The sequence below is a fragment of the Homarus americanus genome, unplaced genomic scaffold (assembly GCF_018991925.1).
Source record: "Homarus americanus isolate GMGI-L3 unplaced genomic scaffold, GMGI_Hamer_2.0 scaffold45698, whole genome shotgun sequence".
NCBI lineage: Eukaryota > Metazoa > Arthropoda > Malacostraca > Decapoda > Nephropidae > Homarus > Homarus americanus.
This window is the reverse complement of record NW_024735554.1, coordinates 9,618,251-9,690,339: the sequence shown is the minus strand read 5'-3', so window position 1 is coordinate 9,690,339 and position 72,089 is coordinate 9,618,251. Positions and strand designations below refer to the sequence as shown.

The 72,089-nt window shown below is 41.6% G+C and overlaps 1 protein-coding gene across 1 annotated transcript; it reads left to right on the top strand.

Moving 5' to 3' along the window:
- The first annotated feature begins 44,251 nt into the window (after positions 1 to 44,251).
- On the top strand, positions 44,252 to 65,138 carry LOC121871335 (extensin-like). The gene is made up of 3 exons (XM_042373554.1): positions 44,252 to 44,346; positions 54,598 to 56,119; positions 64,998 to 65,138. The coding sequence occupies exons 1-3, from the start codon at positions 44,252 to 44,254 to the stop codon at positions 65,136 to 65,138; spliced, it is 1,758 nt and encodes a 585-aa protein (XP_042229488.1).
- Positions 65,139 to 72,089: the final 6,951 nt, after the last annotated feature.

Below are 72,089 nucleotides of genomic sequence, written 5' to 3'. Positions count from 1 at the left end.
TGCCAAACTGTCCCTTATGAACACACACGAACCTGTTTGTACTAATGCCATGTACCAAAATTCTCCATTAAAAGCACTGTTCGTTGTAATGGACACACGCCTGTTTGTGTACAAGCGCCAGGTGCTAAACGGCTCCATTTAAAGAACTGTCCGCTATAATCAACATACCTGTTTATACAAGTGTCCGGTGATTAAAACACGGTGGGCGTCGCATCCAAATTTAATGTGGCCGAAAATACGTGGATTTTTATTTTCATTATGAGATTTAACGATGAAACGAACGAGAATCATCGCCAAATGTTCGCTTCCCTATTGGTCCATCACCTCTCATTGGCGGCTGTTGATGACCGATTATAACTGTTGCCACTACACGGCCACCAGTCTGACGTGTGTGTGTGTGTGTGCATCGCCCCCTTCTCCTCCCAACGCCCTACTTCACACTGTGCCCCTCTCTCCTCTTCTACACAACTACTACCCCCCCCCTCTCTCCTCCCACTTCACCCTCTTCCTCCCCCTCTCTATATCCACAAGAACATGACTCCCTCCCCCGTCCCCCAACACTTCACACTAGGCAACCCTCCCCTCATGTATATATTTACATACTCGTTCTCCCCCCTCCACCCCCAATGTTCTCCCCACCCTTGTTGACTGGTCATATTGGGGCCCAGTCTTTATGGGCCCCAACCTCACCTAACCTAGGCAACAGGAGTGGGGCCCAGTCCTAAATGGTTAGTTTGGGGCCTATTAAGACTCGTAAGCTCATCTAACCTACAATCCACCCACCCCTTCCCCCTTATACACTAACATACATGCCCCTACCCCCTTGTCCCCCTCCCTCTCTCCCCTTATACACTAACATACATCCCCCTTGTACCCCTTCCCTCTCGCTACCTCAGCATGACAACCCCTACACTCGCCATAGTTCCCCTCTGCAACTAATCCTCATTGGTATTCTATTAAGGGGAAATAAATAGATTTGCGCCCCCTGTACAGTCCCATCCTCTCCCACCTACAGACCCAGCCCCCTATCCTCCTCTGTAATCGACTCCTAGGGCGGGTTGGGTTACGTTATGTCAGGTCAGGTCAGGTTAGGTTTTGTGAGGTTAGGTTAGGGTGATGTTCCATTAAGTGAAATGAGTTTATGTTAGGCTTAGTTAGGCTTAGGGTGTTACTGGTCTGTCCTAGTCCAGATTACACACATTTGTCATTGAGCCATAATAAGTCAAAATCACGTCGGATTTTATGGAGTTTTAGACCTTTTGTGCGTGTGTGTGTGTGTGTGTACTGTAGATTACCAAACCACCTAAAAACAAAACCTAGTTGCCATCTTGTACCAACATAATAATATTAAAACAAAACAAAAAAGTCAACCAAACAAACATAATTTTGTTTCATCTACCTGTGTGTTTGTCAAGGTAAAGATATCTACCTGAAAATTCCCAAGCTTCCTATAATCATTACTTTTATGTTATAAAATATAGCAAACAATATGTCCCTTATAAAGTATATATATTAGCCTATAAGAGCACCCGTGTTAAGTAATCGGTCACGCTGTATCGTTCACCTGTTCCTATCGTTATATAGGAGGGTAGATCACCTGAATATTAGACACCCCAGTTTACTTCACTTGTGATTAAAATTTATCTCCTAAGGTTATCTGGGGGGTTAGGTTAGGTTAGGTTAGGTTAACACTAGGGTGTTTAATCATCAGGTAATATAAGCTGGGGTGTCTAATCTTCATGTTATCCAGGTCAGTAATTATCGAATTATCGTCATAGGCCAGTGATCCAATTGAGAGAGAGAGAGACTATTTAACCACTAATTTCTCTTCAATGTAAGTCTCGGTCACCATGCCTCCCCCACACCACTAGAAGGTGCCACTTACGCTCTCGTCTAACCCAATAACTCCCCTCTCACACTAACCAGAGCGTGCCACTTACCCTCCTCCTTCTCACCACTAACCCCATTCCCCTCTCACCACTGGAAGACACCACTTACCCCATTCCTTCAACTCTCCAAACTACACTTATCCCACACTTTCACCACTTACATCACACTCTTACCACTTTACCCCACACTCCCACCACTTACCCCACGCTCCACCCTTACATCCACACCTCTCACTACTTCCTGCCTCCCCTGCCCACCCCCACTCTCTCCCGCCCCACACTCTCTGCCCACCCCACACCCACCCTTTACCCCCACTCCCACCACTCTACCCCCACACCTCTCACTTACCCCACACTCCCACCACTTACCCCACACTCCCACCACCCCTTACCCCACACCCCTTTACCCCACACTCCCCACCACCCCCCACACACCCCCACCCCCCCACCCTTTACCCCACACTCCCCACCGCCCCCACCCCACCACTTACCCCACCTCCCTGCCTTGCCCACCACCCCACACTCCCACCACACCCACCCCACCTCCACCACCCCTCCACCCCACACCCCACTCCCACCACTTGCCCCACACCCTCACCACTTACCCCACCCCCCTTTGCCCACTTTCCCACCCTTTACCCCACCCCCACCACCCCACCCCCACACTCCCCCACCACCCTCCCACCACCCCCCTCCCTCTGCCCACCCCACCTCACACCACTTTACCCCCACACTTACCACCCACCTCTCTCACTACCCCACACTCTCACCACTTACCCCCACACTCTCACCACACCCCACTTACCCCCACACCCCCACCACTTACCCCTCACGCTCAACACACACACAGGACAACATAGAGAAGAATCAACGAAAACAACGAAATCAATGATGGTCTAGCACAGAAAAAAAGGAAAAATAGTACACACCAATTAAAACAGAAAAGAATGTAAACAGCAGACACAAACACCACACACACACACACACACACACACACACACACACACACACACACACACACACACACACACACACACAATCACTTTCGATAAACGTTAATTATTATTATTATTATTATTATTAGGAAGGTGGGTCACTTCCAGCCAGCTACTGTCTATTCTATTCTATTCTTTCATCATTTCTACTTTGTTTGCTTTTTTATTTCTCTTCTCACCTTCTTTCATCAGTGAGAGAGAGAGAGAGAGAGAGAGAGAGAGAGAGAGAGAGAGAGAGAGAGAGAGAGAGAATACGTGTGTGTGTGTGCGTGAGTCTGTAATGTGTATACGTGCGTGAGTCTCTGTGTCTGTTTTGTTTTCCTAATGTCACTGAACCTCCTTCTTGTTTCACTTGCACAGCTACCACCCCCGCCCCCCCCGCCCCATCTTACACTACTGCATAATGAGGTGCCCCCACCTACCACTCACCCCTACCCCCCTCCCTTCTACACCTCACCTCCCCCCACAGCCACCAAGATAAGAGATACACCAGCGTCCGGATGTTACTAAGTCCAGTTCATGATCCTGTCTCTCTCCTGTACCCCACCGTGTCCGCTTCATCTACACTATTTATCGCTGTTATCTAGGCCGCCTTTATCGGTTCTTTTTGTTGTGTCGCCTTTCGTTAGCTTCTATGGGCGTAATGGTATGTTGTGTCTTTTTATGTATGCATGTTTGTTTTTTTGGTGTGTGTATGTCTGCATGCCTTATCGTATCCTGTATGTATGTGTGTATGTTTGTCTATGCATTTGTCTACTGTGTGTATGTGTGTGTGTCTGTCTATGCCTTATCATGTCTGTATGTATGTGTGTATGTCTGTCTGTGCCTAATCATGTCTGCTGTATGTGTGTATGTCTGTCTATGCCTTATCATGTCTACTGTATGTATGTGTGTATGTCTGTCTATGCCTTATCATGTCTACTGTATGTATGTGTGTATGTCTGTCTATGCCTTATCATGTCTACTGTATGTATGTGTGTATGTCTGTCTATGCCTTATCATGTCCACTGTATGTATGTGTGTATGTCTGTCTATGCCTTATCATGTCCACTGTATGTATGTGTGTATGTCTGTCTATGCCTTATCATGTCCACTGTATGTATGTGTGTATGTTTGTCTATGCCTAATCATGTCCACTGTATGTATGTGTGTATGTCTGTCTATGCCTAATCATGTCCACTGTATGTATGTGTGTATGTCTGTCTATGCCTTATCATGTCTACTGTATGTATGTGTGTATGTTTGTCTATGCCTAATCATGTCTACTGTATGTATGTGTGTATGTCTGTCTATGCCTAATCATGTCTACTGTATGTATGTGTGTATGTCTGTCTATGCCTAATCATGTCTACTGTATGTATGTGTGTATGTCTGTCTATGCCTTATCATGTCTACTGTATGTATGTGTGTATGTCTGTCTATGCCTTATCATGTCTACTGTAAGTGTATGTGTGTATGTCTGTTCATGCCTTATCATGTCTACTGTATGTATGTGTGTATGTCTGTCTATGCCTTATCATGTCTACTGTATGTATGTGTGTATGTCTGTCTATGCCTAATCATGTCTACTGTATGTATGTGTGTATGTCTGTCTATGCCTAATCATGTCTACTGTATGTATGTGTGTATGTCTGTCTATGCCTAATCATGTCCACTGTATGTATGTGTGTATGTCTGTCTATGCCTTATCATGTCTACTGTATGTATGTGTGTATGTCTGTCTATGCCTTATCATGTCCACTGTATGTATGTGTGTATGTCTGTCTATGCCTAATCATGTCTACTGTATGTATGTGTGTATGTCTGTCTATGCCTAATCATGTCTACTGTATGTATGTGTGTATGTCTGTCTATGCCTTATCATGTCTACTGTATGTATGTGTGTATGTCTGTCTATGCCTAATCATGTCTACTGTATGTATGTGTGTATGTCTGTCTATGCCTTATCATGTCTACTGTATGTATGTGTGTATGTCTGTCTATGCCTTATCATGTCTACTGTATGTATGTGTGTATGTCTGTCTATGCCTTATCATGTCCACTGTATGTATGTGTGTATGTCTGTCTATGCCTAATCATGTCTACTGTATGTATGTGTGTATGTCTGTCTATGCCTAATCATGTCTACTGTATGTATGTGTGTATGTCTGTCTATGCCTAATCATGTCTACTGTATGTATGTGTGTATGTGTCTGTCTATGCCTAATCATGTCTACTGTATGTATGTGTATGTCTGTCATGCCTAATCATGTCCACTGTATGTATGTGTGTCTGTATGCTCTGTGTGTATGTCTGTTATGCCTTATCATGTCCACTGTGTATGTGTGTGATGTCTGTCTACAGTATGCCTAATCATGTCTACTGTATGTATGTGTGTATGTCTGTCCATGCCTAATCATGTCTACTGTATGTATGTGTGTGTATGTCTGTCTATGCCCAATCATGTCTACTGTATGTATGTGTGTATGTCTGTCTATGCCTAATCATGTCTACTGTATGTATGTGTGTATGTCTGTCTATGCCTAAATCATGTCTACTGTATGTATGTGTGTATGTTTGTCTATGCCTAATCATGTCCACTGTATGTATGTGTGTATATCTGTCTATGCCTAATCATGTCCACTGTATGTATGTGTGTATGTCTGTCTATACTAATCATGTCTACTGTATGTATGTGTGTATGTCTGTCTATGCCTAATCATGTCTACTGTATGTATGTGTGTATGTCTGTCTATGCCTAATCATGTCTACTGTATGTATGTGTGTATGTTTGTCTATGCCTAATCATGTCTACTGTATGTGTGTATGTCTGTCTATGCCTAATCATGTCTACTGTATGTATGTGTGTATGTCTGTCTATGCCTAATCATGTCTACTGTATGTATGTGTGTATGTCTGTGTGTATGTTTGTTTGCAGGTGTGTGTTTTGGTCATCTATGCATGTCTTTCGTCCATGCCAATTTGTCTTTATGTCTGTACGTGTATGTTTTTGTCACCTTTGTCTTCCCTATTTTTGTATGTACGTACGTATGTATGTATGTATGTATGTATGTATAAGCAACCTGTGGTGTAATGGTCAGCATGCTCGTCTCGCAAGCAAGTGAACCCGGGTTCGATCCCCGGACAGGGTGAAACTATAGGAAGTTTCTTTACGCCATTTGCCTCCGTCTACTCAGCAGTAATTGGAGACCTGGGTGTTAATCGATTTGTGAATCGTGTTCCGGGGTAGTGGTTAGCCAGTGCATTTGACGAGTTGTCCAGTTTTCTCGGACTATTCCTTGACACTGGGTCATGCAACTCGTTAACTCAGGGTGTGGTTGTTGTGTTGGCGACAGCTTCTACACCTTAAATTCACGCCTTGGTGGCCCCTAGTGCCGGTCATCTTCGATTTCGAGGGGCATCCATTATTATTTATTATGTATGTATGTATGTATGTATGTATGTATGTGTGGTAATGTATGTCTTTGGCTAAGTATATCTCTTTTTTTATTTGTCTTTTTGTCTATGTGTCTTTGTCTATGCTTTTGCTTGCCACAGTTTTTTCCCTTCAATCTCTTCCATTAGTTCCTTTTCCTCTTGTTTCTCTATTCCTTTACTCCTTTCTTTTTTTTCGTTTTCTTTTCCTGTCTTCTATTTTTTCCTTTCTCTTATTCCTTATCCTGGTTCCTTCGCTTCTCTCATTCTTCCTCCATTATTATTTTCCCTTCCTCTATTTCCGGGTGTACGCTCCTCGGTTCAATACATCCACACGTTCTACAATGAGGGAAAAGTTCCTCATGTGGAAAAATATCCGTAAGGTAGTCAGTGAGTAAAGGTGAGTACTGAGGTGACTAACGGAGGAAAACACGATCAGTTAGTCAGTGAGTAAAGGTTTTAGTCAGTAAGAAAAGGCAGATATTGAACAGTTAACATAGCCCCCCCCCCCCAAAAAAAAAATTAAAAAAAATATATATATATATTTAATGGGGGTCAAAGGTCATGATAGGTCAAAATAAAAGTTACAGCTACACTAAACTGACCTCATCTTGGAATTTTATGACCAGAACAAATTCAGTAGGTCAAGAAACACGACTCATTTCCCTGGGGTTGTCATTTCCGAACGGCGGCTGAACAAAGGCTTAGACCGGCTTGACCCCCACAAACGTCTCTTGACACCGTGCCATGTAGGGAGGTAATGTTTTCTGAGGTCAGAGGTCAAATAACGTCACAAAAATATATATATAGTGCCAGTCCTTCCTTGATGCTTTGGTAAATATAAGGAAATAATTAGCAACATGCATTTCTTAACACTATGAATTTCTTACCATTACACACACACACACACACACACACACACACACACACACACACACACACACACCCACACACACACACACACACGCACACACACACACACACATTCAATCCCTTGCGCCCCTATGAAAGACCGAAACGCCCCCTCCCTCCCCCACGCCGGTTAAGAAACATTGATTTAGAGGCTAGTAATAACACAACACTTTGACTAATGACTGTCTCTTTCCACATAGTTTTCGAGAGTAATTAAAGGATTGGAATAATACAGTGTTGGATATCAATCACTTTTCAGTACAGTTTCCAAGACTAATTAGGGGAAACAATAAGGGACTAATGTCTATGATTAGGACGGAAATAATGAAAAAAAAACCAAAAAATAATAATAATCCTCTCTGATGTCAATGCAAATCAGAGAACACAAATCATGAATACATTTTTTATGAATAGATGTAATAATAATAATAAAAAGATTTGAATATGAATCGTCGCCCTCGGTGTCTAGTTTTGTTTCCAATCATAAGAGTGACCGGAGAGAGGGGTGAGAGGGGGGAGGGGTGGAGGGGAGGTGGAGAGGGGTGAGGGGTAGGGAGAGTTGAGGGGAGGGTTGAGAGATGAGAGGGGGTGTGATCCAAATTAGAAAAGAATAATAAATGTTTTGATTCCAATCCTCTTATTGTGTGATCCTGGAATGGAGGGAGGAAGGGGGGAGATTATGGAGGGAGGATAGGGGAGGCACAAGGTCCCTAGGGGTGAAGAGAGGGGAGAGGAAGGGTTTGTCATGGGGTTAGGTAGGGGGCAGGAGGGGAAGGTGAGGAGGGGAAGGTGAGGAGGGAGGGGAAGTGAAGAGGAGGGGGGTGTTAGAGTAGGAAGGAAGGATATAAAGAGGAGGGATGAAAGGAGAAGAAAGAAGAGGAGGGAAAAGGGGGGAATAGGATGGTAGATCAGAGAGTAAGAATATTAGTGTGGGGAAGGAGGAGAAGGGTGAAGGAGAGAGCCAGGGAGGGTAGAGGGGTGAAGGAGAGAGCCGAGGAGGTAGAGGGGTGAAGGAGAGAGCCAGGAGGGTGAGGGGTGAAGGAGAGAGCCAGGGAGGTAGAGGGTGAAGGAGAGAGCCAGGGAGGGTAGAGGGGTGGAAGGAGAGAGCCGGGGAGGGTAGAGGGGTGAAGGAGAGAGCCAGGGAGGGTAGAGGGGTGTCAGGGGTAATCGGGATTCAGCTGAAGGAAGGCACAGGGGAGTATCAGAGAGAGCAATGGGAGAGGGGAGAGGAGGGGAGGGGAGGGAGAGGGAGGGAGGGGAGGAGGGGAGGGGGGAGGGGGGGAAGGGAGGGGAGAGGGAGGGGAGGGAAGGGAGGGAGGGGAAGGAAGGAGGGGAAGGAGGGAAGGGGAGAGGAGGGGGGTAGGGAAGGGGAGGGAAAAGGATGATAGGATAGGATAGGATAGGATAGGGTAGGGTAGGAGGGAGATAAAGGCCCCACGGCTGATAAGTCGCACAAGCCTATTATCTGACACAGTCCATATAACTCCTGACAACAACAAGCTGACATGAGGTAATCCACAACTACCACCACCATGTATACTCACCCCCATCCCCAACAACGCCACCATGTATACTCTCACCATCAACACTCAATATGACCATCACCACCACCATCATCACCACCATCATCACCACCATTACCAACACCATCATCACCACCACCACCATACAACAACTGACAAACATAAAAACAAACAATTACAACCCTTAAACACAACATATACACAGGTCGTTATAAGCGGATTATCACATCAGCAACTGTTATATAATTTTCCCAAGTTTTTTCTTATTAATTCAACCGATGTGATGATGATGGTACTGTACTTTATTAAACTATTATAACAGTTGAGTAATTATCCCGAAGGTACAGGTGTGTGAGGTGTGGTACAGGTGTGAGGCGTAGTACAGGTGTGTGAGGTGTGGTACAGGTGTGAGGCGTAGTACAGGTGAGGTGTGGTACAGGTGTGTGAGGTGTGGTACAGGTGTGGAGGCGTAGTACAGGTGAGGTGTGGTACAGGTGTGAGGTGTGGTACAGGTGTGAGGTGTGTACAGGTGTGGTGTGGTACAGGTGTGTGGGGTGTGGACAGGTGTAAGGTGTGGTACAGTTGAGGTGTGGTACAGGTGTGAGTTGTGGTACAGGTTTAAGGTGTGGTACAGATGTGAGTTATGGTACAGGTGTGGGGTGTGGTACAGGTGTGAGTTGTGGTACAGGTGTGAGTTGTGCTAGATGTGTGAGGCGTAGTATAGGTGTGTGATCTGGTACAGGTGTGAAAGATCTGATATAGTAGTGAGATGAGATACATAGAGGTGTGAAGTTAAATACAGTCATAGTTCTCGTGGTCTGTACCTACGTCAGTTGCTGGTTCACGTGTTTCATGGTTCAGAATGGTCCATAAGACAATATTTCTGAGTGACCATTAAGTCAGCCAAACCCGTATTCATCATTTCTGTCCTTTGTATATTTAGTAAACAATAAATTACCTTCACTTTCTCCTTCCATTAAATTCTGACGCCATTGTAAACTGGTAGAGAAGCTTACGCCATTTGAACTTTATTTATTAAGGCGCTTTAAAGTTTTTTTTTTTTTTTAGTGGGGGTATATATAATATTTCTTTTGTATTGTATTCTAATGTGAGTTTTAATTCCTGTGACGTAGAACCGGTTATAAATAAATGGAAGCAATATCTCCAGTTAAAGACAGTGATAGATACACAATAGACAAAGACAGACAGACAGACAGACAGACACAAAGAAGGAATGACGCACATTCACAAGCAGTGGAGTCAGATGGATAGACAGGACACGGACGGACAGGCATACTGACAGACGTAGAGACCACAGACGACCAGACAGACAGACACTATCAATATGCTCACACAGTACAGCCTCCACAGTCAATCATTCTCCTACCACGCATCTTCTGTCGGTCTGTTTGAAGGAGGGAGGGAGGGACCAGTAGGCTAGTTGTTTTGTTTGTTCTTTTCTTCCTCTAATTACACTTATGTTTATTAGATTTTTTTCTTTTTACTCTTTTTGATAATCCTGTTGGTTTCCTTATTAACATTCTATCTTATATAACGCCCTTGTTTAATTTGGTTGATTTCTTGTTTGTGTTTCCTTTTACCTGACTTGTTTCCTCCCTTGCTGTTTACTTCAAATATATTAAAAACAACTTAATTTACTTCCCGAACGAAAACTGACAAAAAAGTAAATTAAAATTATATTGGAATAAATAAACGTTTCTCTCACGGTGTAAAATAAATAAAATAAGTGAAATCCAACATGAATACAAAGGTTTATTTTGGTTTTCATACTTGACCAACGTGTGAAGTGTCTTCCTGTGTGTGTGTGGTGGAGCATAACTTTAACGGTTGTGCCGGCTAACACAACACGACCGTTAAAGTCAGTGTCCGCTATACATGGGTGATCGATACAGTAAGTCGGCTAACACAACACGACCGTTAAAGTCAGTGTCCGCTATACATGGGTGATCGATACAGTAAGTCGGCTAACACAATACGACCGTTAAAGTCAGTGTCCGCTATACATGGGTGATCGATACAGTAAGTCGGCTAACACAATACGACCGTTAAAGTCAGTGTCCGCTATACATGGGTGATCGATACAGTAAGTCGGCTAACACAACACGACCGTTAAAGTCAGTGTCCGCTATACATGGGTGATCGATACAGTAAGTCGGCTAACACAACACGACCGTTAAAGTCAGTGTCCGCTATACATGGGTGATCGATACAGTAAGTCGGCTAACACAACACGACCGTTAAAGTCAGTGTCCGCTATACATGGGTGATCGATACAGTAAGTCGGCTAACACAACACGACCGTTAAAGTCAGTGTCCGCTATACATGGGTGATCGATACAGTAAGTGTTCGTTATAAGCAGTAAGTGACTAGTATAAACAGGTCACTTTCACATAATAATCACCATTACGTGTGTCGGAAAATACGGTTAAAGATAAGGAGACAATGAATGGATCTTGTAATATGGATAAGCGCATTAAACAAGACTAAAGGAATTAAAATAAATATACACAATAAACAATAATAAGAGATAACGAATGAAGGGAGGCAGTGAGAACGAATAATTCTGTAAACACGCTGAATAATAAAATAACAATGGTAATAATATAATGAATAACATATTGAATAAAACATAGACTAGACAATGAATAAATACAGTTATACAGTACATGTAATACAATGAATAGTAGATAACGTAAATGTTCTTTAGTAAAAACCAAGATGCGGACAGATGTAATATAAATACAATACCAAATAAAATGTAAAAAAAAAGTATTACCATAAAACACACACACACACACACACACACACACACTAACACTCCCTCTCTCAACACACTTTATCTGTTGATCTCCTGTGCTTGACCTTGACCTTTGACAAATAAGATACCCTTAAGTTTTGACCTATTCTGAAACCTCGGCCATTGCTCCAATCTGACCCACATTCCGCCTCCTCTTAGCTGACCTTGACTATTTGACATTTTCCTTAATACATCTTCCCCATCCTCTCTGTTGACTCTTGACCTACTCAGAGCCATGGCGAGGACAACCTCAGCTCGGAACATCGGGAGGCAATAATTAAGACGTCAAGGGGGACCTGAGCAAGAGGAACACCTGTGTACTTTATATACTGTGTTGGAATTTAATGTGTGTGTGTGTGTGTGTGTGTGTGTGTGTGTCGCCATAAACCACGTTTATAACAGTACAGGAAGACATAGCAGGCGATAGTGTTCTTTAAAACTAACATTTTCTTACAATGAAATAAAATCGTTTAAACTTATTAGCATTCCAGTGACAATTTATCGCTTTATTGAGACGAAAATATTGTTTTTAATTTTATATTCCGGTGTGTGTGTGTGTGTGTGTGTGTGTGTGTGTGTAGTCCCTCAACCTCTTACCTGATGTATGTATTCATCTATTATTATACTTTTCCTCCTAACACCAAAGTATATTTATGGTGTAAATATTCCATATTATTTTTAAATCGGTGTGTAGTGTAGTAAGCTTACCACGTATATCTTTCACGATTAAAGTGGTATAATATTTGAGGCAGTTGTGCGCACGACTTTTTAATCATTTGGTATATAATCTCACATTTTTTTTCCCAGGAACGAAGAGGTGATATTTGAGGTCTAATTCTCCAACTATTTTTTTCCCCAGACACAGCAAAGGTAACAAAAAATTAAACAATATCAATAAGGTCAAAATAAGTATCAATAAGGTCCAAAAAAAAAAAAGGCGGAAATTGGGCAGCTGAAACACAACCAAACAAAAATTAAAGTCTACCATACAAATAGGTAATGTCCAGCCTATAATGACGTATATAATAATGTTAACAGTAAGACGTCGAGGTACTGTACCATTAAGTATTCCATGTTGGTTTTAACTCCTGATGACGTCACTTGTTGTTGTAGTGGGGCTGATAGTGAAGTTGCTATGAGACGATGATAATCCTAAACCAGTTATTGTGTTCTTTTAGTAAACATCCGAGACAAAAAGAAGAAAAAATTTATTAATGATCCAGTTGTTTACGTGGATTTTTCTATTTTGTTTTTATCTGTTTATTATTCTCTCAAATCACGTTTATATCTGTGACTGTCTGGCCATTCACACATCTGTCTCCCCAACTATACACGGTATTAGTCAGCCTGTCTATTTGTTATCAGATACTTGTTCTCCACGCACAATATTCCTGTCAGTTGCTGTGCGCCTCCTACCACGTCCCTGCACCCTCCCCCCTCCTCCCTCCCCCGCCCGCCCTTGTTCCTCCCCCACGCCCCCGGGTTCTATTTTTATAAACAAGACACTCCCTGATGTAAGACCTGATTGATGAGTTATATATGTCCTGTGTATATTAAGTTGTTCGGGAGTACACACACACACACACACACACACACACACACACACACTATACCGCCCTTCAGGATTTATTGAAGTCTCCAAAACTGGGCCACCAACAACCATACCAAGACCATGGTTATGCACATCAACCTCTCCTCCGACAGTGTCCCACCTCCTTCCATTACTCTAGGTCCGAACACACTCCAGGCTGTAGATTCCACGAAGCTCCTCGGCGTCACCATAGACAACAAACTAAATTGGAAACCACACGTCAGTGAAGTTGTCAAATCCTCCAGTTTCCGTCTCCGCCTCCTCCGCCGACTCAAGTCCCTCGGAGTTCCTGCACCCAAGCTCCTCAGTGTTTACACAACATTCATACTTCCCAAGCTCACCTATGCCTCCCCCACCTGGTCTTCCTCCCTAAATGCCACACACAACGTAAACACCTAGTAAAAGTGCAAAAGAGAGCATGCAAGATTATTCTCTCCCCTTCCTACTCCACATATCAAGAAGCGCTCAACACACTGACCCTTTCGACTCTCACTGACCATCACCACGACCACATCTGCAAATTTGCTAAGAAGCTTCTACACCATCCTCGACACCGGCTCCTACTACCACCTGAGATCCCTAGCCCGAGAATTGCTGTTTGACACCACAACCGCATCCAGCCCATAAGTGCACGAACTGATCGCTATAAGAACAGCCCAGTCCCAACCATTGTAAAAATTATCAATAACTTGTAATAAACCAGTGTATTCACTCCCAGTAAATACTACTTCTTGCACTGTCAATATGTTGAAATGCACTGTAGTTTGAGCTTTTCCCCATCTAGTTATTATATATCTTATTTGTATCACTTATGTTACTTGTATATTATTTGTAATTCGAAACCCATTCCCCAAATATGTAACTGTATATTTTCAGCCTTCTGGCTGCCAAGCTCTTTCAATAAACCGTTAATTATTATTATTATTATTATTATTTACACACACACACACACACACACACACACACACACACGGCTTAGCTGTACTGGTATACACAGATACGAGTTAATATCCAATGAGGTCGTATGATTAAAAGAAATTGCAAAAAATGAATTAAATTGGTAAACAAGAGAAAAGGAAGAGACTTAGCAATCACTGAAAAATTTATGGATAAAATAGGAACTGAAACTAAACGAATGAACGACATTCCAGTGCAGAAAATCACACTTTAATGCATATCTGTTTACTGCATACCCCGTTTATATGCATAGAATTACCCAATCTAAATTCCCAATTCACATAAATTAATGGTGGGCATTTCGCTTTACTGCATACTGGATGATGATAGTCTCCGGTTAACTGCATCACAACCAACTGATATTGTGATTGTGTTAAGAGACTTTTTGTCCTTTACTTACGATTAGTTTATTGTTAGTGAGGCGAGTTAGAGTGTAGTGGAGCGGAGTGTAGTGGTGTAGAGTGTAGTGGTGTAGAGTGTAGTGGTGTAGAGTGTAGTGGAGCGGAGTGTAGTGGTGTAGAGTGTAGTGGAGTGGAGTGTAGTGGTGTAGAGTGTAGTGGAGCGGAGTGTAGTGGTGTAGAGTGTAGTGGAGCGGAGTGTAGTGGTGTAGAGTGTAGTGGTGCGGAGTGTAGTGGTGTAGAGTGTAGTGGAGCGGAGTGTAGTGGAGCGGAGTGTAGTGGTGTAGAGTGTAGTGGAGCAGAGTGTAGTGGTGTAGAGTGTAGTGGAGCGGAGTGTAGTGGTGTAGAGTGTAGTGGAGCGGAGTGTAGTGGTGTAGAGTGTAGTGGAGCGGAGTGCATAATGGAATACATCACGATACAAAATACAGTAAAGGACGTGAGAACACCTTCAAGAGTACAGTAAGTTACACACAGTACATCAGAGGTGCTGTCTGGCGTTTACTGTGCTTTCAACATTAAGATACAATACGTCACACGCTTCCATACTACAAACAGCCATTAACTCTGTGAAAGACCACGTTCTAAGAGTTCCAAAAATTGTGTGTTGTAGAAACTGGCCGAGTTAACGATGCTTAACAACCCTCAAATCCCGTGTCTGTGGTGCTCAGTTTGCCAGAGACAGTCACACGAGGAACACTGTTCTCTGTTGAATAAAATGCGCTCAATCTTCCTCCTATGAACTGGCTACAACCCTCTTAACCAACACGTCACAGTATGGTATCTTTTTCCACACTGCTGATGGCCATAAAGGGAACACATATTTAAGGTAAGGCATGAACCCCAATGTTCAAGTAGCCTCAAGAGTGACAAGGAAGACTCCAAACTTGAGATGGAATTGCCAAAAAAAATTTACAAAGTCGACTCACTTACTGAACATGAATCAATCTCAGATATACTCGAGGATTAAATATATGAGACATACTTCAGGAAGGAGCTGTCCTACGGGAACATAATCCCACTAAAATGTGAGTTATAAATCCCAACCCAAGTTTGATACAAGAGATGCAACCTGTAGCAACACGGGAGGCAAGAACCACAAGCACTAAGATGATGACTGCGAGGAAGAGAAGAAAAAAATACGACAGGAGTTAAGTCAGGAGAGGCCAAGTCCTGGAGCTGTTAAAGAAAACGTCCCACACAGGCGGGAGTCGAGGGTAAAGTTCAGGTGTTCTCAGTCCCAGGTGACCCACGTCGCCAGGAGGCAGCTGAGATTACCAGTTCAAGGAGAAGATCATCCTTGACGTGGAGCTGCCACCGACGGAGAGTACCAGTCAACAGCGGGGGAATTATTCATGCTGGTACAAGTAAAGCCATTGGACAGATGGTTTATGAGGCACAAGCAAGGACTCCCGATGGGGTGGTTTATGCAAGCAAGCAAACATAAAGATTACTGCAAGGATGGTTTACACAAACAACAACTATTGGAAGCAATTTTTACAAAAGAAGCCAAAAGAAATTAGTGAGAATTAAGCAAGCACAAGCACAAACGGAAGACAACTAACAATAACACCACCAATAATAATAATAATAATAAAATTAATAATAATAATAATAATAATAATAATAAAACTCATAATTAAGTAAACAACAGTTCTTGAAGGATGATTTACACAAGCACAAGAACCCTAAGATGATAAAGCATAAACCTACCATGAATTATTAATCAGAGACTGTACAGAAGGATTGATTTATGCGAGCCCAAGGAGCGCAGCACGGAAAGAAAAATAACTGACAAGAATGGATTAACCGCAAGTCAGTAACCAAGGAATAATTAACGCTTGTATGAGACGTAAACAAATCTTAATATGAAGAAGAAAAAAGAAAAGATGAAGAGTGAAAACAAAGAAGATGAGAAATGAAGAGAGAAAGAAGAAGAAGAAGAAGAAGAAGAAGAAGAAGAAGAAGAAGAAGAGTAAAAACAAAGAAGAGAAATGAAGAAAGGAAAAAGAAGAAAAGAAAAAATAAAAAAGAACAAGAAATGAAGAAAAAGAAAATGAAGAAGAAGAAGAAGAAGAGAAGAAGAAGAAGAAGAAGAAGAAGAAGAAGAAGAAGAAGAAGAAGAAGAAGAAGAAAAAAGAAAAGATGAAGAGTGAAAACAAAGAAGATGAGAAATGAAGAGAGAAAGAAGAAGAAGAAGAAGAAGAAGAAGAAGAAGAAGAAGAAGAAGAGTAAAAACAAAGAAGAGAAATGAAGAAAGGAAAAAGAAGAAAAGAAAAAATAAAAAAGAACAAGAAATGAAGAAAAAGAAAATGAAGAAGAAGAAGGCAGGGAAGATGAGTGATGTCTGAAGACTAAAGCACACAGGTAGATCTGGAGTGAACAAAAAAGATATAGCGAAGGATCACAGTTAGTACAAGATGGATGATTTACGCAAGCAAAGGCAGGGAGGGCGGAGGATGAGGAGGAGGAAGAGAAGGAGGAGAAGGAGTAGGAGGAGAAGGAAGAAGTGCCCCTCCCCCTTCTCTATCTGCCTGTCTGTCTCTCTCCCACACGTCGTCATAACCTGAACACGACCGCAAAGAATTATGGCGCTCTCTCTAAACACGTCCGCCTGTGAGTGACTTTCATCAGGTGGTGAATATTTACTTACAATATATAAAAAATACTCAACAATGCGATGTAATACAACTTACTGCAGTAGATAACAGTAGAATACAATACCTTACAACATAAAACAATACTGTTATACAATTAAAACAATACATCCTAATACAATATAATACAATGCAAAATAATACAACTTAACACAAAATAATATAATAAAATACACTAAAATAAAACTATAAAATACAATGATAAAATACACACTCGGACGGATCATTTTACCATTGTATAATACACAATAATACACCGTTGTTATTTGTTATTTCAGTTGCTTTGTTCAATTTAGTATCAACTTTCTCTTATCTCTGGTATTATTTATGTATGACTAAAGAAAAAATTGATCACCAAGTCTAAGAATTTCCATTGAATTTAAGTTAAAAGGAAGAGTGGAGAAAAGGTCTATTTTTAGCTATCTATTATTTATCTATCATCTATTTTCTCAAGATAGACAGGGAGGAGGGAGAGGGAGGGAGGGAGGAGGAGGGAGGGAGGGAGGGAGGGAAATACACAAAAAGAAGAGACATGGATGAAAAATGCCAAAAAGAAACAGTGTATGATTAAAGAGAATTGAGAACACTTGTTTACACACACACACACACACACACAGACACACACACACACACAGTCTTGCTATCTTATTTCAACTGAAGAATAACAACTCTAACGATACCTGGGGGAGTTAGGTTAAGTTAAGTTAGATTAGGTTAAGTTAGGTTAATGCTGAGGTGAAATAGCTCTCTTGATTAGGTTAGGTTAGGTTTAGTGAGCTTTAGTTAGGTTAGGTTAGGTTTAGTGAGCTTTAGTTAGGTTAGGTTAGGTTTAGTGAAGGGGAATCGGCAGTGCACGACCCTTCAGGTATTATCTAATTACCTGCTGCCTATATGGTGTTAATAGGTGGGTGTGTTAGTTAGTGGGTGGGTGTGTTAGTTAGTGTGGGGTGTTAGTGGTGGGTGGGTGTGTTTATTGGGTGGGTGGGTGGGTGTGTTAGGGTGTTAGTGGGTGGGTGTGTGGTTGTTAGTGTGGGTGGGTGTGTTAGTGGTTGGGTGTGTTAGTTAGGGTGGGGAGTTAGTGGGTGGGTGTGTTAGGGTGGGTGGGTGTAGTGTGTGGGTGGGTGTGTTGGGTGGGGTGTGTTAGTGGGTGGGTGGGTGTGTTGGTGGGTGGGTGTGGGGTGAGTGTGTTTGTTAGTGGGTGGTGTGTTAGTTAGTGGGTGGGTGTGTTAGTTGGTGGGTGGGTGTGTGTGTTAGTGGGTGGTGTGTTAGGGTGTGTTAGTGGGTGTGGTGGGTGTGTTAGTTAGTGGGCGTGTTAGTGGGTGGTGTTAGTGGGTGGTGTGTTGTTAGTGGGTAAGTTAGCTAGTGAGTGGGTGTTAGTTAGTGGGTGTGTTAGCTAGTGAGTGTAGTGAGAGAGAACGATCCTATACCTAAACATTTTATCATTGGGTGTTAGACAGTAGACAAACCACTACCTAAAAATATTGAGAGAGAGAGAGAGAGAGAGAGAGAGAGAGAGAGAGAGAGAGAGAGAGAGAGAGAGAGAGAGAGAGAGAGAGAGAGAGAGAGAGAGAGAGAGAGAGAGAGAGAGAGAGAGAGAGAGAGAGAGAGAGAGAGAGAGGTGACTGTAACCCTCAACATGGGACCCTAAGTGCCTCGTGACTCAATGATGTATGATTTTCAAGTCAGAGGAAATGAGAACTGAAAAGGATTATATGTGTGTGTGTGTGTGTGTGTGTGTGTGTGTGTGTGTGTGTGTGTGTGTGTGTGTGTGTGTGTGTGTGTGTGTGTGTGTGTGTGTGTGTGTGTGTGTGTGTGTGTGTGTGTGTGTGTGGTTCCTGGTGGTGGTAGTGCCTTGTGGTGGAGGTTTAAGGTGGTGGTGGTGTGTGTGTGGTGGAGGTTTGGTGGTGGTGGTGACGTGTAGTGCCTGGTGGTAGTGGAGATGGTGGTGGAGATGGTGGTAATGGTGGCTGTGGTAGTGGTGCCTGGTGATGGTGGTGGTGTCAGTGAGAGTGGTGCCTGGTGGTGAAGGCTCGACAAAGAACTTGGTGGAGGAGGGTGATGGCCTGTCATCTTGGCCATGATTACTGGCCCTTCTCTCTCACGATCGTCCTGTCATGCTATGCCATCCTACCACTCATCCATCACCAACCTCTCTCTCTGTATTCATCCATCCTTCAACCATCTTTTTCTATTATATGTCATCTTTTATCATTCATATTATATTCTCTCTTTCTCGTGTCCTTCCATCCTTCTCTCCTTTATTTTATTTCCCTCCTTGCCATCCTCCATTCTCCTATCACCCCCCAAATCATATTGTTACATCACTGCTTCCTCCATCCTTCCTCCTTCCCACCCAAACCAAACTGTCATGTCATACCCCTTCCATCCTTCCCTTCCCTTCAACCTCCCGTCCCTCCATTCTTCCTCTCTAACCTCTTCCTGCCCCCCATCCTTCCTCTTCCTCCTCCTCCTCCTCCCATCATCTTCCCTACCCCTCCATCTTTTCCTCCTCATCCCTCCATCATCCTCCCACCAAGGCTACAATAACATATGTTTAGGAACTAAATTTAGCCATTCAACTCTGGCCAAAAATCATCACACACAACTACAGTAATTTACAGCCAGGAAGATGATTCACAAAATCCAAACACACCCAGATATTAAAAATTTTTTTTTACCAGTAACATCAATTTAAGCGATAAAACGCAATCCTGGGGAAAAAAATAGGTGTTCGAGTGCTGTTTCTATATCCAGTATTATCGATGCAAGGGAATAAAAACGTCTTCTCAGTATTAACGATATAGACATAACAATACTAGAAATAAAAATGATAATGCTGAAATATCTTTTTTCTAGTCTTAATGATGTAAGGGAATACAATAATCCTGGGAACAAAAGGGAAGCTGTAGGATTTTTTTTTATTCTAGTATTAACGAAATAAAATAATAAACTAATCCTAGAAATATAAAAAAAACTAAGGCGATGAAGTATTTTTTACTCCAGTATTAACGATTAGAGTAAAAGCAACGAAAAATATAAAATACTGAAGAAAAATAAAGCTGTTGTAATAATAACATACACTGGGGAATAAAACCATCCTGGAAAAAAACCCTCACGTCACTACTTGTAATTCCAGTATTGACGGTAGAAATGAATAAAACAATCCTGGAAAAAAAAACCATGTGCTGGACTACATTTCTATTCCAGTATTACCGACATAAGCAATGAAACAATCCTGGAAGAAAAAACAAAGCTGCTGGACTATTGTTGTTATTCTAGTATTAACGACGAATACGAATATAACTTCCTGGGGGAAAAAAAGAGAAGAGAAACGATGAGCGCATTGGACTAAATTTGGATTATTTTCAGGGTTTTTACGTGTGTTTTCATAATGTTTCACTCAGTTGTTGCCAAACGCGTGCAGTGTGAGGCTTGTGGTGCGGTGGTGAGACAATTATCCACCTGTATTCTACTGTCAGTTCATTGGGCCTTTTTTTTTCCCACTGTGATGGACTTGTCTGTTGATGGGAATTAATGTCGTGTTGTTTTTTTTGCCACTGATTTTTTCCCCTCTGACTGTTACTATTGTTGTTGATGCTATTGTTGATGAGGTTGTTATTGTTGTTGATGATGAGGTTGTTATTGTTGATGAGGTTATTGTTGTTGATGAGACTGTTATTGTTGTTGTTGATGAGGCTGTTATTGTTGTTGTTGATGAGGCTGTTATTGTTGTTGATGAGGTTGTTATTATTGTTGATGTTGCAGCTGTTGTTGATGAGGTTGTTATTGTTGTTGTTGATGAGGCTGTTATTGTTGTTGTTGATGAGGCTGTTATTGTTGTTGATGAGGTTGTTATTATTGTTGATGTTGCAGCTGTTGTTGATGAGGTTGTAGCTGTTGTTGATGAGGTTGTTATTGTTGTTGATGAGGTTGTTATTGTTGTTGATGAGGTTGTTATTGTTGTTGATGATGTTGTCCGTGCTCCCCTGCCTGCAACTATCTGTCTGTCCCTAACACAACTCGAGAACAGATGTACAGATTTGCACCAAACTCGGTAAATTGGATCATTATATAACAAGGTCCACATGGTAAACTTTGGGTGAAAATCGCGTCAAAACTGATCCAGTGTGGCCATGGAAACGGTTCGCGCTATGATAACATATAAGGTTAAAGAAAACGGTAATATAAGACAGTAAACAGCGGTGACTACATTAAATTACAGTAATACATTGCCATGGTAACAGTTCGCAGGTAAGGTTTGCATCAGCTGGGGGTGATGTCACTGTCCTTGTTATTGTCGTCTTTGATGTCATTGCTATTGTTGTTGTCATTGTAGTCCTTGTCATTGTTATTGCTGCTCTTGTTGTTGTCGTTAACATTATTACAGTAGTAACCCCCCCGAGTAATTACTGTTATTATTATTATTAATGTCATCATTAATATTAGAGAGAGATACAGATGGAGGTGAAGAGAGGATGGGATGAGAGTGGATGAGGAGGAGGAGAGGAGGATAGGTGTGGGTGAGTGGATGAGGAGGAGGAGAGGTGGGGTGAGTGGGGGTGGGAGTGGATGAGGGGGTGTGGTTAGTTCCTGGATTCTGTATACTCATCACCTCACTTAACACAGTCGCACGGTCATTCATGGTACACGGGGAGAGAGAAAGCGTAAACATACCCTTGGTGTGTGTGTGCGTGTGTGTGTGTGTAAGATGGTGTACACATGAGAAATCTGAAGAAAAAAACATGTTTTTAATTCTATGAAGACGAAGATTTAACCTTTTGAGGACTAGAATTTAACCCTTCTCCTCAGTCTCTAAAACGTCCCTTTCACTCATAATCTGTCCCTCTCTCTCTCCTCCACACACTCTAAAACGTCCCCTTCACTCTTAATCTGTCTCTGTCTCTCCTCCACAGACTCTAAAACGTCCCTCTCACTCATAATCTGTCCCTCTCTCTCCTCCTCAGACTCTAAAACATCCCTCTCACTCATAATCTGTCTCTCTCTCTCCTCCACACTCTAAAACGTCCCTCTCTCTCCTCCTCACTCTAAAACGTCCCTCTCTGTCATAATCTGTCCCTCTCTCTCTCCTCCACACTCTAAAACGTCCCTCTCTCTCATAATCTGTCCCTCTCTCTCTCCTCCACACTCTAAAACATCCCTCTCTCTCATAATCTGTCCCTCTCTCCTCCACTCTTAAATTTTCCTCCCTCTCATTCACCATTTCTCTCTCCCTCCATTTCTCTTACTTTAATGAGACATAATTCATCTCTCAGACTACATGCTTCCTTCCTTCCTTCTTGTCTTGGCTTAATTCTGTTTTACTTTTTACAATGTTATTTTTTTTCTCTCTTCCTCCTGTTTTTCTTATTTCTCTTTATGTAGTTATTCCTTCTCCTGCCTTTATCATCTTTTGTACAATTATTCCTCCTTCTTTGTGTATTTAATTGTTGTTACTTATTTCTTCAATCTGGTTATTGCTTCTTCTTCTTGTTTGTCGCATTGCATCATTATTCTTGTTTTTCCTATCATTCTCTAATTATTCCATCTTCTGATTGTCTCTTCCGCTGTTCTTATCTATCATTATCCTTCTTTTTAGTCTCTTCCATCGTCCTTATCTCTTCTCTGATTATTCCTTTTTCTGTTCGTCTCTCCCGTCTTTATCTCTTATCTCATTATTACATCTTTAGTTGTTCTTATCTCTGTTGTACGATAATTGTTCTCACCTGTCTCCTCCTCTTCTTCCGGTTTATCTGTTTTATTTTTGTGGTTCTTTCCTATCTGTTTTTTACCTTCATTTAATAGTTCTTTCTGTTCCTCTCTTTTTCATTTCCTTGGTTATTCATTCTCTCTTTTTTCCAGTTATTTCTTCTCCTATTTCTCTCTCCTCTCAATTATATGGTTTGTCTTTCTCTCTCCCTCTGTTTATTCTTTCCTCTTCGTCTCTTGTTTATTTTCTGTCATGTGATTCCTTTCTTTCTCTCTTCCACTCCCTCTTCTATGATCATTATTTTTCTTCTTCCTCTTCTTCTCTACTTTCATTTTTGTGACCAATCTCTCTCTTTCTCTCTCTCCTCTTATCATTACCTCTACTGTCCCTCTTTCCTTTTCCTTTATTGTGACCAGTCTTTTATTCCCCCCCATCTCTCTCTCTCTCTCTCTTCCACCTCCTCTTTCCTCTTATCATTTCCTCTCCTAGTTGCCTCTTACGCCTGCAGTAACTACCTCTCACCTTCTCGTTATTCCATTTTTAGCTCGTTTGTACCACGTTCAGGAGAGCTCATAGCCTACTCTGGTGGCGTTGTTGTCGTGGTTCTTGGTGTCTTTGTCGTGGTTGTTGTAGTTGGTGGTGTGTTTGTCGTGGTTGTTGTTGTTGTGGTTGTTGGTGCCCTTGTAATGGTTGTTGTTGTTGTATAATGCTGCCGTTTGTTGTTGTTGTTGTCGTTACTGCTGTTACCGTCGTTCAGCTGCCGTATGTGTTTTATTTTCCTCTCTTGTCTTTTCTTTTCTTCCTTCCGTTCTTTTTATCTCTTTCTTCCGTTCCTTCCACCTTTCTTCTTATTTCTTCCGTTCTCTCCTTCAACCTTTTCGTTTTTTTTATCAACATCTACCTCTCTCTCTCTCTCCTTCTGATTCCTGTTTCTCTTTTTCATCACTCATCTTCTTCCCTTTCCACTATCGTATCTCTCCTCCTATTATTCTTTTCTTTAAACCCCTTCTTTCTTTTCTCATATTACACCTTTATCACCTTTATTATCTTTCCCCACACATACACTCTTTATCTTCATTTTGTCTTATCTATTAACTTTAATCTCTCTCTCTTCCTCCTCTTTCTCTCTCTCTTGAGGTTCACTTCTTTATTCAATTTATTTTTCATGATTTCTATTTTCTTGTATTTATCTCATTTTCTATTTCCTCTTGTGGTCATTCTTGTTTTTCGCTATGCCTAGATTGCAGACACAAGAAGGAGAGACTGTGGTGTAATGTACTGTCCGTGTGTGTGTGTGTGTGTGTGTGTGTGTGTCCACGTCTGTGGTTCCGTCGAGTAGTGGTAGGGCCCTCTCTGATACCTTATGACCACAACACGGAGCTACAACACAACACGGAGCTACACCACAACACGGAGCTATATCACAACACGGAGTTACATCACAACACGGAGCTATATCACAACACGGAGTTACACTACAACACGGAACTATATCACAACACGGAGTTACTGTACATCACAACAAGGAGCTACATCACAACACGGAGCTACTGTACTACAACACGCTCCCACAAGACGTGAATAACCAACATTATCTGTCATCTGTGTTCTGAGTTAATGACCGCCTTGGTGTGTGTGTGTGTGTGTGTGTGTGTGTGTATGTGTGTGTGTATGTGTGTGTATGTGTGTGTGTGTGTGTGTGTGTGTGTGTGTGTGTGTATGTGAAATGAAAGGAAGAGGGGATAAGTGAGGGGGAGGGGAAAGATGAAGGGGAAAGGAGTAGGGAGGTTGTGTTGAAGATGAAAGTGTGTGGAGGTGTGGGTGTCGGTGGAGGAGGAAGGTGTGGGTGGAGGGTGTGTAGGTGTCGGTATAAAAGGGGGATGTGGGTGTAAGAGGGAGGGGGGATATCTTTACTGACCAATATACTTTGGTTCTCTCGGACATATAAGACCTTCAACTATCATATATTTAGTGTCTTGAGGTCTGTTCGTGACCATCACCCACCCCACTATCTGATGCACTCACACACTCACTCAAGCACTTACACACTCACCCACCCACTCACTGATGCACTTACACACTCACTCAAGCACTTACACACTCACCCACCCACTCACTGATGCACCTACACACTCAACTCAAGCACTTACACACTCACCCACCCACTCACTGATGCACTCACACACTCACTCAAGCACTTACACACTCACCCACCCACTCACATACAGTACTCACCCACTCACTGATGCACTCAAACTCACTTACACACTCATACGCAACTCACACTCGCCCACTCACTGACGGAGACAAATTAATATCTACTCTGGCCTAAGGTACAACTCGCATTAGTTAAATCATCATCACCATCTCCTTTTACACTTCTAGTTAACAATTACTTCATTATTACAACTTTATCACGTGCTTTCATTTCTTCATTCTCCCTTTATCCTTCCCTTTTCTTATCGTATAATTATTCTCATTTATTCTTATTTCTTTTTCCTTATTGTATTTCTCCCTTCCGTCGCATTAAGATAATTATCATCTTACCTGCCTTTCTCCTCTCGTCTCTCCTCCCTTTTTTTCTCATGTCCCTCTTTCTTTATTCTTTTTGTCTCTTCCTCTTTATTCTTCTTCTCTCTCCTTCTTTATTCTCTTTCTGTCTCCTTCTTTCGCCGTAAAATGTCTCCTATGTACTTTTTAATTTTTATTCTCCCTCTCTCCCCTTCACCCTATTCGATCTCTCCTTCCTCACCATGCCCGCTTTCCTTCCTTCCCTTATCCTATCTCTCTCCTTCGCCCTGCGCCTTCTTTCTTCCTCCCTCGCCCTGACAGAACCAGACAATGTGATGTAGTCGTGGCCAGAATTAGGCTAGGATACAGACACATCTGGCAAGTTAGTAACGCTGTACCCATACCGGAACACTCAGCATGTAAACTTTGAACACTATATTATTGAATGTGACACTATCAAAGACTTCAGGCCATCTGGCTTATTGTATCATGAACTTAGTAATTATTGTATTGAATCATGGGTGCTTGAGGACATTCTTGCTGTTTATTCAAATTTGCTAGTCCACACTGATTAGTCTTCAATTAGAATATGACTCCTAATGTACATGAACCTCTGTCCTGCATGGCAGTGAGAAGTGATACCACCCTCAGTGTCAAGACCTGACTGAATTACTCAGAATAGGCAAACTGTACTACAAGCTTGTCAATAAACTTGTTAAACTAAACTAACCCCGCAGTCCCCCCCCCTCTCTCCATCACCCTGCCGTCCCCCCTCTCTCCATCACCCTACCGTCCCCCCCTCTCCATCACCCTGCCGTCCCTCTCTCCATCACCCTACCGTCTCCTTTCTCTCCATCACCCTACCGTCCCCCTCTCTCCATCACCTGCCGTCCCCCTCTTCCATCACCCTGCCGTCCTCCCCCTCTCTCCATCACCCTGCCGTCCCCTCTCTCCATCACCCTACTGTCCTCTCTCCATCACCCTACCGTCCCCTCTCTCCATCACCCTGACGCCCCCCTCTCCATCACCCTGCCGCCCCCTCTCTCCATCACCCTGCTGCCCCCCCTCTCTCCATCACCCGCCGTCCTCCCTCCTCTCCATCACCCTGACGCCCCCTTTCTCCATCACCCTGACACCCCCCTCTCTCCTCACCCTGCGTCCTCCTCCCCTTGTGAGTGTAGGGTTCAGTGACTTGATGTTAGATAAGATCGACGTCGCCTGAGGTCTGACTCCACTCTGACGGTCAGTGACGCGCCAACACCGCAAAGGTCCTCTACAACACTCCACCATACACTACAACACTCCGTCACACACTACAACACTCCGTCACACACTACAACACTCCGTCACACACTACAACCTCCACCATACACTACAACACCTGTCACACACTACAACACTCCGTCATACGCTACAACACTTCGTCACACACTACAACACCCACCATACACTACAACACCGTCACACACTACAACACCTGTCACACACTACAACACTCCACCATACACTACAACACTTCGTCACACACTACAACACCCACCACACACTACAACACCTGTCACACACCACAACACCACCATACACACAACACTCCACCACACACTACAACACTCCGTCACACACTCACAACACTCCACCACACACTACAACACTCCGTCACACACTACAACACTCCACCACACACCACAACACCTGTCCACACACCACAACACTCCACCACACTACAACACCTGTCACACACTACAACACTCCACCACACACTACAACACTCACACACTACAACACTCCACCATACACTACAACACCCGTCACACTACAACACTCCACCACACACTCACAACACCTGCACACTACAACACTCCACCATACACTACAACACTCCGTCACACACTACAACACTCCACCATACTACAACACTCGTCACACACTACAACACTCCACTATACACTACAACACCTGTCACACACTACAACACCTGTCACACACTACAACACTCCACCACACACTACAACACTCCTCACACACTACAACACTCCGTCACACACTCACAACACCTGTCACACACTACAACACCTCCGTAACACACAACAACACCTCACACACTACAACACTTCGTCACACTACAACACTCCACCACACTACAACACTCCGTTACACACTACAACACTCCACCATACACACAACACTCTGTCACACACACAACACTCCACCACACACTACAACACCCGTCACACACTACAACACTCCACCACACACTACAACACCTGTTACACACTACAACACCCACCATACACTACAACACCCGTCACACACACTACAACACTCCACCACACACTACAACACCTGTCACACACTACAACACCCGTCACACACACAACACCTGTACACACACAACAACACTCCGTCACACACTACAACACTCTGTCACACACTACAACACTCCACCACACACTACAACACCTGTTACACACTACAACACTCCACCATACACTACAACACCTGTCACACACTACAACACTCCACCACACTACAACACCTGTCACACACTACAACACCTGTCACACACTACAACACCTGTAACACACAACAACACTCTGTCACACACTACAACACTTCGTCACACACTACAACACCCACCACACACTACAACACCTGTTACACACTACAACACCCGATCATACACTACAACACCTGTCACACACTACAACACTCCACCAACACTACAACACCTGTCACACACTACAACACTCCGTCACACACTACAACACTTCTGTCACACACTACAACACTCCACCACACACTACAACATCTGTTACACCTACAACACCCCACCATACACTACAACACCTGTTACACACTACAACACTCCACCAACACTACAACACCTGTCACACACTACAACATCCACCACACACTAACAACATTTGTCACACACTAAAACTCTGTCACACACTATAACATTTGTCACACTATAACATTTCACCACACACTACAACACTCTGTCACACACTACAACATCTGTCACACACTACAACACTTGTAATTTACACAAATTCACACTGTACATAGTATAGCGTTAGGTTGCTAGGTTAGGTTAGGTTGGTTGGGTCATGTTAGGTTAGGCTGGTTTGCTATGTTAGGTTGAGTTGGTTTTGCTTGCTAGGTTAGTTGGTTGCTATGTTATTAGCTGGCTTGCTATGTTAGTTAGGTTGGTTGGTTATGCCAGGTTGGTTTGGTTGTTAGGGTTGGTTTTAGTTAGTTAGGTTAGGTTGGTTTGCTATGTTATGTTAGGTTGGTTGGTTATGTTGTGTTGGGTTGGTTTGCCCATCTGTTCCACCACCACCCCCCCCCACCCCATCCTCCCCACTGCCCACCCCACCCACCACACCCACCCACACCCAGGTCAGGTTGGTTTGGTTATGTTACAATAGGTTGGTATTCTGATTAACACCTAATCCCTTTCATTAATATTACTGTCATATTTGCTGCTATTATTATATTATTATTACATTATTATTATTATTATTATTATTATTATTATTACCACCACTACTATTATTATTATCATCTATTTCTCCTGTCTGTCTTTCTTATTGCAGTGTTCCCTCTTGTCTTAATTCCTCGCTTGGTCTTCATCCTTCACTCTCTCGCCCCTCCTATCATTCCCTTCCCACCTCTTCCTCATTAACCATTTCTTTCTATATCCCCTCTCCCTTCTCCCTTATTATCAAAAGTCCTGCCCTCTCCATTTTCTTCCCTTCCTATCCGTCCCTTCCACCCTTCTATTTTCCATCTCATTTCTCCTTCCCTTGTCTGTTTCATCTCATCTTACTCTATCATTCGTCTTTTGTTCTTTTATTGTTATATATTTACTCTTTATTGGACTTTAATTGAATTTTATTGACTCATTATTGGTTTATTGATTTTTTCTGCCTTTAATTAGATTTTGGATTTGTATTGAATGTTTATCGGATTTTAATTGGATATTGGTTTTTATTGAATTTTTATCCGATTTTAATTAGATTTTGATTTTATTGAATGTTTATCGGACTTTAATTAGATTTAGGATTTTTTATTGAATGTTTATCGGACTTTAATTAGATTTAGGATTTTTATTGAATGTTTATCGGACTTCAATTAGATTTGATTAGATTTTCCTGAATTTTAATTAATTTTGCTGTTTTCAATTGCACTTATCGAATTTTCTTTAATTATATTGTAATTTTATTAGATTTTTACTGGGGGGGGGGTTCATTCATTAATTTTCCTTGCATTTAATAGATTTTTATAGTGTTTTTTATAGATGCAAATTAATTTTCATCTACTGATTTTTCTCGTTTAATATTGACCATTATTTAATTTTCTTATATAATCTAAATCTTTTTCTCCCTAATATTTTTCACCTCCTACTCCCTTCTTTATTAATGTCGCTTTTTTTTCATTTGTCTCTACCTTATCTCTCTCCCCTTCCTTCTTATCATCCATTTTTCTTCCACACTTCCCCAATCTCTCAACCTCTTCCCCTCTTTCTTTCTCTGCTTCTCTCTTGCTCCTTCACTTTCGTTCATCTCTCCCTCTGTCATCACTTCTCATCCCCTCTTTCGACTCTCCTTCCTTGTCCGTCTTCTTATCTTCTTTTATTTCTCTCCCTCCCTTCCTTTATCCCCATCTCCTTTCTCTCTCCCTAACTACTATCGCTTTCATCATCCTTCGATAATTTCTCCTTTTCTCTACCTCTCTTTCACGTCTCCCTTTTAATTTATCCCTCCCTCCTCCCCTTTACTCTTCTTCCTCTCCCTTCTCTTTATTTATTCTCTTTCTCTTCCCCTCCTATAATTTCTCTCCCTTTTCTACTTCTTCCCTCTCCTTCTATAACATCCTTTTCCTCGTCCTTTCTTTCTCCCCTTACGTCGTTCCTTCTCCCCCCCGCCCCTCTCTCCTCCAGACAGTTCCTCGAGGATAAAGGAAGAGGGAGAGAGGAAGGAATGAAGGAGGGAAGAAAGAAAGAAATGGAAGAAGAGGGAGGAGGAGGAAGAAGAAGAGAGCAAGAGAAAGGAAGGAGGAGAAGAAGAGGAAGGATGGAGGGGAAAGAGAAGAAGGATGGAGGTGGAAGGGAAAGGGAGGGGAAGAGGATGGGGAGGGAGGAGTTACGATTGAGGGAGTCAGGTTCCTGAGGGCTACAAACAACCCTCCCTCCCCTCCCCTCCCTTCCGTCTCCCTCCCATGGTTTCATCGTTCCAGACTCTCCCCCTCTCTCTAACTATCTCTCCCCAATCTTACTCTATCTCCTTCCTCGGTCTATCTCTTCACACTTTCTTCCTCACTCTATCTCCCTTTATCAGCTCCTCTCTCTCTCTCTCCGGCCTGTCGTCAACGTGATACTGTGCGATTTTTGATGACATTTCTATTCTGTGGCAACTTTGTTCACTCTTATTTATCTTTAGGAATGGGTGGAGGGGGGAGGGTGAGGGTGAGGGAGGGAGGGTGAGGGAGAGAAGTGTGAGGAGGGGGTGTTGAGGAGGATTGAGGAATGGGAAAGGTGTAGATGAGGGAATGAGAGAGAAAGGAAAGAAGCAAGAATGAATAAGACGGAAGAAAGAAAAGAGGCAAAAAAGAAAAAGAAGGAAGGAAGGAAGGAAGGAAGGAAGGAAGGAAGGAAGAACGTGTGGATGGAAGAAAGTGATTAATGCAACAACACTGAACATTCACAACATATCACGATAATTAATGAGTCTTCCTCACACACACACACAATTGTAAACATGAGGAAAGAGCTCGGGCTGTCCTCCCTATCTGAGAGGATAGCTCTACTTAATACCATGTTTTGTGTCAAAGTTTTGAAGATCAATGGTCCCCAAACTACAGCTCAAACTGAGTTGATGTTCTATCTAAGTAATCCCGACCATCTCGCTAATCTTCCACAAAAGACTCTCTTTGGGGCGTCGCTTCATAAAAGTATTACAGATCTCCTTTGAAACTGAATGTGCCAATCACCCCAGACGAACCCATTAATGCCATCCTCCTTAGCTGGATATATCAGTTCCTATTAATTACACTCCTGTTGGTAGTAAGCAAATGTAAAACACTGTGTGATGAGATGTGTCACGCTAGAAACATACAACAGACACATAGAGAGCATTAAATCAAGTGAATGTTATGCCTTACTGACGGTTCTGTCAGACAAACACAGGTAGAACAGGCTGTGCAATTGTAATATATAAAGAAAAAGAGATGATTGTGTCAAACAAGAAAGGCTGAACAACTGGGCCAGCACAACACAAACTTGAACTAACTTGAATCTACTTAGCTACAGACTACCTGAAGAAATGAATGGGGAGATATTCCAGACTTCAAAGTGCTTTGAAATCAATGAACAGCCCGTCAGGCTCAATGTCTAAAGTTGTATGTGATAAAAAGAAAGTGATAACTGCCAATGAGAACTCGTAACGAATTTGTGTGATTCCGTCCCATGTTGAATTAGGTATCATGACCGTGCTGGATAGACTGGCCAATGAGGCATGTAAGAAAGAAAATGTTGACTGTGACCTTGGCCCGTCCAATGCTAATTAAAAACATTTAAGTCAGAATCATGAACTCTGATCTAGAAGAACTGAGAGAGAAATGCGAGACCTGGCAGTTGCAGCAGAAAATATGACAAATTTTGGACAAGAGGTACCGGTATGGCCAGCATAAGTGACAGAACAGACAATGTGATGTTGTCGGCCAGAATTAGGCTAGATACAGACACATCTGGCAAGTTAGTAACGCTAGTACCATACCGGAACACTCAGCATGTAATCTTTGTGATAAACCTTAAAGCATACACTTGAACACTATATTATTGAATGACACTGTCAAAGACTTCAGGCCACCTGGCTTATTGTATCATGAACTTTGTAATTACTACATTGAATCGGGGGTGCTTGAGGACATTCTTGCTGTTGAACCTCTGTCCTGCATGGCAGCAAACAGTGACATCACCCACATGACTCTGACCTATATATACTGTTATTTGAATATGTTGTATTTCTTTGTGTATGAACCTCTGTCCTGCGTGGCAGTGAGAAGTGATACCACCCTCAGTGTCAAGACTTGACTGAATTACTCAGAATAGGCAAACTGTACTCCAAGCTTTGTCAATAAATTTGTTAAATTCAACACACACACACACATCATACTTGGTATACTTAAATACTGGTATATGCCATTTTCTGTGTTGTGCTTCCTTGTATGGCCAACAGTAGGGGGTCTTATGCTGCTTCATTCTGTAGGGTGTCGGTACTAAACATCTAAGGAACGAAATGACGTGAATACGTCACTCCTGTAAGGCGTCATTCACCACTCAAACTTTCTCTCGTTTCCCTGTTCGCTTTCTATCACAAAACTATTATGGGTATATATATTTTTCAAAAACCTTAGCGGTAACAGCGAACGACGACCTGAACAGGTACCACCACCAGTGCTGTCTCCTCACCTCAACAGCCGCACTATGCCCCCCAGGGTCGAGTCAATTTGTTTCAGATTCGAGTACGTGTGTTTCCTTCACACACACACCAATGACGTAACGCCCACCCCAGAGAGTGGGGAAGTTCCACGGTGACCTCCTAATCAGATAGTAGGGAGGCCAAGTAACTAACTCTACCTCAGAGGTGAGGCCACAGTAACCTTTATCACAGAGAGTGGGAGACCAGAGTAACTCTCTCTCCAATCTAGACCAACTGATCCTGAGTAGTTAACTTGTTGTTCTTTCATTCTGCCTTCCTGTCTGTCTCTCTCATCACCTTCGCACGTTCATCCAATATCGTAAAAGACTAAAGGTTGTGTTTGTTATTAGTCAAACTTTCAGGCGTATCCTCCCCCACTCTCTCTCCTCTAGTTCATATTAATATTGTAAAGGCCTGAACGTAAGGAACACACATCAGCCAAAAAGCCTTCAGTAAGTGCTTTAAGGTGGAGGACACAAGCGTGTACAGATTGATATATGATTAAACTTTATCAGAAATCTGTTCTTTTTCGACATAAAAGGTTGATAGAAACACACACACATGTTGTAAACAGATAACCGAGTCCAAAAATTCAGGGATTTTTGTAATATGTCTCTCCGTTATAGAGCATGAAGTGGGATACAGATTTTATGTATTTTCGTTTTGAAATGTCATAGTACTTGGAGCGTATCTTTGTTTATATTTTTGTCACTATACTAAAGTGGTGGAAATACCTAGAAGATATGAATATAGTTATGTATTTATTTGTATTCAAGTTCTCAAATGCCGAAGTACATGGAAAATAAACTTTGATGTATACTTTAGTGAGTATACTGAAAAATGATGAATACCTAAAAATTATGAAATATAGTGTTTGTGTATTTTTCATCTTCGCGTTTGAAATGTAAGGTACATGGACTTTATACTTCAAAGTATACGTTTCTGTCGCAACACTTACACTATATATTCCTAAACACATACAATATACACAATCTAAAAACACTTACAATACACCTTAAACACATACCAATATACACTTTTAAACACTTACAATACACACTTTTAATTATTTTTATAGTAGCCACCTATCAGTTTATATTATCAGCACACTCACCATTCATAATTTCCTATAGTCTCCCCTCACTATACTATAATACATTAGACCTATTACCTCTTACATAACAACACCCATCGACTATATAATGAGGCAGATCACAACCATAACTCTTATCCGGAACGAAGAATCCTTATTTTGTAAACCGAGGAATAGGAATGAACCTGGAATTCACGTTCGAAAAAAACTCTTAGTCTAGTTTCCTCTAGTTTTACCCTAGGGAAAAATAAGGACACAAAAAAATTGGGGAAAATTCAATAAGTTAACAATCCTTTTGAACTGCAGGAAATAGACGTACGTGTGTGTGTGTGTGTGTGTGTGTGTGTGTGTGTGTGTGTGTGTGTGTGTGTGTGTGTGTGTGTGTGTGTGTGTGTGTTTGTCGGCTTCAATGAGACATTTCCCCAGTGTGCTATTTATTTTTTCTGTTTTTAATATTTCAGACTCTAGTATTTCTCTATGTATCGTACAGTTTTCCCTCTATGTATCGTACAGTTTCCTTTTAGCATTGTACAGCTCTCTATGTATCGCACAGTTCCTCTATATCCAACCATCTCTACTTTGGGCCATATTACAGGGCCATAGCAAGAGAGAGAGAGAGAGAGAGAGAGAGAGAGAGAGAGAGAGAGAGAGAGAGAGAGAGAGAGAAATATCAAAAGCTGGTCATTCCTTCTCCATGACTCTGAACAGTATCATTCTATGGTACTAAGCCTCCGGGTGATTGAAGCTTATCATTACAGATTACGTCAGGATGATGGAAAAAAAAGACAAAATCCCACGCCAAAGAAAAGTCTACCTTCCGTAATTCAATGTTTAAAAGCCCCAACACTAACCTAACCTAACCAGATAGTAAGTCCAGTGTCTAGAGACTTTTACATTCTACAAATAATACAAAGAAAAAAATCCCATGAATACCATAAATATATAAATAATAATAAAAATAATAATAATTAAATAATAGTAAAAGCAAAATGATAAGATATTAAATTCCTTGAAAAATAAATAAAGAATGAATATATAAAAAAATAAAACAACAAATAAGTAAAATATAGTAAAAAAATAATACAATATATTAAATTCCTCTTGAAAAAAAAATTAAAAATGAAAAAGTAAAAAAAAAAACTGTAAAAGAAAAATAAATAAATTACTGTTGAAGCTGCGGGTAAGAAAAATAAATAAAAAATAAAATAAATACGATGGCTGGATTCTATCAATATACTGTATATACTTTTTTTCCTATGACGCCTCCTACGTAATACACTGAAATGTTGTATTACTATCCACGTCCTGTACTTAAGATATATATCCCATAACCAAAATACACAAAAATACAGGTTACAAAATAAATTCTTTTTTAACTAATTTGAAAGAAATATATACCAGACTTCCATCACTACAGTATAAATATATATACTAGTACGTATATAGCGTGTCCCAGAAAAATCCCCTGCCTCCTCCAAACTCACAGTATCTCAGGGAGAGGAACGAGGGAGGCAGCAGGAGGAAGGTAGGGCAGGGAGACAGGGAGGAAGGTGGGAGGCAGCAGGAGGAAGGTAGGGAGGCAGCAGGGAGGAAGGTAGGAGGGGAGGACAGGGAGGAAAGAGGGAGCAGTAGGAGGAAGGAAGCAGGGAAGAGGTGAAGAGCAGGAGACAGGGAGGCAGCAGGGAGCAAGGTGGGAGGAAGGCAGCAGGGAGGATAGGAGCAAGGAGCAGGAGTCAGATAGGGAGCAAGGGGAGGCAGGAGGCAACAGGAGGACGGAGGCAGGAAGGAACATTTTTCCGGGACACCCAATATATATGTATTTCCTCCCTATGATGACTGCTGCTTAATATTTCAGAGTGGTGTATTTTTCAACGGGCAGAGGCGGAACAGGTTGACTTAGCTGGTAGAATAAAAAAAAATAAGAAATATTTTTTTCTTTCTGACTACCAGTAGAAGAAGTGATAAGGCCGATTAATATTACTGACATTTATTATTAGTAGTAGTGGCAGCCCCCTCTCTCTCTCTCTCTCTCTCTCCAACACACATGCCCACCTCTCCATCGTCCAGTATTTAAAATTCAGATCAGCTGCCACAAAACATAGTTCACTGGTACAGAGTGTAGCCGGCATCAACGAGTATGATCGTCCTGGGAATAAAAAAAAAACCCCACCATATATAGAGTAGCTCCCAGGGCTGATGTAAAGGTGACTATAGTGGGGATTAAAGGAAGGGTGTGAGGGGTGGTAAAGGGAGAAAGGAATAGGAATGAATGGAATGGGGAGAAGAGGATGAGGTAAGGACAAGGGAAAAAGAAGGAGCAGGAGAAGGGTGGAGGTTAGATAGGAAGAAGACAAACAGAGAGAAGTTACCTTGATCTGACCCTCCCTCCCCCACACACAATAGTCACTATATATCCTACAGTAGCCTAAGTAAAACTAATCTGTGTAACGCTTTTACTACACAGTAATAATGATCCACAATGCGTACATGAGGAGCGACTAACGAACATACATTTATACAACTCCCCACCACATACAACGAGTTACAGCAATACATTATATCCTTCACCAAATAAAACACGTTATAAAATACAATTAGTAGAGAACAATTGAACGTCAACGACTCCTCCACCCTGTACCCACTGACCCAAAACCATTGTGAACCGCAGAGAATCTTAAGAGGTTCCTACATTGACCTTTTCCTCGTAGATGATTGTGATGATGATGATGATGATGACGGTGATGGTGATGCAGAACACACTCCAATGGTTAACTTAAGTGAAAGTATAAATAAAAATAAAAAATAAATTATATCCACAATGGTATCCAAACTACACTGAGACTGTACCATACATAAGTTAATTAAACATCAATAAGAGGACAAGGTTAACCTAACTTAACCTTCTGACTTACGAATGAAAGTAAGAAATACAAATCCAACATGGTCAACAAATTTGCCAGGAGACTATAATTCCACTACAGACATTCATTTAGCACCAAGAGAATTTTACCTTCAGAACTTTACTCCCGAATACGTAACCTGAAAAACACCTGATGTAATTTAGGTAATAAGTTACCTGTAATAACTCACACAATCACTACAGAGGAAAGACTCAACGCCCCATTTAATCATAGACAAATTTAGGCCACTCAGGTGAAAGGCGTCGAAAGTGTTGGACATTTACAAGGTATTTAGAGCTGTAAGAGTGTCTAGTCACGGTGGTAAAGTGTGGTAGGTTAGGTTAGGTTTGGTTAGGTTGGGTTGGGTTAGGTTTGGTTAGGTTTGGTTTGGTTTGAAGGTTAGGTTAGGTGTAGGTTAGGTTAGGTAGGGTTTGGTTAGGTTAGGTTAGATTTGGTGGTGTGGTTAGGTTAGGGTTTGGTTAGGTTAGTAAGGTTATATTAGGTTAACTAGGAGGGTTTAAGGAGTTAGGTTAAGTTAAAGCTGTGATTGTGTTGTTTAAGTTTTATTTGTTATAGTATAGTTATTATTTGTTAGGTTAGGTAAGTAGGTTAGATTAAAAGAGATTAGGTTAGATTAGAAGTTCTCGGTTGAATTAGGATGACTTTGGCAGGTTTGGTTAAGACGACATCAAGCTAAATATGGTTAAGTCAAGAAGGTTAGAGGGGACACACACACACACACACACACACACACACACACACACACACACACGTACCTCTGCTCTTGACACTATTTCCTCAAGTGGATATCAAACTCCTTAAAAAAAAAGCAAACTCACATTAACTCGACACATCCTGCTCTGAGTACCTTCCTGCCCCAGTACACACAGCTGAGAGGGTGTCAGTCAACAAGGGAAAGTAATTACCCAGCAAATGCCCCCCTCCCCCACAAGGCTTATTTCACCTGATGATAAATACCTTGGGGTTAGGTGAAAAAAGTGGTGAGGGAGAGAATCTTCAGGTTAGGTTAGGTTAGGTTGGTCGTTTAGGTGAAATAAGGTGTGAGGAGAGAATCTTCAGGTTAGGTTAGGTTAAGTTGGTCAAGCTTTAGGTGAAATAAGGTGGTGAGGGAGAGAATCTTCAGGTTAGGTTAGGTTAGGTTGGTCACCTTTGGGTGACAAAAGGTGGTGAGGGAGAGAATCTTCTCAGGTTAGGTTAGGTTAGGGGTGGCAATCTTTAGGTGACAAAAGGTGGTGAGGGAAGAATCTTGTGTTAGTAGGTTAGGTTGGTCAATCTTTAGGTGACAAAAGGTGGGGAGGAGAGAATCTTCAGGTTAGGTTAGGTTAGGTTGGTCAATCTTTAGGTGAAATAAGGTGGTGAGGGGGGAGAGAATCTTCAGGTGATCCCATAATTACAAGGAAGGACGGGAGGGCAGGTAAAGCTGAAAGTATAAGTATATAACATCTCTCCTGAACCTGTTGGGAGGAGATGCGAGACGCCCCAGCGCTCCACCTCCGGGGGTCACTCACGCCCAAGGCTGGTGTGAGTGACCCTACCTGTCCTGACCTATCCCCTACCTGCCTGACTGTTCCTACCCTGCCCCCGGGTACGGGAAGGTGTTGAGCTGTCCTGACACACAGAATGTCAATGAAGAATAACGTGTTGGTAATAAGGTCAATATAACCCTGAGCCACCACCACTGACACCACCATCACCACCAGGACCCAATAATCATCACCTACACCACACACACCCTCACCCCACCCTTTATAAATCACATCACACCACCTCTACACCACAACACACAACTTCACCATCACCACAATTTCTACCATCACATTACACACCACACCTATCACACCAATATCACCACACACAAACACCATCACCACAGGACTATGATTCCCCAGGGTTGCCACACACACACACACACACACACACACACACACACACACACACACACCACAGACTATAACTCCCAGGGGTTGCCCACACACACACACACACACACACAGGACTATGACTCCCAGAGTTGCACACACACACACACACACACACACACACACACACACACCACAGGACTATAACTCCCCAGGGTTGCCCACACACACACCACAGGACTATCCCCAGGCCCACACACACACACACCACAGACAAACTCCCAGGGGCCACACACACACACACACACACCACAGGACTATAACTCCCTCAGGGGTTGCCACACACACACACACACACCACAGGACTATAACTCCCCAGGGGTTGCTCACACAGCAGGTCAAACAAACTTACACCGAGCAACATTTTACTGTGTTTTTACTAACCTTTAATTCCGAGTCAGGATGTGTTGCCTTAATGTTCGTAAAGTTGTTTTATTTCACGTTTTATTTTGTGTTTAACTACAGTAAAATTCGCCTCCATGTTTTTCGTCTGGGCCTTAATGTTTATATTAATGTTTATGTGTGTGTGTGTGTGTGTGTGTGTGTGTGTGTATGGAGTCTGTCTCCATGTGTGTGTGTGTATGGTGTCTGTCTCCATGTGTGTGTATGTATGTTCATGATTATGTAGATACTTGGTGTATGTGTGTCTAAAGGATTTTGCTTCACGTGTGTGCGCGCATGATGTGTGTGGTTGTGTTCATGATTATGAAGAGATTGCGTGTGTTTATATGATACTGGCCCACAAGTAAGTGGTTGGCATTAAGAGATATATATAAACCTACCGAGAAACACCGAGTCACTGCTCCTTACACTTGGTGGTGAGGAGGCCAGTCCACCCTCACCACCTCCTCTGATAGTCTTCCCAAACCACGAAAGTTAGAAGGAAAATTGTTTACAACTTCGTAAATCATTGTTGTTGTCTTGTTTTTATACACATAAACACACAGGAGAGAGTGAGGAAAGGATGTCTGTCTGAAGATTATGATTACCGTATATCCCTCTCAGTGGGTGGGTGTGTGTGTGTGTGTGTGTGTGTGTGTGTGTGTGTGTGTGTGTGTATCTCAGACACATTAATGTTTACTACTGACACCGACAACTGGTAGTACAAGAAGGGCAGATTGGACAATGACCATCACCACCACCAGACAGAGACAAACAATATATTAGCCACATCACACCTGCTGTCATCAGTAACAAGTAACGTCGAGGCATAAACAAGATTGTTCTAAATCAAAATCAAAGGTTCAGAGAGATTAATGCCTCGGAGTCCGCAACCTACCAATATTGTCAGTCTTACTAAACAACAACAAATAATAAATAATAATACTAATAATAATAATAATAATAATAATAATAAAATAATAATACATAAAACGAAATTAAATATCACAAATAAAAATAAAGTCTGGGTGAAAATTAATTCAATACAATCATAATGTAGGTGACGGAGAACTGTCACGGAGTTAAACTACTTGAAAAAAAAAAAACCCACCTGACAGAAAAAACATCCATCAGAAAGGTCAAGAAGGCGAGAATGGGGTTCACTAAATGGAGACAGAGATATATCCTACTGGTATATACAAACAAACAGACAGACAGACAGACAGACAGACAGACAGACAGACAGACAGACAGACAGGCAGACAGATAGATAGACAAGAGAGCAGGTAAGGGCAGGAAGTAAAAAAACATACACAGACAAAGACACAAAACAGGAAATAAGAAGTAAAAAAGAGGCAACTAGACATAACAATAATCAGACATAAATAACCAGACATAACAATGAGACATAACAATCAGAACATAACAATCAGACATAACAATCAGACATAACAATGAGACATAAACAATCGACATAACAATCAGACATAAATCAGACATAACAATCACATAACAATCAGACATAACAATCAGAATACAACAATCAGACACAACAATCAGCCATAAATAACTGTAATAGAAATAACAATCAGACAAAACAATCAGATGAATTAACTAGACATAACAATCAGACATAACAAATTAGACATAACAATGAGACATAACAATCAGACATAACAATCAGACATAACAATCAGACATAACAATCAGACATAACAATCAGACATAACAATGAGACATAACAATGAGACACAACAATCAGACATAACAATGAGACAAACAATGAGACATAAATAACTAGACATAACAATGAGACATAACAATCAGACAACAATCAGACAAAACACCCGACATAACAATCAGACATAACATCAGACATAACAATCAGACATAACAATCAGACATAACAATCAGACATAACAATGAGATATAACAATGAGACATAACAATCAGACTATAACAATCAGACATAACAATCAGACATAACAATCAGACATAAAAAACAATAAATCAGACATAACAATCAGACATAACAATCAGACAATAACAATGAGACATAACAATGAGACATAACAATATAACAATCAGAACATAACAATCAGACATAACAATCAGAGACATAACAATCAGACATAACAATCAGACAAACAATCAAGCTACAACAATCAGACACAACAATCAGACATAACAATCAGCCATAACAATCAGACAGGCAGACAACGCAACACTACACTACATAATCATATGAGTTATTAAAAATTTAAATCATGCAATTAATAACTCAACATATCAAATTAATTATGTACCTCTAATATCAACATAAATTAACTTCTTAAAACATCATACGCACATATTAACTTAAACATCATACGCAAATTAACTTTAAACCCTTTGAGGACGATTTTAAACCCTTTGAGGACGATGATTTAACCCTTTGAGGACGATGGTTAACCTTTGAGGACGATGATTTAAACCCTTTAGGACGATGATTTAACCTTGAGGACGATAGATTAACCTTTTGAGGACGAAGGGTTAACCCTTTGAGAACGATGATTTAACCCTTTGAGGACAATGATTTAACCCTTTGAGGACGACGCCTTAACCCTTCAGAACTCAAAGGTTAAAAACATCATACAATATCTTTATGTATCCTTAAACATTATACATATTAATTGTGTATTTCAAAAACATTAATTACATAAAGAGAACATCATATACCTCATTACCTTTGACAATACAAAAAAGGAAAATGTATCCTTGACATTACAAAAATAATTATGATCACTGGTGTATTAAAATAATTTCATCTCCACAACACACCTAATAACTAATTACCTTTGACATTATATAAAAGTTTTATATCTGTAACAATATAGAAAATAATCATGCTGAGGAGAAGAGATTACACACACACACACACACACACACACCATGACTTATCTGCAAATTTGGTGAAAGCTTCTGCACTATCTCGACACCGCTTCTACTACCCCTGAGATCCTCGCCAGGAGAATTGCTGTTCGACTCCACAACTGCATCCAGCCCATAAGTGCACGAACTGATCGCTATAAGAACAGCCCAGTCCCAACCACTGAAAAATTATCAATAACTTGTAAATCAACCAGTGTATTCATCCCAGTCAATCTTACTTTTTGCACTGTCACTATGTTGAAAATGCCCTGTAGTTTGAGCTTCTCCCACCTAGTTATTTATATATCATATTTGTATCACTTATGTTTGTATATTATTTGTAAATCAAGAAACCCATCTCAATTATGTAACTGTATATTCTTTCAGGCTCTCAGCCACCAATGCTCTTTCAATAAACCGTTAATTATTATCATTACACACACACAGGTACTGCCTCGTGTAATCTTAGGGTTCATCCTATAATAATATATAAGAACAATTGTATCTACCGGGTAATATATTTCTTTCTCCTACCTCCCCATACTGGTCTCCTACCTCCCCATACTGGTCTCTATCCCCATACTGGTCTCCTACCTCCCCATACTGGTCTCCTACCTCCCCATACTGGTCTCCTACCTCCCCATACTGGTCTTCTACCTCCCCATACTGGTCTCCTACCTCCCCCATACTAGTGCTCCTACCTCCCCACACTGGTCTCCCTTCCCACCTGGTCTCCTACCTCCCGATGCCGGCTACTACCTCCCCATACTGGTCTCCTACCTCACATACTGGTCTCCTACCTCCCCCATACTGGTCTCCTACCTCCCCATTGGTCTTCTACTCCCCACTGGTCTCCTACCTCCCCATACTGGTCTCCTACCTCCCACTGGTCTCCTCTATACTGGTCTCCCTACCTCCCATACTGGTCTCCTACCCATACTGGTCTTCTACCTCCCCATACTGGTCTCCCACCTCCCTGGTCTCTACCTCCCATACTGGTCCTACCTCCCCATACTGGTCTCCCTACCCCACCTAGTTTCTTATCATCACATTAGTTCATGACCTTATACTGGTCCTCCTACTAGTGTCCTCCTAACTATAGTGGTCTCCTCTAACAGTACAATAAATTAACGATTACATGAATCAACAGGTTTCTTCCATGTGTGTGTGTGTGTGTGTGTGTGTGTGTGTGTGTGTGTGTGTGTGTGTGTGTGTGTGTGTGTGCTGTGTGAACTTTTATACATGACGGAAATGACTCGAGGTAACTGTCACTCATTAGTGATATACAGGTGTGGTGTGATGATACGAATGTGAGAGGTCATATACTGTGAGTGTGAGTGTGATACAGGTGTGAGGTCTGTGATACAGGTGTGAGGTGTCATGATGCAAGATGTGAGGTCATGATACAGGTGTGGTGTCATGACTGAAGTGTGAGGTCATGATACAGGTGTGAGGTCATCTGGTGTGAGGTGTCATGATACAGGTGTGAGGGTCATGATAGGTGTGGTGTGATGATACAGGTGTGAGTGTCATGATATACAGGTGTGAGGTGTGATATTGATGCAGGTGTGGTGTCATAAGGTGTGAGGTCATGATACAGGTGTGAGGTCATGATACAGGTGTGAGTGTCATGATAGGTGTGAGGTCATGACAGGTGTGGTGTGATGATACAGGTGAGGTGTCATGAAAAGGTGTGGCCCAATCAGGGTGGTGTGATACAGGTGTGAGGTGTGATGATACAGGTGTGGGTGTCATGATACAGGTGTGAGGTCCATAGTGATACAGGTGTGGTCATGATACAAGTGTGGTCATGATACAGGTGTGAGGTGTGATGATACAGGTGTGGTGTCATGATACAGGTGTGAGGTCATGATGACAGTGGTGTCATGATACAGGTGTGAGGGTCATGATACAGGTGTGAGGGTCATGATACAGGTGAGGTGTCATGATACAGGTGTTGGTGTCATGACCAGGTGTGGTCATGATAAGGTGTGAGGGTCATGATACAGGTGTGAGGGTCATGATACAGGTGTGTCAAACAATCAGAGGCTATGAATGATCGTCTCAGCCAATCAGAGGATAGGAATAATCGAGCCAACCAATCATAGGGAAGAAATAAAGTCAACCGACCAGAAGCCAGGGATGATCATGTCAACCTATAAAGAGACCAGGGATGATCATGTCAACCAATAAGAGACTAGGAATGATCATGTCAACCAATAAGAGACCAGGAATGATCATGTCAACCAATAAGATACCAGGAGAGTCGTAAAAATTATACGACCATTGAGAAGGTATGTTAATCAGATCTAAGGAACCATTAAATGAATCCACTGTTTCAATATGAAAAGCCACGGTCGAAGATAATGATCTGAAACCAAAGGCGATGACGGACGGACGGACGGAGAACTAGAGGAAGCCAACCACTCTATATAAAGTAACTAACCATAGAAATAACTCCTTTATACGCCACCTCCGTCTTTTATAATTCCCCCACAAACAAATCAACTCGTGGTTAGCTATAAAAAAATAAAATAAAATAAATAAAACTTATTCCCTCTGTTAAGGGATAAACCCTATTAAACGTTTATGTGTTATCAACCTATCGTGAGCCCAGAGGGTATACAGGGGGTTCTGTACTCTGAAGCAAAATCACGTAAATCTTTTTTTTCGGAGAAATATTAACACTTTTAAACCTTTTATTTCCAATTTCAATTTGATTTCAATTAACTTCTATTTTATGAATGGTTAGTGATGGGGTTAGAAACCGCGTTGTATCACAGTGAGCGTGGTGAGGGTAGTGATGGTGGTGGTGATGGTGAGGTGGTGATGGTGAAGGTAGTGATGGTGGTGATGGTGAGGTAGTGGTAGCGATTGGTGAGGTTGTAGTGGTGGTAAAGTAGCAGTGGTGGTGATGATGGTGATGGTGGTGGTAAGGGTGGTAGTGGTGGTGAAGGGTAGTGGTGGTGATGATGGTGATGGTGGTAGGGATGGTAGTGGTGGTAAAGTGGCAATAGGTGGTGATGGTGTGATGGTATGGTAGGGCTGGTAGTGGTGGTAAAGGGTACGATGGTGGTGGTGATGATGGTGATGGTGGTGAGATGGTGGTGAGGCGCACGAACACACTATCGTCTTCGTTCGTAATCACAAAATGAAAAAGTATTAACACTGACAAGGAACGAGAGAAATACTGAAATTACATAGAATAAAAGACAAGACAAACCAAGACAGACATATATATATATATATAGACAGATAGATAGATAGATAGAGACAGATAGATGAATAGGTAGACAGACGCAGTATGATGATTTAACCAGAATAGCCTCCTTCCCACCACCCATTATAAGCTTCCTCCATTGGCGCTTTGTTGAATTAGGGTGGGGGGGTGCATGAAATGAGAGAAGAATTCACGAATAACAAAGACAAAACAAAAATAGACTAACAAGCACCACACAGCATTGAGACTAATTGTAACTGGTGTATAATAAAAATGGACTCACACTTCAGTAATGCAAAATATATAAAAAAAAAAATACCATTCTCTTCTCTTACTGTTGTTCATTAGCTTTGTGTTGTATTCTTTTTTTTTGGGAAATGTTGTTTATTTAATTACTGACCACATACTGGATACTACGAGGTTAATTATATTATTGCAGTGCCTTATATTTATATAGATGAAAGTGATGGTACGATTAATTTAACTGAACGTATTAGAACCAAACGTGACCTGACCTCTCTTCTCTATACCCATTTGACCTTTAAAAACTGTCTCTTAGTGTGTCCGGTCCCCTGGTGTGACTTGCCCCCTAGTGTGTCCTGTCTCCTAATGTGTCCCCACCCCTAGTGTGTCTTGCCCCCTGGTGTGTCTTGCCCCTAGTGTGTCTTGCCTAGTGTGTCCTACCCCCTAGTGTGTCTTTGGTGTCCTGCCCCCTGGTGTGTCTTACCCCCCCTGTGTGTCTTGCCCTGGTGTGTCTTGCCCCCCTGGTGTGTCTTACCCCCCTAGTGTGTCTTGCCCCCTGGTGTGTCTTGCCCCTGGTGTGTCTTGCCCCTAGTGTGTCTTGCCCCCCTAGTGTGTCCTACTAGTGTGTCTTGCCCCTGGTGTGTCCTGCCCCTGGTGTGTCTTCCCCCCTAGTGTGTCTTGCCCCTGGTGTGTCTTGCCCTAATTGTGTCTACCCCTAGTGTGTCCTGTCCCTCTCATTCTAGACGATGACTTAACCTCTGTATCTTTGTCGATGTTTGAATCAGAAAAAAAGGGGTGGTAATTTGGCCATACTAAGGGATAAGGGGATAATGGTAGAGATATTAATGGGGAAAGCTAAAGATGGGGTCATTACAGGACGAGATGAGTGAAGCAAAAGTTGTGGTCCCGGAAGACAACGTCGGGGAGGTTATTGGAGGACAACCCCGAAAATGTTGTTGTTGTTGTGATGGTGTTGTGGTGGTGGTAGTGGTGTTGTTGTTGTGGTTGTGGTGGTGGTGGTGGTGGTGGTGTTGTTGTTGTTGTTTGTTGTTGGTGGTGATATTGTTGTTGTTGTTGTTGTCGTGGTGTTGTTGTTGTTGTTGTCGTGGTGGTGATGTTGTTGTTGTTGTGATGGTGTGGTGGTGGTGGTGGTGGTGGTGGTGTTGTTGTTGTTGTTGTTGTTTCGTTAATTGGTGGTGTTGTTGTTGTTGGTGATGGTGTTGTGGTGGTGGTGGTGGTGGTGGTGTTGTTGTTGTTGTTGTTGTCTGGTGGTGATGTTGTTGTTGTTGTTGTTGTTGTCGTGGTTTTGCTGTTGTTGTTGTCGTGGTGGTGATGTTGTTGTTGTTGTTGTGATGGTGTGTGGTGGTGGTGGTGGTGGTGGTGGTGGTGTTGTTGTTGTTGTTGTTGTTGTCGTGGTGGTGATGTTGTTGTTGTTGTGATGGTGTTGTGGTGGTGGTAGTGGTGTTGTTGTGGTGGTGGTGGTGTTGTTGTTGTTGTTGTTGTTGTTGTTGTTGTTGTTGTTGTTGTGGTGGGGTGTTGTTGTTGTTGTGGTGGTGGTATTGTGTTGGTGGTGCTGTTGTTGTTGTTGTTGTGATGGTGTTGTTGTGTTGGTGGTGCTGTTGTTGTTGTTGTTGTTCTGGTGGTGGTGTTTTTGTGGTGGGCCGTGGTCAACAACCCTCAGGCACATGGATGGTTCCTTAATTAAATGTCTGTCTGTATCACCAATAATCGAATTCCATACAGGTATTTTTTTTATCTCTTATTCTCCCTCTCTCCATTTTTTCCTATCCCTCTTCTCCCATACCAATCACCCTCTTCTTAATTCCTTTTCTTTCTAATCTTCCCTTCCATCTCTTTTAGTTCGCCTCTCCTTCCATCCTCTTCTCTCTCACAATCATCACCGTTATCATTACCTTTTCTTCGTTTCTTCTGTTCTTTTTTTCCCTTCTATGTCTTCATTAACGTCTTTCATTTTCTCCTGTTCCGTTTTTTCCCCAATTCTTACATATCCTTCTTTATCAACTTCTTCTCCTTCCCCCACGATTTATCAGCATCTCCCTCACTTATCAATTCCTTCATCTTCACCTTCAGTAATTCCTCTCTTCATCAGATTTCTACTCTCCTTATTCATCAATTTATTTTCCACAAGCTTTCATTTCCTCACTTATCAACGTTTTCTTTAGTTCCACCTTTATCAATTCTAATTTCCACCTTCCTGCCCCTCCAACTTGCTCCCTGCCCTACCCCCTCCAACCCCCCCTCCTCACCCTCCAATAACCCCTCCCGCTAGGCCTCGACTTGGATTGTTGTTGACGTCTGTAATGTCTTCAGCCTCAAGGGAGCATCCCCAAGTTCTACCTCTCTCTCTCTCTCCTTCCCCAGTGTGTCCTGCCTCCCTAGTATCCTGCCTCCTGGTGTGTCCTGCCTCCTAGTGTCCCCTGTTCCTGTTGCGCCTTTGTGTCCTGCCCTCTAGTGTGTCCTGTTCTTATATGTCCTGCCTCCTAGTGTGTCCTGCCACCAGTGTATCGTGCTCTTGTCTCCTACCCACGATGGTCTCCTACCCCTCTGGTCACCCACTCTTCCAATGGTCTCTACCCCCCTCCCTCCTCTGGTCACCCACCTTTATGGTCTCTACCCCCTCTCTGGCCTCGCCCCTTTCCAATAGTCTCCCAGTCACAAGTTTTTTTATTAATTGTTAAACTTTTGAAGCCGGCGGGAAAGCCTTCATGTTATGGTTAAGTTTTCTATTGGAACTTTCATTCATACAAAAAAAAAATCACTCGTACCTAAAAACAAAAACAAACACGTACCTAAAAAAAATTAGAATTATCCCTAAATCTCTTTTCCTCTACTTCCTTGAATCTACTTTTATTATACTTCCTCTTTTCTTTTTCTATCTCTATTATACTTTATTCGTTATATATTTACTTTGCTTCATCTCTCCTTTTTTACTCAATATTTATGCATTCTCTCTCGCGCTCTCTCTCAACTATTCAATATGTATCCCAAAGTTCACTCTCTCTCTCTCTCTCTCTCTCTCTCTCTCTCTCTCTCTCTCTCTCTCTCTCCTGTATCGCCCTTAATACATCACCAGCTCTCTGTAATCTTCAGATCAGGCCTTAGAAAAATCTTATTACAAAATATCAGCTATCTAAAACCTTCCATTATAACACCAGCTATCTAAAACCATCCATCTCCTATCATAATATAACATGTACAATCTAGCTTCCCTCTCTCCACAGCTAAATGAAACGCTGCCAGAGAGACACACAATCAAATGACATTTAAAACAGCCACTATTTTCCCTCGCTCTTTTTTCTCTCTCTAAACCAATTCCGCATCTGTGAAATGGAACCGAAGCTTCTGTTGTAGTAGCTGTAAAAATAGTAAATGGGCTTGATGAAAAATGCAAGACAGCCGCCGGTCCTCCCACGAGAGAGAGAGAGAGAGAGAGAGAGAGAGTAGATTGATAGATAGATAGATTGATAGATAGATAGATAGATACAATAGATAGTGTGAGAGAGATAGATAGATAGACAGATTCAATAGATAGACAGTGTGAGAGAAGAGAGACAGACAGACAGACTTTTATCAACATACACTAACACACACACACACAAAAAGAGTTAAAAGGCTCAGCCCAAACGTTAAAACTTTGGAGACTTTGTTCAATGTGGCTGTTGTTGGTAAAAGCTTAAGAGTGTGAGTCAGAAGAGCTAAACTTAAGCTTTTTTTATATATGTACAGGAAAAGAATCACGTAGCAATTGTTGATGAATGTGAATAGAGAGATACGAGAATAAATAAATAAATATATATAAGAAAAGAAATAAAGAAAAAAGAATGAAAGAAAATATGAGATAGAACAGAAAATATAACAAATAGTAATTGTTGATGAAAGTGAATAGAGACACGGGAAAATAAAGGTAAAAATAAATAAATAAAAAATACGAAATATACAGCAATTGTTATTAAAAGTGAATAGAAACACAGGAAGAAATAAAGAATATAATAAAAAATGTGTCAGAGGCACTAAACTGAGCAATTTATTTTATATATATATATTTTTACACTATTCCTTTGTTTACAGGAGAGAGAATTACCACAGGGCGAAAAGTGTGAACTAAATGTTAATAAAACTAAATAGAAACATAAGGAATAAACAAAAGAATAAGAGGAATATAAATAAATCAAATGTCGGAGAAAAACTCATCCATAAGAAAAAACAATAATAAAACACCAAAAATAATAAAAAAAACACAAATAAAACTAAAAATAAAAAACACGAATAAAAAAGAAATACTAATATTATAAAACAAAATGGAACGTAACTAAATACAAATGAATAAATAAAAAAAATAAAAATTGGTTAAATAAAGTTGTATGGATAACAGTTATGACAAATTTAATTACTGATGTGCATGGTAAACACACACACACACACACAGCAATATATAACATGATACCAGTAACAATTATATAAAAAACATGTTTATGCAAATTTACAAATAATAAAAAATTATTATATTACGACCGCAAGGAGAGTAAAAGAGAATGAATGAAGGAGGAAAGAGGGAGAGTTGAGAAGGAAGGAAGGAAGGAAAGAGATAGTGCAAAATTGTCTTCAATCTTTAAAAAACAGCTGATTATCAAGATGGCCGCCATTAGGAATTAAGAGTAATCCCTAAAACGAAACAAAATAACTGTGTAATAAATATTTATACAACGAATGAAATTCAATACAAGAAATAGACACCTGATTAAGGCTTTGTAACCTCTGTTCGATGATAAGAACAGATATAATAATAATAATAATAATAATAATAATAATAATAATAATAATAATAATAATAATAATAATAATAATAATAATAATAATAATAAAAACAATAATAATAATAATAATAATAATAATAATAATAATAATATAATAATAAGTGTGTGTGGTAAAGTGGCTGTGTGTGTGTGTGTGTGTGTGGTGTGTGTGTGTGTGTGTGTGTGTGGTGTGCAGTGTGGTGGTGAGTGGTGTGTGTGGTGTTGTGTGTGTGTGTGTGGTGTGGTGTGTGTGGTGTGTGTGTGATGATGTGCAGTGATGATGGTGTGGTGTGTGGTGTGTGTGTGTGTGGTTGTGGTGTGTGTGTGTGTGTGTGTGTGCAGATGTGTGGTTGTAGTGTGATGAGTGGTAAGTGTGGTGATTGGTGTGGTGTAGTGTGTGTGATTATGTGTGTGTGTGTGTGTGTAGTTATGATGTAATAATAACAATAATAATAATAATTATAATGTAATAATAATAACAATAATAATGATGATACCAATAATAATAATAATAATAATAATAACAAGTACTAATACTAATATAAAACAAAAGTAAAAAAATTAAACAAAACACAAGATTAAACTTGTAAACATAAAAACAAAATTAAATAAAGAGTAATGAAGAGGAGAGCCGTGACCCCAGCTACCCCTGTAATTGACAATTTACTATAAAAATCACAGAGAGAACGGGGTGTAACCTGCTAGTTTTCGGAGCCAAGGAAGAGGGGAAGAGTGAAGAATTACCTGGGTAGAGGATGGTAGTGGTGGTGATAGTGGTGGTGGTGAGGGTGATGATACTTGTGGTGGTGAGGGTGATGATATTTGTGGTGGTGGTAGTGGTGGTGAGGGTGATGATATTTGTGGTGATGGTAATAGTGGTGGTAGTAGTGATGGTGGTGTTAGTGGTAATGGTGGTGATGATAGTAGTAGAAGAAATAGCAGTAGTAGTGGTGATAATATTAGTGGTGGTTATGAAGGTAGTGCATTAGTAGTAGTATTAGCAGGGATAGTAGTGGTGGTGGTGGTGGTGATAGTGGTGGTAGTAGCATCAGCATCAGTAGTAGTAGTGGTGGTGGTGGTAGGGAGGCCAGAGACAGACGCAGAGTAATGGAGATACTGAATTAAAATTACTGTTTTCTGGTGGGTGGTAATGGTGGTGGTGTGTCAGGAGGGTGGAGGGGTCGAGTCTCTCTCTGTCTCTCTGTCTCTCTCTCTCTCTCTCTCTCTCTCTCTCTCTTCTTCTCTTTTCTTCATATACCTCTCCCCCCCCCCTTCCAAGAACCCTGAACCTAGCCACCAGGGGTTCAGATTCACAAAGGTTTTACGATATATATTTTTCCTTGTAAGTGAAGATATAAAATAACACCAAAATTTTGAGGTACGGTATAAAAATAACCAAAAATAACACCCAAAAATATCATAAAAATAACATCTCAAAAAAGTAAAAATAACAAAAAAAAAAAGATCAAAATAACACTCCACCTTAACTAATAAACGAGTTAGGAGTCAAACTTACCTTCATTTTGTCAGGTGCTACGTGAACGTTTCTAATTAATGTATTAGAGTCTCAGTGTAAGTTTGTTGCCACATATAGACGTTCTCTTGGTACTTTAGACAAAATTTCTGAATAAATACACTTGAACGGGGTTTGTATGGACTACTCATCAGATTTATAACACTGTTTCAGTTATAGGTTTACACTGACTCTCCTGTATGTGAGGTGCTGGTGTGCCTAAACTTTAGAATTTAAACCAAAATGTCCAAATAAATTCGTAATTATTAACCTTAAATTTCCTGAATAAACTCTTTAATTTGTACTAGTTATTTTGAATCAATTTAACTCAAATTTGCTCTGGGGTTGAAATAGAGTTTTACAGTTATAATAAAGGAGTCGGCCAGGTACCGGAAGTGGGTCCAAAGACGAGTCTAATTAGCTAACACGTGTTTACCTGTACTAAAGTTGCTGAGTAAACCTTACAAAGCAATCATTAGTATAAGAATAATGTATAACGTCGAGGTTTACAGCACCCGCAGTAAAGTTCCCGAATATACTTCTGAATTTGTACAGACGCTTCAGAATAAACTTTTAATGCGCCTCTAATGTTTCGAAATACATTTTAGAATCGGAAATAAATTACAGTAATCACTAAGTCAGTGGGTGGGTGTCGGCACTCCCTGGATGAGTTAGTAGGGATATTTAACGAATTTCTATTTACATGTAGTTCTCAGATAAATCCTGAAATTGTGATAAAAATTCTGTATCAATTTTACAATTCTTTTCCGAGTTTTCAAAATCAACTCAATAATCAAGTTATAACGGGGAGTGTTCACTTGGTCTAACATTGCCCCAATAAACTGTGAATATTTGTAACGAATAAACGTTAGGAATCTGTCTGTATGTTTCAAAATGAATGTGAACTGAATAAAAAAAATTAATATAATAGAAAGTTAAACAATTTAGTTAGACAAAATAAATATTAATGATTTGTTTGAGTTTTTTTTAAATATTAGTAATAATGTCCAAATACTTAAAATCTAAATGTAAAATTAAAAATAAAATCTACTACCATCTAAGCCTCTAAGGTAACCCATTCCGTGAGTCCCCCTGGATGGGTTAGTTATTTGTTAGCGAGTGTTTACGTGAGCGGGTGACGGCTGCCTGGTGCGTCAGGGTACAGGCAGGTGATGGCGCGTTACTCCAGCCGGAGGTTAAAACACTGTTGATCACCCCCCTGTGTATAACACCAGCTGGTAAGCACCTGTGTGAGAGGAGGGTGAGTGGGTGCGTAGGTGGAAGGAGGAAGGTAAGTGGGAAGAAGGGGAGGTGGAGTGGGTGGGGTGGTATGAGGAGAGAGATTTTAAAAAATTTCCAATAGTGAATGTCATTATTCTTTTATTCATTTATTTATTTATTTAGTTTATAAAGTCAATGAACAATACATAAGACGACAGCAACATACAGTATACAGACGCAATGGATTCTGCCCTCCACCTCTCTCTCTCGCTTAAGAGAACCTATTGTCTGCCAGTCTATCTTTCTGCAGCCCAACAATAATGTCGACTATAATAATAATAATACGACTATTACTACTACAAATAATAACAATGACAAAAAATAACAAAAACAACAATGATAATAACAGTAATAATAATAATTACAAAAACAATACTAGTACTACTATTAATAATAATAAATAATAATAGTAGTAATAATGACAACAATTACAAGACTACTACTACTAATAATAATAATGATAAAAGCAATAATAATAATAATAATAATAAAAATAATAATAATAATAATAATAATAATAAAAATAATAATAATAATAATAATAATAATAATAATAATAATAATAATAATAATAATAATATCAACAAAGCCTAACGGACCGTCGATATAAGGGACTTACCTCTCCAAATAGTCCGTTAAATAAAGGTTTCATGATACATGATTAAATTATAGTAAAACTGACTGATAACAAGAGACAATAAACCCAATCACTACCCTTCAAGGATCACCTGAAGATCAACCACCCCAACTTATTTCACCATAAGTTGACCACTTTTAACGCTCACCTAACTTAACCTAACCCCCCCAGATAGCGTTAGGGTGTTTAATCATCAGGTTAGATAAGCCAGGTGGGGGTTAATACATAGGTGTGTCTTATAGTTCCTTAGGCTGGACGAGCAGGTGTGCATGGCGTGAGTTACCTACATTAATGTGGGGGGGAGGTGTGGCAGCAGGTGTGGGTGTTAGGGATTACCTAGAACGGATCACCTGAAGATTAGCCTCCCTCCCCCCCAGCTTATTTTAACCGATGATTATATATTCTAACGCTACCTGGATATGTGTGGGGGGGGGGGTTAGGTTAGGTTAAGTTAGATTGTTACATTAAATTATGTTTTGTTATTTTCTGTTAGATTATGTTATGTTATGTTAGACTTTGAATGGTTACTCTTAAATTGAATAAGTTAAGCCAAGGGCTAAGCTTCAGATGAGCTGCTAAACCAATCCTAAGACGCAGATCTTCCCGGCGTTGGTCTAGACTCTTTGTGTGTGTGTGTGTGTGTACTCAGTCTTTCTCTCATTCCATTCTCTTACTCCCTCCCTTTCTCCTCTCTATTCCTCCCACACGCCTTTCTTTCTCACTGTCTCGATCCTGACATAAAGCCAACACACACACACGGACCGCTTCCCACGTATCAACGACGACACAAACCCGTCCCCTCACTACCCAGCAGCCGCCCGCCTCCGCGTATCAACGACGACACAAACCCGTCCCCCCTCACTACCTCCCATCAACGACGTCTCGCTACCCCAGCAGCCTTGCCTCCCGCGTATCAACGACGACACAAACCCGTCCCCCCTCACTACCCCAGCAGCCGCCCGCCTCCACGTATCAACGACGACACAAACCCGTCCCTCTCACTACCCCCGCCCGCCGCCTCCAGCGTATCAACGACGACACAAACCCGTCCCCCTCACTACCCCAGCAGCCGCCCGCCTCCAGCGTATCAACGACGACACAAACCCGTCCCCCTCACTACCCCAGCAGCCGCCCCTCCCGCGTATCAACGACGACACCAATCCCCCTCACTACCCCAGCAGCCGCCTCCCAGCGTATCAACGACGACACAAAACCCGTCCCCTCACTACCCCAGCAGCCGCCCGCCTCCCGCGTATCAACGACGACACAAACCCGTCCCCCTCACTACCTGCGTATCAACGACGACACAAGCCGTCCCCCACTACCCCAGCAGCCGCCTCCAGCGTATCAACGACGACACAAACCCGTCCCCCTCACTACCCCAGCAGCCGCCCGCCTCCACGTATCAACGACGACACAACCCGTCCCCCTCACTACCCCAGCAGCCGCCCGCCTCCACGTATCAACGACGACACCAAGTCCCCCTCACTACCCCAGCAGCCGCCCACGCCTCCAGCGTATCAACGACGACACAAACCCCCCTCACTACCCAGCAGCCGCCCGCCTCCCGTATCAACGACGACACAAACCCGTCCCCACTACCCCAGCAGCCGCCCGCCTCCACGTATCAACGACGACACAAACCCGTCCCCCTCACTACCCCAGCAGCCGCCGCCTCCCGCGTATCAACGACGACACAAACCCGTCCCCCTCACTACCCAGCAGCCGCCCGCCTCCCACGTATCAACGACGACACAAACCCGTCCCCCACTACCCCAGCAGCCGCCCGCCTCCCACGTATCAACGACGACACAAACCCGTCCCCTCACTACCCCAGCAGCCGCCCGCCTCCCACATCAACGACGACAAACCATCCCCTCACTACCCCAGCAGCCGCCCGCCTCCCACGCATCAACGACGGCACAATCCCCCTCACTACCCCAGCAGCCGCGCCTCCCACGTATCAACGACGACACAAACTCGTCCCCCCTCACTACCCCAGCCGCCCGCCTCCCACGTATCAACTGCGACACAAACCCGTCCCCCTCACTACCCCAGCAGCCGCCCGCCTCCCACGTATCAACGACGACACAAACCCGTCCCCCTCACTACCCCCAGCAGCCGCCTCCTCACGTATCAACTGCGACACAACCCGTCCCCCTCACTACCCAGCAGCCGCCCGCCTCCCACGTATCAATGACGACACAAACCCGTCCCCCCTCACTACCCCAGCAGCCCGCCTCCCGCGTATCAACGACGACACAAACCCGTCCCCCCTCACTACCCCAGCAGCCGCCCGCCTCCCGCGTATCAACTGCGACACTCACAAAAAGGTATTATTGGGTCGGTGCTTCACAGCCTGCGAATTTTGTCAGCTCTGTGAGGGAGCAATCAACTAAAAGCTTTACCGCGCTGCCTCTGACTATCTGTCTGCCTGCCTGCCTATCTGCCACGGTGACTGCCAGGCTGGGTTTCAGCCTGCCTGTCTACATGCCTGGGAGCCTGCCTAGGTGCCTATCTATCTGCCTGGGAACCTGCCTACTGCGTATAGCTTCTACTGGGTGTCAGTTTAATTTCTACCTATCTAAGTGCCTGTCTATCTATTTAAGTGCTTGTCTATCTGTTTACGTGCCAGCTTATCTGTCTAAGTGCCTGTCTATCTATCTAGGTGCCTGTCTATTTGTCCAGATGCCTGTCTATATGTTTAGGTGCCTTTCTAGTTCCTAGCTATCTATAAGGGTGACTGCTTCTTGTCTGCGTCCTAGCCAACGTGGGCGCCTGTCTGCCTCTCTCTGTCTGGCTGCCTAATAGACTTTTTTTTCCTGTCTGCCACAATTCCTAACTGTCTCTCCATAAATCAACATACTGTATAGTGAGTGAGAGAGAGAGAGTGAGAGAGAGAGAGAGAGAGAGAGAGAGAGAGAGAGAGAGAGAGAGAGAGATAAACATTAAACTACAAGAGCCAGAGTAAACAAGAGAGGTGTTATTAAGTGTTGGTGGGGCGGAGGTCAACAAGAAGCACGTGACCCCATATTGGCTGTCAACACTTTCCAATATACTGCATCAGTTGAGAGGAGGAGGAGGAGGACGAAGAAGAAGGAGAGAGGGAGGAGGAGGAGGAGGAGGAGGAGGAGGAGGAGGAGGAGGAGGAGGAGGAGGAGGAGGGAGGAGGAGGAGGAAGTAGTTTTTTTCTTGGGATCCGACTTATCCACGGCCGAAATAGACGGTGATTAGACAGTGAGAGGTGATGGTGTGACAGTAAAGGGTGATGATGCGAGAGTGGTGAGAGTATGTGGTTACAGGTGGTGGGGTGAGCAAAGGGAATGTTGATAATGGTGTTGATGATGGTGAGGGAGGTAATGGAGAGGTAAGAGGGAGGAAAGAAATGGGCTGGGTAGTAGTAGTAGTAGTAGTAGTAGTAGTAGTAGTAGTAGTAGTAGTAGTAGTAGTAGTAGTAGTAGTCGTGGAAGAAATATGGTAGTGATGGTGAGTGATGGTGAGAGGGAGATCGTCCTCTCTAGACACTTCATCATCAACATCATCATCATCATCACATCCACTACACCACCCATCACCACTCTCCTCCTATCAATCACCCAATACCACAGTGTAATAATTTATTCACAGATAGCATTACAGGTGTAAATCTAGTTACAAATTACAGGTACAATAACCCCTCTACCCCCCCTCCCCCTACGTGGTCTGGTGATGATGGCGTCGTGACCATAACACCACCACTACACAAACACGCTCGTACGCCACCATCGATGCATAATTTCAGTAAGTGGCCAAACGATTAATTCCTGGCATGGGATTGTCAGAGGCAGGTGTCAGATGAAACCTTCCCCCCCCTGAGTTGGATATTGTGAGAAAGCGTCTAACTTCCTCACTTAAGTTAGGAGATAATGATGGTGGTATTTACTGTAGACTCAACTATATGTGTGTGTTATTATCTCTAGTTCAAGGGAAAAAATACTGTATATACGAGACTTAAGAGAATCTGGACCTGGTTAAAGATTCATACGTGATTATTTCCCCTCCTCCCCTCTAGTTAAGGGTACAAGAACACACATAGTTAAGGTAGAGTCTTCAGTGCAACGTTGATGGTATTTGCTCGCCATCTTTGTGCTACAGGTCAGGTAAGTGTAAATCTCATTTCTCCAGTTACCGGACAAATTAACCCACGAGTTTATACGAAGTTTCCGGACTTAAGTAAACACAACACAAGACCCGAGATCATTAACAATTTGGTCTGGATTAATTGTTATAGTTAGCATTCGTCTCCTCCATCCATGTGTCTGAAGAAGAGATGGTGAGGCACAAGACATCCACACACCACCAGGACAGTAGTAGCTAAGATGAAGTCCACTGACCCTCTATACTTCCCGTTAAGATGTCACTTTCGTCGTCCTTCGGATACTGAACTGAACAAAAGTGAAACAGTTCAATTTACCAAGATTTATAGATACAAATTGAACGTAAAAATACAGACGGATGAACACACAATAACTCTCATCATCATTATTATTATTATTATTATTATTATTATTATTTCAAGTGTTTCTTAAACCAGGCCAAGACCATTTATATTATGGGATATAAAATAGAAAGACTCAAATACTATAATAATAATAATAATAATTCTCAGCAAATAATATAATGACGTGACAGTCTCTCAAGTTACATTAAATTCTGGAGACGTGATTTAATTTAGCGCTGAAGAACACTGAGGAGACAATGGTGTAATGTGACTTAAAATAATTCTTTTCCTTGATTCTAATTTTATCGTATGTTTCAGTTAACTCTTTAAAAATACTTAAAATTAAAATATACTGCGAGAACACATTAAAATAGACAAGATATAAATAAATATATAAATAAACAAACAACTAAGGATATGAATAAGAAAGTAGTACAAACAAATTAAATCTATAAATAAAAATACAAACCCAAGCTATAAAATCATTTAAATAATACCGGTAATAATAATAATTAATAATAATAATAATAATAATAATAATAATAATAATAATAATAATAAATAAATAATAATAACAACACCAAAAAGGCAACATAACAAAGCATTTATTACTACACAATAAAACACACAAACAATTAATACATAATAAAACAAACATACAAGCATTACTCATACTCAATAAAAACATACATAGCCACAGACAATAAAACACGTATACTGTATATATAATCACACGTAATGAAACAAACATACACATCCAAACACAATAAAATATACATACATACATACAAATCTACATATCCATACACAATAAAATATACATACATACATACATACACATCTACATATCCATACACAATAAAACACAAACATTATTAGTGAGGAATGTGAAGGTAAGTCAACCTATTTCTGGAAGTATTTGACATTCACTACACACAAGAGCACAAGTGATTAAGGTGCATTATGTTTTACGAGGGTGGCAGACCATCTGTCCGTGAGGCTCCGCTGAAACACCTGTACGGAGGGGAGGCGCAGCTGTGCACCTCTGGCTTAGTGGCTCTGGGTTGAGACTGTAACAGCTGCACCGAAGGGAAGTTGGCTTTACTGAAATGGTGTACAGCTGTCGGGGTGTCTGTACCCAGAAAGGAACAGCTGCATCATAACAGCGTCTGTACAGAGGTGAGAACAGCTGTTAGAGCCTCTGTATTGAGAAAAGGACAGCTGCACCAAGGAGAAAACGGCTACAGTTGTCAGGGCGTCTGTATCCAGAGAGAAACAGCTGCACCCTTACTTCAGTCATCTGATATAAGGCACTAACAACAGCTGAGCCTGGCTTAAAACACCTGTATTGGGGGGAGGTGGGGCAGCTGTGTTGCTGGGCCCAGAACACTGAGAGCGAGAAAGGAACACCACTACCACACTATACTCGCGTGTATATATATATATGAATAACATCTGCGTTGAGGGATAAACATTGCTGAGACGAGAACAGCTGCGATAAAGCATGTGACCCTATACTGAGGTAAAACAAATGTGCAATACCTGGTAAATACAATTATCGGCTGTGACAAAAACAACCGCACAAGGAAAAACAAGCATGGGGAGGAACAGATGTTTCCGTACGATAAAGAAAACACCTGAACAACTGAAGAAACAAGGTCCACTCCAGGACACAAACACCTACACTGAGAGGCCACCAGAATGGAACACCTGTGCTGAGCTGTAAAAAATTGATTACAGGTGTAGAGTCTTGCCTCAGGTATATAGTAAATGTTCTCTTTTGAAACCCAAGAGGTTTAATATATCCTCCGCTCCAGTTATATATGCGTGTGGCTTAGGCAATCCCAGTAATAAATTATAATAAAAAAAATACTTTATATCGTATTCCAATTTTTCTTTCATTTATTATTTTATGACATTTCGTTTCGTGTTTCCTCCATATATCCGTCGTGTTATTTTACGTTTCAGTTTCATAATGTGACAATATCATAATATATATATATATATATCTTCGGTGTATTATTATTATTAGGTTATAAATATGACGTACATACATACATACACCTCTTGTACAGTACAATATATACACCAGAGCTTCTGTATACAGCTTATTAAGCTTCAGCTTAATATTTCAACATTATATTATCACAACGTTTCATATAGTAGGTAAAGCTTATAAAACTTCAGCTTAATATTTTATCACATTATATTACAGTATATTACATAATTTCTATATTGTACCTATAACTTAATATGACCTCTAAATTTAACGCTCCTTATATCTCACACCACTAAAAAGTTCTATATAACACCTATAACAATATAAAACTCCGAATTATAACATCATCTATACATAAATTGACAATATTATAAGGTTCTGTAAGACGTCTATGTCTGACTCGGCTTCCTAATACTGTTAGTCCAATACTGAAGCAACTATAACATCACTATCTTACGGTATACATTTTACGACCCAATAAAACCTTCAATTATTGTATTACGAACCACACTACACCACACCACGCTACACTACACCACACTACGCTACACTACACACCACTACACCCTGCTTATCTGTAGGAGGGGGAAGGGGGTGAAAAACGTATTGATGATACGACCAGACAAGCGATGGGCAGACTGAGATGTGAAATGGTAATGACCCTTTTTGACCCTTGGTATGGATGCCGTTCTATATCTCAGGAGGGGGGGTTAGGGGTGAAGGGAAGGGGGAAGGGAAGGAAGAGGGTGAAGGGAGAGAGGGGAAAGGAGGGAATGAGGGAAACGGGGGTAGGGAGGGGATGATGGAATGGAGGAAGGGAGGGGATGAGGGAAACGGGGGTAGGGTGAGGATGAGGGAAGAGACGGTAATTGGGGGAAAGGAGGGGAGAGGAGGACAGACAGTAGGGCAAGGGGGATGAAAGGCAGTACTTGATGAGACGACTGGATGTGATCTGGGCAAACTCAGATACACTTGCCCCTTTGTGGTAATCCAGACAACAACTTCTTTCACGTGAGGGATTTGTTTGTCTTGTCCCCATTAGGCCTATATAAATTACCGGATGTTTGACTCAATCTTGGTCACTTATAGTCTATATATCCTCGTTATTGTCGGTTTTCTCTTGTTTACTCATGTTTAGTTGGTTTTGTTTTGGTTACTCGTTTGTTCTTGTTTTACTTATTTATTGTTCTTGTATCTTATTAATGGCCTCGTGAGAACAAATAACTCGTAACAGTTTTATTTCCTCTTCTTCGTTACACCACAATAAAGGTCTCATTATTATCATCATCTTTATCATCATCATCTTTATTATTATTATTATTATTAAATTATTATCGTTGTTATTCCTATTGTTGTTATTGGTTCTAATTTTAGCCTAATTATAATTAGTTGCTATTATTACGGTTATTATTCGAACTGAGATGGCTATCATTATTATTACCACTGACATTATAATTGTTACAACTATTATGATGAACTTTAATAATTCTATCATTATTACTATTAAGCATCACCATTATTATTATCATTATTATATTAAAAGTATTACAGTAATATTACAAAAACAAATATATTAAGTATTATTATATCTCCTCATCTTCCTTGTAGGAGGCAGGTGCAGGTGAGGGGATTATTACCTCAGGTAGTTAATATTTCTTATAACTAACATCAAAGGTCAAATATTGTACACCCGGGAATGTTGTGTTCCTTCATCTCTGTGTGTAGGAAGACATTCATTAACGCTACTGCCCTTTGTACTTAATATAAACTAATGTAATACTACCACCACCACTACTACTACTACTACTACTTTTTTTTTTTTTTGAACGTGGCCTCCAGCCTCCCCCAATAGCCACACCTTCGCCACCATTTATTTACCTTAATATTAACTATCCTAATACATAAGCAACTATCCTATCTGTGTTAAATTAGTTGAGCCGCAGATCGATGCGGCATTCGGTGACTGTAGCCTCATAGTCGATATCTGCAGCAGTTGACGGAGTAGGGGCAGAAGCTCTCGTTCCCCTGAGGCAGAGCAAAGCCGACCGAAGGAGAGAGAAGGACAGTCGACATCTCATCCAGGCTGTGACATAACTTCTGGGCTGCTGCTTCTGTTCGGAGATCAGCTCCGCGAGTCTGGCGTAGAAACATCTTGCGCTTGGGCCCATCCCACCAGAGGTTGTGAACACTAGCGGAGTGAAGCTGCCTTGATCGACATTTTGAATTCTCTCCCCATATGCCCTTCTCTTGTCGTTCTCGTTCCTCCTATGTGCAGCATCGAGAGCTAGGTTACGGTGACAAACGGCCATGGGATCAAAAATCCTGATGTCGAAGAAGGCTCGCTGTCCCCGCGTCCAGAATCCTCGAGCACTGACGTCCACACGGGCTTCGTTAGATGTGTTTGAAGTCCTGTGTTGGAGGATCTCGCCATCCAGTGGAAGGAGGGTCGGTTCTACCATGACGTCCCGGCAGGTTTCCTTCAACATATTTGCTGTGAGATCCCTTACCTCGTCATGCCTCATGCATATGAAGCCCCCCTTCTTGCAAACCATGGCGTGATCGCCATCATAGGAATAGCCACACACGCATTGGGAGGGCAAACCATCTACTGGCCAACCGTACCTTAGAGCAATGGCATCTGTAAATTCTTGTTTGTTAAGGCTGAAACCATTTGCCCTTATCGGTAACGTAGTTAACCAGTTCGAGGCGCCCACCTCCTGCGCTATAGCTACTTTTTTTGTCAAATTTTCTGGAACCTGCAGCAATAGTTGCTGCAACATGTCATTTTGGCAGTGCTGCCGATCTGTTGTAATGGATCTACGGATCTTATTAACTTCGCTGGTGTCCACTTCCCCTGTTGCATTCTGGGCTATTATGTGGTCAGTGAGGGCTGCCGTGAGCTTAAGTGAATTTTGATGTTCAGAGTCAGCAATCTCCTCTGGATTAGTTAGTCCCATCCCTCCCAGTCTTGGTGGAAGTGCAAGAAGTGTTCTTTCTACTGGGGTTAAGTCGTGGTGTTTCACTAGTTTGGGAATGAACTTGACACTGATTGCTTCTTCCAAAGGGTGGAGGAGGGGTCGGATCTCAGGGATGGTACGCATCAGGTAGTTCCAACGATGCTTGACTCCATGTGTGAATGCTGCAAAGGCCGCATGTGGCTCTGTGTTAGCAATCTCCGATAGAGCATGGATTTCGCTAACCCACTCGTTCACCTTTCCCCCTACGTACTGGGTCTTGAAGTCCGTAGTGCCAATTACTGCGCCTAGATGTCTTTGGCCGTCCTTAGTTATTTTGACCTCACTTTCGCCGAAAACCTCCACAGCCCGATCATAATGATCTGGCTTCACGATGAGGAAGGATTTGCTGGCGTTTGGGTGGTACCCTATTTGTGGACCTCGCGATGTTACCAGGTCCCACCACTTTTTGATGTCCTCCACTTTTCCTGCTCCTGTGAGGTCATCAGCATATGCCACTTGTTTGACCCCAGTTGTTTCATACTTTATTTCTTGTTGGAGCACTGATAGGCCTATTGCATACATTGCCATTGCAACGGGGTCTCCCTGTGTTGTTCCCTCGGTCGACTGTAGGATGGTATCACCTCGTAGAGCCTTGTTGTTTACTACGTAGAGGTCTGAAGGATTCCTATACGAATTTTCAACATACATCGCAAAGCTAGGACACTTGATCTTGATGTTGTGCAGTGCCGCCTTGCGGTTAAGTATGTTGAATGCGTTTGAAGCATCCACCAGGAGAACGGCCTCACAATCACGCTGCTCAAATATCAATCTCATGGCGTGAATGGCCGCCTCCCCACCAGCCTGGTGGCCAGCACACACTTGTAGGCTCCCTGCTGCTGCCCTGACATCATCCTCTACTACTACTACTACTACTACTACTAAAAAATTAATGATGATGATTGATGATGATAATAATAATAATTAAAAATATACATACAAAATTAAAACATAAAAAGTAGGAAAATTATCACCACCTAAAAGCCACCAATCTCAGGGTCACGTTTTAGTAATTTATATGAAAACTGCCAACAAATGTATATAATATAAATTGCCTCCAGGTAATGTTTCTCACTTGAAAACAAACATGAGCCGGGAGTTGGATTTAGAGCAATAAAATATTTTGTTGCTCTCATGCTTGTATTTACATTTCATTAAGATCATATTGACGTTATGTTGAGCACACAATACTTTATACTGCAACACACAGTCCCGATACTTCTCGTATTTTCTCTATTTCGTTTTTCCTCGTTGCTTTGGTTTCATTTGTCAATTTTGTCGTGTTTTCAATATTTCCTATTTCTATTAATAACTATTTTTCATTTGGTATCTAGTATTTTCCCTCTTTTTTTCTCTCATTCTTTATCCTTTATGATTTTGTATTTCTTTAAATCTTTTATTTTTCATTTCTTCGTTTTTTATTATTAGAACTCTATATATTCGATTTATTATTTATTCAATATTAAATAAATTTATTAACGCACAAGAGTAAACAAACATTGGTCATTTCACATCATAACAACAACAGGTCTCTCACAAACACGCCTGGACGCCTTATAAAAAACTGATACCTGTATTTCTTTACTATAAATCATCTAACTTATTATCGTGGAATATTGTAACCAATTATTAGTGTTTTTATCTTCCTTTTTCTCCAAACGTCTTAAATCTGTCGTTAAGTTCTAATACACTGTTTTATCTTTTTTTTCTTTTTACAGATTGAGTGTTTTGGGAAATTTGTGGAAATTATTTTCTTACGGGAAAAACTGGTCATTGAATCCAAACCTGACGTGTCCGACCTAACTGATGCTTTTCCGAAAGATGGGATATGGAGCAAGACATTTCCAACGGAGACGTAAATGGAGCTTCTTTACAGGGGGACAAAAAATGGGAACCTCTTTACCAGGAGACGTAAATGGAACTTATTTACAAGGGGACGCAAAAGGAGACATCCTTACAAGGGGAAGTAAAAGGGAACTTCTTTACAAGGCGACGTAACACAGAACTTCTTTACTAGGAGACGTAAAAGGAACTTCTTTACAAGGCGACGTAACACAGAACTTCTTTACTAGGAGACGTAAAACGGGATATCTTTACAAGTAGAACATGAAACAAACTCGAGTCAATATTCCTCTCACCAGCGAACGTCGTCCTGGCTTCACGTCGGGCGGGAAGGGAGAGAAAATATGACCAGAATTAAAAGAAATGAGCCGACTAACACGCCCCAGCTGATGAATGTGTGTGTGTGTGTGTGTGTGTGTGTGTGTGTGTGTGTGTGTGTGTGTGTGTGTGTGTGTGTATACTAAACATAACACGTGTGCCTGAAGACGTATCAGTATCTAGACATGTATAAAAATAGCCCCTCTCACACACACACACACACACGGTACAATACGTTACCACCACAGAACAAAACCTCACCATACGTACACACACCCGTAGTCCACACGGGAAAAATAACAATAAAAAATAAAATAAAATTCATTATAGCGAAAAATCAAAAGGCGGTATTAAATTCAAAGGAAAAAATAATACACGACAATTGGCGGGACGCTGTTTGTGAGAGCCTCTGGCAACACAACGAAGAAAACTGCCTTATCAGCAGGCGCCAGTAATTGGTTATGTGGCAACCTCAGGCACCAGCCCCCCCCCTCCCCCACCCAACATCCTAACCCAAGCCTTTTTCCTTAATTAAACAAATAAATTCTCATTCCATTAGCAATCCAATTATAATAGTAGCATTGTTGGGTAATAATGGATTGATAGTTTGAAAGTTTAAAGGAGAAACAAAAAAATAGAAAGTGTGTTTTTATAGATTTTTTTTTACGCGATCCAATTTATATAAAGGTTGAAAAAGTTGTGTATCGATTGCTAATTCATAATTTATTTTCATATATAAATACAGTATACATATTGCTCCGAAGAGTATATTTATTGTATATATATAATCAGTATGTCTTTCCCATAGCCCATAAACAAATTCTAAAGTTAAAATAAAAGTATAATATTACTCACTATTTCTCTTTTTTATTCTGCTTTACATTATATCCTAAAATCTTCAATCTCATTAATGTAGTTTACCAAATATGTTGTTCGGTATTTTTATTCTAATTGGCGGCATTCATTTACGATAATTACGGTAAAACAAATGTGAATTAAGATTTTGCTGGACACACACACACACACACACACACACATACACACACACACACACACACAATTGTTGCTATGTAGGACTTCAACACATTTTATGTGGTATTCTATTTGACATTAAAGCAAGGAGTGGAGGAGGAGGAGGAGGGGTAGAGATGAGGAGGAGGAAGAGATAGTGAAATAAGAGGAGGATGAGGGGTGAGGAGGGTGAGGAAGCACTCAGAAAGGTAGAGAGAGGGGTAAGAGAAAAGAGAATAGTTAAAGAGGAGATGAAGGAGAAGAACAAGGGATTGGAGAAGGAGAACAATAATAAGTAGGGATGAGGGAAAACAGGAAATAGTAGTGAATTAGAGAGGAGGAGGAGGAGTAAGAGGGTGCAAGAGGGACAAGGAAGAAGCAGTGTTAGATAATGATTCAAGAGGAGAGAGAGAGAGAGAGAGAGAGAGAGAGAGAGAGAGAGAGAGAGAGTTGTGTGCAGGAGGAGTAAGTTGTGGTGTGGACGTGTTCACTCACCAAGTTGTGTGTTTCCTTACTCATATATGTTAAGGCCAGTACTTACTTACCACACACACACACACACACACACACACACACACACACACACACACACACACACACACACGTTTAAGAAATAGTGTCAAAACAGAGCCATAATACTTGTTTCGTTCTTACACTTGATATGCTAACGTTTTGTCGCTCCTCTAAACTAGATTAAACCAGGACTCAGGTAAGATTAATCCACACTCAGCCATGTTTACATTTATTAAAAGACTAAGCCTCCAGCACAGCTTCTCTTAATGGTAAATATACACAGACAGCTTAAACACTCGTCCGAGGAAGTGTGTTCAACGTCCCCCCCTCCCTCACAGTCGCTAAGGCTAATGCACATGACAACAGGAACGTTTATAAGACCGACCACACACACACACACGTGGATCAATCCCTACACATGAGCGGCTTCATGATCATGTACACACTAAGTCTCTGTATTTTATATTTAAAAAAGTGTCCATTATTTGTTAGCAGCAGTGAAAACCGACCATCTGAAAATTAACCCCCAAGCTTACTTCACCTTAAGATTAGCCCCAAGCTTACTTCACCTTAAGATTAGCCCCAAGCTTATTTCACCTTAAGATTAGCCCCAAGCTTACTTCACCTTAAGATTACCCCCAAGCTTACTTCACCTTAATATTAGCCCCCCAGCTTATTTCACCTTAAGATTAGCCCCAGCTTATTTCACCTTAAGATTAGCCCCCAGCTTACTTCACCTTAAGATTACCCCCAAGCTTACTTCACCTTAAGATTAGCTCCCCAGCTTACTTCACCTTAAGATTGGCCACCCGTACATAATAAACCTTACCTAACCTAATCTAACTACCCAGGTAACGTTACAGTGTTTACTCATCAGATGAATTAAGCTGGGGTTAATCTTTAGGTGATCCGTGAAAACATGTGTAGTATGGGGGAGAGTCTCTGAGTGAAGGTAAGTCGGGGAGAGAAGCTGTTCCATGCTGAGGTTTTTTTTTTTGTTTTTTTTTGGTTTTGCTGTTTGGTTTGGTTTTTTGTTTTGTTTGGTTTGTTTTCAAGTGCTGTAAATAATATAGCATTGGAAACATTATATATGAATGAGAGAGAGAGAGAGAGAGATAAGTTACTGATGTTATAAAGTATTAAGCCGGATTAACAACAAACTCCAAGGTCTTTCTTTAACCCTTTAAGGATGAGAGATTTAACCATTTTGAAGATGATGGTTTAATCCCTCGCCTGATCGTGGTTTAACCTTCGGAGGATGACGGTGGCTTACGGTAATAGTAGTACATACATTACATTATCCAAACAAACAATGATATTTGCTGCAAGATACAATTACTCATTTAGCGTCCTTGTGGCAGCCAGCAGGCGAACAACAACAACAGCTCCTGGGTTCATCTATACTTAAGCTGATAGGTAAAAAAATTTCGTCCATGTAATAATCATAAAAGTGCCGACAGTATTATAATCTAAAAAAAGGTCGATTTAAGAAGACTATTGTGGAGAGTACTGATAAGGATTAGGTTACTGATAAGGTAGTTGGATTGCTAGGATGAATTAAGGATGGGTGGGAGGGAGGGAGGTGGGGTTTTCAAGTGTGGGGGTACTGCTGGAGAGAGAGAGAGAGAGAGAGAGAGAGAGATTGGATAAGTTCACTGATATCAGGACTCCACGACAGATTATATAAGTTAAAACCAGCTTGAGTTAACTTAGTGAGGAGAAGAAAAAGAAGAAAAACATCAACAACAAGAACAAGAAAATAATCACAGTTAACGAAAAGGCGACGGCATAAAATGTCTTGGTCCTTGATTTTGAAAGAGAGTGTTTTAGTTACTGAAGCATTACAACAACACCCGGCGGTGCTCCCTCTGTGTGTGTGTGTGTGTGTGTCAAGGATAGGACATAAACAGGATGAAGGCTGAGGTCAAGGATAGAATAGAAAAAAAAGTTAATGAGAAACGTTGAGGAAAACGTACACAAGAGGCTAGGGAAGAAAACGTACACGAATAGGTAAGAGGGAAAAACGTACATGAATGTCTCTTTAAATTTAATGAGATGAAACAGTTGAAGATAATTTCCTTAATTTTGAAAATGGCAGAGGTGAAATAGAGTACATTAATTGTGCTTCCTACCTGGGGATAAATGGGTTTATAATTAAGGTAATTTCGTTATCATGTTAAGGAAGTCTCAGTATCTAGTTAAGGTAGAGTCAGTATAATTTGAACGCTATTTTGTGGTTTAACATAATTCCAAGAAGTTTGTTATATACATCATCACAGCTTCAGTTACGAGGACTTTTACGAACCTTAAGAGTATCAGGCCTCATGGTTCACTATGAGGCAGTGCTGTGTTACTGAGCTGAGGAAACATTTAAAGTGGTTGATAGTTAATTTGTTGCCATAGTGGAGAAGAGACGCGAGTCACGGTCGGCTACTTTGACAATATTAGCAAGACATGAGTCACGGTCGGCTAGCAGCTTCCCTCCCCGGGGTTATGGAGAAGAGAGAGAGAGAGAGAGAGATGCGTGAAAAGCGTGCAAAAGGATCAGTGATAACTGTGGCGAACACTCCTTCTGAGCTGAAGGATGGACACAGTGAAGGCCAGGAGCTTTGTCTGAGGTCTTTGTGCGGGTCTTGGTGTCAGAGAACACACAAAACACTGCACACAAAGGATTTAGGGGAGAGCATAAGGGGAGACCCGGATCCGGATTCTCAGGGTCTCATACCTCAATTTTCACCCCTGACAGGTGACGTGAAAACCTTTCTAACAGTTTACTTCAACACCATACAAACATGGCGGCAAACACTATACATACTATAGGTTCTTTCATCCACCAGTTTGGTAGGAGAAATTATCGTGGGAAACTTTGATAATCTGGAACTTAATACAATGAACAAGAAACAGGTGGCTTGGTTGATGAAAGGTTAACAGGTTAGTACCAACGAGGATCAGGGCGGTGTTGTTTTACCCGAGGACACAAGAGTGAAGAACGTATATAAGCTGTGGTCAATATGTGGCTTTAAACCTTTCTCAAACAATGTGTCTTAAGAATTTGGGTAGAATTATTTGTTGATGGACTCTGGTAAACTATTTTAGTCTTCCATATAAATGAACACTAAAACAACTCATCACCCGCCCTATGTTAACACTGGCTGGAGTATGTTTATTATTCCACTTGCTGTTACACCATAAATAAGACACGTTTGGTGCTGCCTCTTGCTCTACTGTGGTAACTTTTACAACTAAAATATATACTTAATTCAGTTGGTGGTGTTGGTCTTTAATGACTCGCCTCACATAATATGGTTCTGGTCTTCATCAATGTTGGCGATGATGAATGGATCTGGCACGTGTGAACCTCTCCAGTATACTCAGAGGTGTTTTTTTTCTTCTGGTTTATCTGTTTTAACTTGTGAAATAATAATACTCGTAATAGAGGCTAATGGAAGGTGCTCTACAGATTATTAACCTAGCTGTGAATGTGTACCTAAATCTACAGCTGGTAAAGTGAAAACAGTCGAATGAAGCGGCGGCTACACTGTGTTCTTGTGTATCGAAAAAAAGGTTAAGTTTACAGTGTGCTATATCCACACCGCCCGTAATAGCCACCTCGGGCCTACAGGATTACCTTTCACTGTTTACTCTTGCACTGAGGAAGGTATGCTGAGGGTGTCCTGATTAGTGTGGTATATTGTGGCAGAAAGGTACTGAGTTTGTTTGTTTTCTTCTTCTCTTTATTCCCGTGTTGCTGAGGTAGTTAACTTGAGCAGATCAGTGGTGTGCTGTGGGTGACATCTTTAATGGTTTCACTCTGACGTAGATATGATCAGGAAGTTATAGTGGACCCCTGACCTTCACGGCCACAATCAATGAAAATTCCTCACACAAAGCGCTCACACACACACAGCACACACACACACACACACCACACACACACACACACACACACACACACACACACACACACACACACACACATCCGCACACACATCCGCACACAAACGCTTCCACACACCTCGGCGTAAATACACATCATCATCAAACTCACTCAGGACTTCCAGACAGATAGCCAGACGGTGAGGGGGAGGAGGGAGGTAGGAGGAGGGGGGATATGACGTGTCCTCGACCACGTGGTGTTGTTTGGGTGTCAAGAATTCCCCGTATCAGCTGATTGTAATGGCTTCCTCTCCCTACAAGAACGGCATATGCGATGCAGGTCAAGTGTAAAAAGGCGTATCAACCGTCAGTATAGGGAGGGAGGGAGGGAGGCGGACCAGGAAGGAGGAGGCGGAGGTGGAGGGGGGGAGGAGGGAGGGAGGGGATGCTTATCACTCGCCTCGCTCGTCTTGTTCTTGTCGTTGTTGGCATTTCTAGGTATTAGTGATGGAAGGTTGGAATACTGGTGAGGATCTCTACGAGTTTATGATGACACCTCTGGTTTTATTTACACACGGTGTGGTGGGGGGTGTATCTCTCTCGCCGGTGTTAGAGATCATTAATAGTCCAAGTGGCGTGGCTTAAAGGCTCTCCGGAATGTATGAATGAGGGTGTGTGTGTGTGTGTGTGTGTGTGTGTGTGTGTGTGTGTGTGTGTGTGTGTGTGTGTGTGTGTGTGTGTGGTGTATGAGTTGTGGCGGCGGGGTTTACTGTTGGTGTTGTGGTAGCAATGTGGTTATACTGTGTGATGGTCGTGATTGTGTGCAGTACTGTGGTGTGGTAGTGGTATGGTGATGATGATGTGGTGTGGTAATGATGGTGAAGGTAATGGTGGTGTGGTGATGTGGTGGTGATGGTGAAGGTAATGGTGGTGTGGTGATATGTGGTGGTGATGGTAATGGTGGTGTGGTGATAATGTGGTGATGATGGTGAAGGTAATGGTGGTGTGATGATAATGTGGTGATGATGGTGAGAGGTGTATGGTGGTGTGGTGATAATGTGGTGGTGATGGTAATGGTGGTGTGGTGATAATGTGGTGATGGTGATGGTGGTGTGGTGATAATGTGGTGATGATGGTGAAGGTAATGGTGGTGTGATGATAATGTGGTGATGATGGTGAAGGTAATGGTGGTTGTGGTGATAATGTGGTGATGATGGTGAAGGTAATGGTGGTGTGGTGATAATGTGGTG

Excerpts from the sequence above, each read along its gene's own strand:
- LOC121871335 (XM_042373554.1), top strand. The coding sequence starts at position 44,252 with ATGATCATGTCAACCAATAAGAGACTAGGAATGATCATGTCAACCAAT. Across the intron at positions 44,347-54,597 it reads AATAAGATACCAGGAGAGTC|CAGCCGCCCGCCTCCGCGTA; the intron begins GTAAAAATTATA and ends CTCACTACCCAG. Across the intron at positions 56,120-64,997 it reads ACTGCGACACTCACAAAAAG|ATTGAGTGTTTTGGGAAATT; the intron begins GTATTATTGGGT and ends TTCTTTTTACAG.